Below are 67,969 nucleotides of genomic sequence, written 5' to 3'. Positions count from 1 at the left end.
TGGGGTTGTGCACCGTGGTTTGTTGTAGGAAATGACCCAAAGCACAGTAACAGATGGTTTTCATTTTAATTCCTTTGTATCTTGACAAGTCACTCTTTTAATCTCCTGAGGGTCCTCTGTGGAGTCCTGTACCATTAGAGCCATTCATAGATGGCTCGGATCAAAAGCCACCAACTCAGGCCACCAGGAAAACATGACTGCTAGGTCCCCTGCTAAGCTCTGAGTGTGGAAGAGACTCCGGATTGTCCATGAATCCCATGCTACCATGAAGGGGTTCCCAACCTCTTCCAGCCCTGAACCTGTCCTTCCTCCTCAGATAGAGACTGTACCTTAGCACGACTTGGGCATTTGTAGGATCCAAGCCAAGAGAGGCATTGGGCAGGTAAGTGTTATGGCTGCGAAAAAGGCGAAACACACAGCTGCAGTTCATAGAGCAGAGAAAGGCTGAGTCTGACTGCAACCCCATGGCTGAGTCAGGGTCTCTTAAGGTCTCTTGGGCCATCCTCACGTCTGCTCCCAGCTCTGTCCAAACAGTCTTAGGTCCAGCTGATCTCTTACATGTAGTCAGGGAATACAGAGTACATGAGAGGGGCTGCAGTGATGTAACAGTCTGGGCATCTTGTCTTGTTCCCGAGGAAGCTGACGGGGACAGCAAGGATGCACACGCCTCTTTTTCAGGAGGCTGTCCCTGCCCCCCCCCCCATAAAACACGCTTTTTGTTGACCTCTCATGGTCCTCACCAAGGGGACCCAGCTTGCATCTCCTGTAAGGTATTTATGACCCCATTTTACAGTGGGGGGTGGGGACAAGGTTTGGTTTGTCCTCCACCTCTTCTGCACACACTCAAGTGGGCAGAGAACCCTGGCCAGGGGGCAGATTGACCAGCTGGGTGGTGGGATGCCGGACCTCAGGAGCAGTTGCTAGTGGGAGACGAGGCCCCTCTGCTGGAAGTCTGAACCCTTGAGCCTGAGAAGCACTGGGAATTCCTTGTCTCTCCGGAAATACAAATATCAGTGTGGGAGGAAAATGACCAAAGAATGTGATTGAAGGTGACTCCAAAGGAGATGTTCTCTGGAGAACACGAGGCCTGAAAATGAATCCATGTCACTGAGTTAATGTAACGGAGGCAAACATGAGACGCACCAGCCGACCAACATAGTGAGGGGGGAGGGCCACAAAGAGCGAGAAAGCCCCAAACTCGTGAGGAGCTTGTGTGGCGGAAGGCCTAGTGACATGGGGGCCATCCACGCTGGTGACGGGGAGATAACAGCAGGGCACTTGCACCCTGTTTGAGGGTTTTATATCTCTTCTTTTGTCTCCCCCTCCCTCTCAGTTCCCTTTTCGGCTTTAGGGCCCCCGGCAAGCCTCGTGTCCTGCACAAGAATGAAGAGAAGGAGCCACTGTTGCAGGTGGATTCTTTTGTGGGGAAGCACTGGTTTGGTGTGTCATCCTGGTTTAACACTGGTCTCTTTCCCACACACACAGAGTCAATCCCCACCTGCTTCACTGAGCCTGAGCTTCTGAATTGGCATGGTGAAACTTTCCCTGGCTGACATGGGCCAGACTCTCTGTCACATTCAAATTCATATTCTTTCAACTTATCTCGATTTTCAAGCATGTGGGCTAAGAAACTGGATGAGATCTGGTGCTCTGCCTTCAAGATTACCCTGCTCTTGGGTTGTAAGTATTGACAGTTTCTAACATGTTTGCCATGACATTTCATTGGTTTTATTTCTTTGTATAAGCATCCCATCTCCCTCTTGGTGATTTATATTAACAGTTTTGAAAGAGCCCAGACTAATTGAGGAGGTTTGAGTCCCAGTGTCTCACAAGCACCCTCCAGAAACAGTCTGTTAGTTTCTGGAGGGTAAGAGGAAGTCCCTGTGGCCTTGTGGCAATTTTCAGACATCCCTTAGAGCCCACCAGTGGTCACGGTGAGATGGGCAGATGCTTCTGACACAAGAAAATGGTTCTCAGGATCCTGGCTGGTGGCGCCCCTGAAGCAAAGGCCAGAGACAGACAACTAGGACACCATCTTTGTCTTGTATGGTACACATGACTGCTTCACCCGTCACTGGCCAAGGAGATGCAGCAGGTCAGACAGCCCAGAGGCTTTTGCAATAGTGAATTGCATGAGCCATAGAACTTGGTAGGAACATCTCCATGAACCCATATCTGAGGCCCTTTGTCCACGGGGACTGTGCTGCTAAGAAAACTGGCAGGGAGTGGGACGGGGGTGGACTTTTTTGGCAGTTAGAACCAGCCTGCTGTCCTGAAATCACCTTGAAACAGTGGGTAATACTCCTGGGGCAGGTCCAAGTGGTGGTCCACCAAGCAGGACCTTGTAATCAGGTGGTATGCATTAAGTGGGCTTCCCTGGTGGTTCAGTGGCTCAGTCTCATAAAGAGTCCACCTCCCAAGCAGCAGACATGGGTTCAATCCCTGATCCTGGAAGATTCCCTGCAGGAGGAAATGGCAACCCACTGGAGTATACTTGCCCAGGAAATGCTATGTATAGAGGAGCCTGGTGGGCTACAGTCCCTGGGGTTTCAAAAGAGTCAGACGTGACTTAGCAACTAAACAACAAGAAATGCATTAAATAACAATCTTTTATAGTGCTCATCTCTCTCCCCTGGGTCCTCATTTCCCACCATTTAGTTGCCCTTCGATGAAAGTGGAATGGGAAGAATGAACTGTAAAATAATCACCAATTTGCTCTTCCTCTTGAGGGTAGGTCCCCAAGAGAATGACAGGTGAGGAGAGAGCAAGAAGGATCTTGCGAAGAAGGGCATAAGATGAAGTCACTGGTACCTGGACAGCGTTATCTAGTGGGGTCTGGAGAGGGAAGTGGAGGGGATTTATAAAGCAGCAAATGCCAAGCAGCTCCCTGAAGGTGGTATTAGGGGCTCCACCTTAAAGAGGATGGATTAACTCAGAGATGAAGGTGTGATCAGATGTGTTAAGTCAACTGCCAAGGTCCATGAGGCTGGAAATGGCCCTACCCCAAACTGACCCAGCTCTGTCCACTCAGACCAGTTGGTTCTCCCAATTTTACAGGGGTGACTTCACTTTCACTTTTCACTTTCATGCATTGGTGAAGGCAATGGCTACCCACTCCAGTGTTCTTGCCTGGAGAATCCCAGGGATGGGGGAGCCTGGTGGGCTGCCATCTATGGGGTCGCACAGAGTCGGACATGACTGAAGCGATTTAGCAGCAGCAGCAGCAGACTCACCCAAGGAGCTTAGATAGCATGTGGATTCCAGTCCTTCATGCCAGAGATCCTGATCTCTGGTACTCAGGACATTTTGGAAACTCCCTAAGTGCTTCTGAAGCACCTGGTTTGCAGAGCCCGTGCAGGAAGCACCACATCTTCCTTTGGGATACCAGGGAGAGTCAACACGGGGATCCTTTCAGCAAGGAAAGCCTGAGCCCCCAGATATGCTCAATTTCTCTTTCTCCTGCGTCCAGACCTCGGTGCTCTTAACCCACTGCCCTTCAACTCAAATTGCTTCCCTCTCGGTGCTTGTTTTCAGGAGGGACATAGTCTAACCATATAAGATTGGCAGTTCTGTTCAGGACTAAAATGTGAAGACAGTTTGGGCAGGCACAAACGGAACAGATTTGAGAAGTGACAGAGACAGGTGGCGAAGTGATTCAAAGTCCTGAGGATCCTGACCAGTAGAGTTGCTGCTTGTGTTCACGGTTTCAAGGATGTCTTGACTCAGTTTCCTAGTGTCTGACTGAATTAGATGCTGACTGTGGTTGTACATATGCGGTGCAGAGCGCCACCTAGTGGAACTTAATGTGTGTTGCTGGTCTGCTACTGAGACCCTTGCTGCTAAGTCACTTCAGTCGTGTCCGACGCTGTGTGACCCCATAGACTGCAGCCCACCAGGCTCCCCCATCCCTGGGATTCTCCAGGCAAGAATACTGGAGTGGGTTGCCATTTCCTTCTCCAATGCATGAAAGTGAAAAGTGAAAGTGAAGTCACTCAGTCGTGTCCGACTCTTCCCGACCCCATGGACTGCAGCCTACCAGGCTCCTCCGTCCATGGGATTTTCTAGGCAAGAGTACTGGAGTGGGGTGCTAGGTCCCAAAGTGGGGTGCGGACAGAGAATATAATAGATATAATCATCTTTTAGAAAGTGTGTCTGTGGCTATTTTATCATATGTCCAGTGTGTTAACACAGAAATATGTAGGGCTGTATGTTCAATGTTGTTTATTAATGAGAGGGCAATATAAAAATATTGTGGACCATAGACTATTAACTCTTTGTTTCAACCACTTATTTCCATTGCTTGGCTTGTTGTCTCAAGAAGGGGCTGGCCATGCATTGCCATTTGCACATGTGGGTGTAGATGAAAAACCTGAGTTAACTGGGTGAGTGGCTTTCTTTTCCCTATGACACATCTCCTCTTTCCATATAACATGGCCGCCATGTTGAACTGTGGTTTAGGTAGTAGTGACACCCTTTAGTCGCTCTCTTGACTCCAGTCTCACTCACTAAGCACTCTCTCTCTGTCTCCTATTTCTGACTAATCTACCTGTTCTCCTCCTCCACCTCCTCATCACCCCCCTCAGCCCATGAATGGCATCTTTAAAGCCTGCTGTAATTTAATAGTTTGAGGATTAGCAGTCTTTCCCATCCTACTTAACTGTGAGTTGATGAAAACTGTCTCTGGGTGGGCATGATGCTTGGGGGTTTCATGACCACTTCCCACAGGTAGCATTAAACAAGTCAAAGATGATGGCATGCTCACTTGCTCTTATATATATAGAACATTCCTCATATTCACTAATTCATTCCTCATATTCACTAATATTTTTAGTCTTTGGCTCTTAGTGTACAGTATCTGGAAATTTCCTTCTTCTGGCCTTTTCTGCTGTATAAAATTTATGTATTTCATGTATTATATTCATATAATTAAATTTTTTTATGCAAAGGGTGATATTTCATTTGTTAGTGCTTCCATGCATTACATAGTCTCACTCAGTGTTTGGTCTCCTCTTGCTTTCTTTGAATTGAAGTCCATGAGACTTTCCAGAAATGTCTCAGATACCCAGAGCTCATTTTTTAGGCCTTTTTTGTAAGTATAAGTTTTCATTTTCCATAATCTTCGTACCATGAGAATGCTGACCACTTCCTGCTCAAAACTTATCAGAGGAAAGTCCCTTTTCGTTGATCCAATTTCCCATATGTCACCAGTTCTGCTTTTTCCTATGATCCTACAAGAAGATGAAGAAAATCCACAAGTCTGAAGGAGCTCCGTGTTCATCTGCATAGAAGCCTGTGTGCTTCTTTACTGTCAAAAATCAGGATGCAGTTTTTCCTGTTCTTCCCCTTCCCCACCATCTCCTGGTATTTTCACTGACTCTGAATATAATGGGGTTTTTCCATTGTCACATGTGAGTTTACAATTTTCCTGATATCTCCTGTTTTCCAAAAACTTCTTTTAAAAAGCCCTGTGGAGAGAGACCGTATCAAGGTTTACATACAAAAGTACAAAGTGCTCTCTTCTGAGAATGTGATGGGCACAGTTGATCTCTCCCTAAGAGGTGCTGGATACCAAACCTGCATCAAGTCCCACCTTGGTGAGGTTCACTTGGACATTTAGGATTCCATTTAGAACGTGAAGTTTGCAGAATTGTTGGGGTCTGGGGGAGTCAAGTTCCTTACTCTTCTCTCCTGCTGAGCTATACATTCTGGTGTCAGGTGGGGTTAAGACCCAGCATTTGCTAAATTTGATGCCCATGGCATAGACTTGTCATTTGACACCTCTCCAACCCCCCAACTCCATGGAGTTGGCCCACCCAGCTACAGGCAGAAAAGAAGAAACTTCAATCCAGAGTGAAGGTGCCCTGTTATACAGGGCTTACCTCAGGGTGGTAGAAGCAAGGGTGTTGGGGGTGTGCCCTTCTATTGGCAGGCTGTTCTGAGAGAACAAGAGCCAGGGGACTGAGACGGGCAGGAGCAGTTACCATTTTCCAACTATCATCAATCAGCCCATAGCAGACCACATACCCCACTTTAGGACTTGATGTCACTGAGTGAAGAGATCTTGTTGGTTATCTATTTTGTATATAGTAGTGCTATACACCTGAAACTGTAGAGCTCCCAAGAATAGCAAGGAGAGATAAGAAAGCCTTCCTCAGCGACCAATGCAAAGAAATAGAATGAAAAAGACTAGAGATCTCTTCAAGAAAATGAGAGGTACCAAGGGAATATTTCATTCAAAGATGGGCACAATACAGGACAGAAATGGTATGGACCTAACAGAAGCAGAAGATATTAAGAAGAGGTGGCAAGAATACACAGAAGAACTGTACAAAAAAGATCTTCACTACCCAGATAATCACGATGGTGTGATCACTCACCTAGAGCCAGACATCCTGGAATGAGAAGTCAAGTGGGCCTCAGGAAGCATCACTATGAACAAAGCTAGTGGACGTGATGGAGTTCCAGTGGAGCTATTTCAAATCCTAAAAGATGATGCTATGAAAGTGCTGCACTCAATTTGCCAGCAAATTTGGAAAACCCAGCAGTGGCCACATGAGTGGAAAAGATCGGTTTTCATTCCAATCCCTAAGAAGGGCAATGCCAAAGAATGTTCAAACTACAACACAACTGCACTCATCTCACACGCTAGCAAAGTAATGGTCAAAATTCTCTAAGCCAGACTTCAACAGTACACGAACCGTGAACTTCCAGATGTTCAAGCTGGATTTAGAAAAGGCAGAGGAACCAGAGATCAAATTGCCAGCATCTGTTGTATCATGGAATAAGCAAGAGAATTCCAGAAAAACACATACTTCTGCTTTATTGATTACGCCAAAGCCTTTGACTGTGTGTATCACAACAAACTGTGGAAAATTCTGAAAGAGATGGGAATACAAGACCACCTTACCTGCCTCCTGAGAAATCTGTATGCAGGTCAAGAAGCAACAGTTAGAACCAGACATGGAACAACAGACTGGTTCCAAATCGGGAAAGGAGTACGTCAAGGCTGTATATTGTCACCCTGCTTATTTAGCTTATATGCAGAGTACATCATGAAAAATGCCAGGCTGGATGAAGCACAAGCTGGAATCAAGATTGCCAAGAGAAGTATCAATAACCTCAGATATACAGATGACACCACCCTTATGGCAGAAAGTGAAGAGGAACTAAAAAGCCTCTTAAAGTGAAAGAGGAAAGTGAAAAAGCTGGCTTAAAACTCAGCATTCAAAAAACAAAGATCATGGCATCCGGTCCCATCACTTCATGGCAAATAGATGGGGAAACAATGGAAACAGTGACAGACTTTATTTTCTTGGGCTCCAAAATCACTGCAGATGGTGATTGCAGCCATGAAATTAAAAGGTACTTGCTCCTTGGAAGAAAAGCTATGACCAACCTAGACAGCATATTAAAAAGCAGAGACATTACTTTGTCAACAAAGTTCTGTCTAGTCAAAGCTATGGTTTTTCCAGTGGTCATGTATGGATGTGAGAGTTGGACTATAAAGAAAGCTGAGTGCCGAAGAATTGATGCTTTTGAACTGTGGTGTTGGAGAAGACTCTTGCGAGTCCCTTGGACTGCAAGGAGATCCAACCAGTCAATCCTAAAGGAAATCAATCCTGAATGTTCATTGGAAGGACTGATGCTGAAGCTGAAACTCCAATACTTTGGCCACCTGATGCAAAGAACTAAATCATTGATAAAGACCCTGATGCTGGGAAAGATTGAGGGCGGGAGGAGAAGGGGATGCAGAGGATGAGATGGTTGGATGGCATCACCAACTCGATGGACATGAGTTTGAGCAAGCTCTGGGAGTTGGTGATGGACAGGGAGGCCCGGCGTGCTGCAGCCCATGGGGTCACAAAGAGTCAGACATGACTGAGCAACTGAACTAAACTGAACACCTGAAACTAGCACAACGTTGTAAATCAACTATATTCAATTAAAGAAATTTTTAGTGTAAGTAGAAGAGGAAACTCCCTCCAGAGTATCATTCTGAATCAATAAGACATGAATAAAATCTCAATTAAATGTACTATATTAATAAATTAGCTTCTACAACATCAGGCCATGCTTGGACTCATGAAATGAAGAAGACTCTTCTTTTTAGAGTCTCAGACCAAAACTTAATGGTTTCTCATCCTTTCAGGAGACAGACAGAGTCATTACCTTCAAGGGCACTAAAGATATCATTTCTAAGATTCCTTATTATTGATTCAATTCAGTTCAGTTGCTCAGTTGTGTATTATTGATTGGGTGCCATAATTTCCTTTTAAGCATTTATGAAATAGTGCTGAATAAGTTATTTAGAATTTGTATTCTGCATTATATTGATGTATTTAGAAGCTGTCCATTATATTCACTCACTCACTCATTCATTTATTCATTTTATTCAGGTAGTCAATAAATATTAGTATGGACCAGGCATCATTCTAGGGCCCAAGGAGATGCTGATCAGCAAAAATAGAAATATTTCATTTCTTCAGAGCTTATGCAGAAACTCATTACTCAGATAGTCATATTGGGGGAGAGTCAAGTACTTTGAAGGAAAGGAAGAATGTTCTAGAAGATTATATAATTCTCACATTACAGGTCAGAGTACTGAGTCAGATTGGGGAACTGGAGGAGCAGGCAGCCTAAGGAAGACCACCAGAGCTGAGATGTGAAAATGAGTTGACTGAACGAGACAGCATTGAAAGAGGACAGCATTTGGAGGTAGGAGATCACAAGTGTGGCTTAATAATATTGATTTGGGGAGGTTTCCAATACCCACATTGGAGATGCTGAGTCAGTAGTTGACCATCATCTATGGAGCTCAAGAAAGAGCTGTGAACTAGAGACACGTAGTTCAGGTCTCCTGTGGTAAGGACAGTGATGGACGCCTTGCATAGAAATGATATAGTTTAGAGCCTTTCTATCCAATCTGTGGTCCCTGGACCAGCCACATTGGCACCTCCTGGAAGCTCCTTAGAAAAGCCCGCTTTGTACCTGCTAAATCAGAATCTGAATTCAACAACAGACCCAGGCGGTTGCCAGGCATGCTACAGTGTGAGAAGCACTGCCCTAGGGTAGAGCTTATTAACCTCAGCATTACCGACAAAGAGGCCTTTGTTGGGATGAAGTGTGTCGGGGGAATGCTTTTGAGGGGAGAGCTGTCCTGTGCATTGTAGGGTGTTTAGCAGCATCCCCAGCCTCTACCCACTAGATACCATGAGCACCTCTCCTCCCCTCAAGCTGTGAAAACCATCCATCCCTGCCAAATGTCCTTTGGGGGACAAAATACACCTCAGTGGAGAACCACTGACCTAAGGGCAATGTTTGGAGTAGATGGAAAGATGATGGGAATTGAGCTTTGAAGAATTCTAATTGTTCACAGCTGGCAGAAGATGAGCCTGGAAAGGACAGTGAAGAGGAGGAGACAGAGAAGAAAAATCAGGAGAGCAGTGTCCAAGAAATCAAGGAAGCGAGGGTGATGAGGATGATGTCACATGATGCTGAGATGAAGTGGAAGATGAGGACTACGGAGTGCCCATTTAATTGAGAGACAGAGAGATGGAAGTGACCCTCTGGGATTTGTTAGAAATACAGAGTCTCAGGTCCCAACCCAGACCTCCTGAATCAGGTCCCCAGGTGATTCCTGCACATTAAAATCGACTAACAGGCAAGTCTTCAGTCTGATAGTCAAAGAGAAGAAAAAGACATTGTGCAATTTTATCTACAACCGGTGTGCTACACATGACTGCCTTAAATATACTTACCGTCTATAAATAGATTTAAAGGAACCACATATGGTTGAACATGGCACATGTTTAAACAGGAACATATGCAATTTCCAAACCCATAAATCAGAGCTCTGGTTGTACTCCTATTTTCAAGATAGTTGGTGGCTTCAAAATTTTATGATTTTAAGTCTCAAGTACAGTTGTTACTTTATGCAGGCAATTAGTGCCCGATAAAAAATGAACATGTGTTTTGCACCTAATTGACTTTTTTAAACAAAGACTATTTAGTATAGTTTGGTGTAAACAGAATCTTAATGTTTTTACTAATTGCATTCGTATCAGTGGATGTGCAGTTGACGTGTATTACTCTAGACTGGTGGGTTTTTTTTTCTTCCTTTTTCTTTTTCTCCCTGATTTTATTGAGACAGAATTGGCAAATAAAAATTGTATATATTGAAGGTCTGCAATGTGGTGGTTTAATATATGCACATAGAGTGAAATGATCACCACATATCCACCACCTGACATAGTTACCACTTTGTGGGGGCGGGTGTGGTGAGAACATTTAACATCTACTCTCTTAGCAAATTTCCAGTGTAAAATACAGTATTAGTAATGTAATAATCATGCCTTGCATTTGATCCTCAGCTTATTCATCTTATAACTGGAAGTTTGTACCCTTTGACCAACGTCTCCCCATTTGCTCCAGCCACCTTATTCTAGCCCCTGGTAAGCACCATTCTACTCCCTGAGTCTATGAGTTTGACTATTTAATTTTTATATTAAAAATAAAAATTTAAAAATTATTTTTTAATTAGTCAAAATTTTTAATAGTCAAAAATTAATTGACTATTTTCTTTTTATAACTTATTTATGTATTTTGTGGCTGCGCTGACTATTGCTGCTCGCGGGCGTTCTCTAGTCACGCTGTGAGCTTCTCTCCACACTGGCTCCTCTTGTTATGGAGCACAGGTTCTAGGCATGTGGGCTTCAGTAGTTATGGCACATGGGTTTAGTTGCCCTTCAGCATGTGGGATCTTGGTTCCTAGACCAGGGATCAAATCCACGTCCCCTGCATTGGTAGGCAGACTCTCTCTTTCTCTCTTTTTTTAAAATATAAAATGTCTCTAATAACTTTATACTGTCATACATTTTTACATAATATTTTTGAGACACTGGGTTAGCCTGTGGTTGTGTTAGTCACTAAGTTGTGTCCAACTCTTTGTGACCTGGTTGACTGTAGCCCACTAGGCTCCTCTGTCCATGGGATTTCTCAGGCAAGAATACAGGAGTGGGTTGCCATTTCCTTCTCTAGGGGATCTTCCCAGTCTGGGGATCAAACCCACATCTTCTGCATTGCAGGTTAATTCTTTATTGCTGTGCCACCAGGGAAGCCCATATTGGGTTATATATGTTATTTTAATGAATTGTACCTGTTTCCTTTTACATTTTAATTGTGGCTGCTAGAAAATTTAAATTACATATGTGACTCATTTTTGTTGGACATTGCAGCTGTAAAAGCTGAAGAGCCCATGGGTATTTGCTTCTGCACAGCAAAGAAACACATCAACAAAATGATGTAGTCCTACTTGCTGATTCTTGCTTCTGTGGTTTGTGCTTCTGGTCTCATATCTAAAAAGCCATTGCCAAGATCAGTGTTAAGGAGGTGTTTCCTGTTTTCCTCGAGGAGTTTTATGGTGTTAGGTCCTACATTTAAGTCTTTAATCCATGCAAACACACAGGTGTAAGGTGACCCTATTACATCCATAATAAGGACTGCAGAGAGTCTCAGGCTGGGGACAATACCAGGCTATCCCAGCAGGGAGGGTTCATTTATTCTAAGACAGTCCTGGTGATGCCTCAGTTTCCCCACTTCCTAAAAGTGGTTCTTAACCTTGGCTGCCCTTGAAATTATGTGAAAGTCACTCAGTTGTGTCCGACTCTTTGCGACCCCATGGACTATACAGTTCATGGAGTTCTCCAGGCCAGAATACTGGAGTGGGTAGCAGTTCATGAAGTTCGCCAGGGGATCTTCCCAACCCAGGGATCAAACCTAGGTCTCCCACATTGCAGGCAGATTCCTTACCAGCTGAGTCACAAGGGAAGTCCCGAAATTACGTGAGGTTCTTTAAAAATCTCCACCCATGAATATGCTGATTTAATTGGTCTGGGATAGAGCGTTTGGATTTAAAAGCTTGCAGGTGATTCCAATTTGCAGGCAACAGTACGAACCATTGCTTTAGAATCTTTGCTCTATTGCAGGTAGTTCTGAGACCTGAGCATGCGCAGAGTCAGCTGAGGAGGATTGTTAAACTTCAGGTGGCTGGGTCCCACTTCAGTTTCTGATTCAGTAGGTCTCTAGTTGGAGCCTGAAAACTTGGATCTTCTAACAAGCTGGGCTGGGGGCTCCAAAGCTGCTCGGCTAAGAATCACACTTGGAGAACTCCTGCTCTATTGAGTAGTTCTCAAACTTCGTTGGCCCCAGAGCTCCTGAGTTTTTTGAGTCCTGACATTTGCATTTTAAATAAAAAACAGCTGATTCTACGCACGTGCTGTAGAGAGAAACCTTTGCAAAACCCTGCCCTGGATGCTAAGATGGCACTGGGAGGCAGAGTCATCTTTAAGAATGACATCTGTCTTCTTCCCTTTTCCTTCATTCCGATTCAAGTTGGCCTTAAGCTCTGTGCCCACTGCCTTGGGGGGCTTGTGTAGGGTGAGTATGTTATTTATTTATTGGGCACACCGGGTCTTAGTTGTGGTGTTTGGGACCTTTAGTCTCAGCTGGTGGGATCGAGTTCAAGCCCGTGCCGCCTGCCTTGGGAGCCTGGAATCTTAAACCCTGGACTACAAGGGAAGTCCCTCAAACCTTTTTTTTTTCTTTTTTTGGGAGAGAGAAGCCAAGAGGGAAGGGAATTGGAGGGCTGAGAAGTCCGGTTGATTCCGAGAAAAGAGAGGACCTGCCAACTTTCTGTGGAAAATGCTTAAGAAATGGATTGTGCATTCTCTCACATGCATCCCCCACCCCCGGGTGTTACTATATTAGACTCAGAAGCTGTGTACAAGTCCTGGAAGGCAAGGCTCCTCCAGTCCCCTGAAGGTCTGAGTTGACCTTCGGGAGACCTCAGGTAGGATGAAAGCTCAGCAACAGATTCTTTACGATCCCATGGGCTTCCCCATCCTTCACTATCTCCTGGAGTGTCCGAGCTTTATTTCATTCAGTTTCTTTTTTTTTTTTTTTAAGTGTTGTCATTTGGCTGTACTGGGTCTTAGTTCTTCATTGTAGCATGCAGGATCTTTTAGCTGCAGCTTCTGAACTCTTGGCTATGGCACGTGGAATCTAGTTCCTTTGACCAGGGATCTGAACCCAGCCCCCTGCATTGGGAGTGCAGAGTCTTAAGCCAGTGGACCAGCAGGGAAATCCACATACACTTTCTTCATTTATGAAATTGACCCTTCTGTAGATCATTGTTTAGTTAAAAGTCTATCTGTTCCCAGATGGAGGGGCAAAAGCTTATTGCATCATGGTGTTTGTTTTCCTTGAATATTAAACCTTTGAGACCCATAGGGCAAATTGTGCATAAACATTGTTTTTATTTGGAAACTCGAGTTGCTTTAACTGAAATGGCCCCACATGAGGAATAAGCCTTTTATACATGTGTAGATTTTAGTAACCTTTGCAGTAAAATTTTATACTCATTTTATCCCTTACACATCACACAAAGGAGAAGGCAATGGCACCCCACTCCAGTACTCTTGCCTGGCAAATCCCATGGATGGAGGAGCCTGGTAGGCTGCAGTCCATGGGGTCGCTAAGAGTCGGGCATGACTGAGCGACTTCACTTTCACTTTTCACTTGCCTGCATTGGAGAAGGAAATGGCAACCCACTCCAGTGTTCTTGCCTGGAGAATCCCAGGGACAGGGGAGCCTGGTGGGCTGCCGTCTCTGGGGTCGCACAGAGTCAGACATGACTGAAGTGACTTAGTAGCAGCATCACACAAAAAGGACCCCTCTGCCTTTAGTCAGAAGTCCAAAATACTGGGTGGGGAGCGCCACCTGGTGGCAGGAAGGTTATTAGCTCCTTTGCCATGGGCTGGATCTTCCAGAAGTAATTTCTGACCCTGGAGGAGTACTGAAGTCCTTTGTGGGGCTGGGAGGGGAGTGTGGAGTGCAGACCCAGAAAAGAAGAAACCAAAATGGTTTTCTACAACACTAGAAGCACCACGTTGAGAGAGGTGACGATTGGGAAAAGAGAATTAGAAGGCAAGAGGAAAGAAGACAAGTTGGGGTGAAGAGAGAGAAGAAGGAGTTCTGAGGATTGTGGGAAATCCATTGATGACCTGGAGTCTTCCTTTCTGCACTACCAGCCCAGGGCCTCAAACCTAAGAGCATGTTCTCATGTGTTCAGTGTGCCCTCATCTGCGTGAATTACGTGGCTGTCCCCCGAGTCTTCTCACATGTTCTCAGCCTCTAGTACTGACACGTGCCCCTCTACCAGCTGTGCTCTCTCCTGGTAACCAACCTCACCTCCTATATCCATCACACAGAAATTGGAGGCCCCGACATGCACTTCTTCAAATCTCCCCTCAACATCAAAATATGTTTTACATGACTGTCCTCCACACCAGCTCACAAACCGAAGATCCTTTCCCCAAAGAGCCCATCCTGTTTGCAAGGAGTGGTGGCCCCTCTTTAGGTGGCCCTTCCTAAGTTACAGCTCCACCCACCTCTGTCCTGGTTCACTCCTTTTGGCCTACTTGCTGTATCAGATATGCTTCATCATCCCTCTTGTCCATCCTGCTGGCACTTCCCCTCACTTGAACATAGTTCTTCTAAAATGACCTTCCCTCCAAAGGTGTTTATTGTGGCATTGTTTGTAATGTTAAAAAATCAGGACAATACTTCATTCTTTTTTATGGCAGAGTAATATTCCATTGTGTGTATATACACATATGCATATGCATACAATGGAACATGTGTGTGTGTGTGTGTGTGTGTGTGTGTGTATACACCACATCTTCTTAAGCCAGTCATCTGTTGATGGGCGCTTGGGTTACCTTCTTGTCTTGGCTATTTTAAATCAACCACCTGAAGCTAACAGTATTGTAAGTCATCAATACTTACAGCTCAGGGAAAAGAAATGATTAGGACACCCAAGAGTCAATCAATAGGAGATTCATTAAATAACCTGTTATGTCCATACAGTGTATACAGCATAGCCATTAAGAAACAAAACCTGGAACTTCCCTGGTAGTCCAGTGGTTAGGACTCCATGCTTTCACTGCTGAGGGCGTGGGTTCAGTCACTGGTTGGGGAACTAAGATCCCACAAACCACACAGCACAGCCGAAAAACAAAAACCCAAAAACCCAGCCCTTGGGTTCAGAAGGTTTACTGTCTGATAGAGGAGGTAAAATGGACCTACCAAAATACAATGCAAGACAGAACGTGACAAGTTCTACACAGCTTTCAGTTCATTGGGGCGAATTACTGGAGCTTTGCAAGCATGCTTCTGTCTCTAAAAGTGGAGATTTTACCAATCACCAAAGCACAGTGTGAAATGTACATGGCTAGAGCCTCAGTACTCTTGCCTGGAAAATCCCATGGATGGAGGAGCCTGGTAGGCTGTGGTCCATGGGGTCACTGGGAGTCGGACACGACTGAGCGATTCCCTTTCACTTTTCACTTTCCTGCATTGGAGAAGGAAATGGCAACCCACTCCAGTGTTCTTGCCTGGAGAATCCCAGGGATGGGGGAGCCTGGTGGGCTGCCGTCTCTAGGGTCACACAGAGTCAGACATGACTGAAGTGACTTAGCAGCAGCAGCAGAGCCTCAGGTGGGTGCCTGGGATGGAGGAGATTAAATGCCACCAGAGGCAGGGAGGGGCCTGGGAACTGAACACAGGGCACACGTCTGCTGGGCGGGCCTGGCCACGTGGGTGCTGGCTGAGACGAGCAGGCTGCTGACAGCTGTGCCTCCAACGCCTCTGGCTAGGAGGCACACGTCCCAGGAGGTGGGGGCCAGCGCAGAGCTCACCATGAAGCAGGAAGAAGGCTGCAGAGGCGAGCAGGGTGTGCGGCCTTCTCAAGCAGTGAGGGGCGGTCATGTCAACCTGAGGAGGAGAACTGGGGTCCAAGGCTACGGAGAGGGAGCATTGGGAAAGACTGGATCAAGATTGCAGAGAAATTTGCTTCTCAGCTCAGGGGTTCCACCTCCACCATGATGGGGATCATCGGTGTGCTCCTTCTGGAATGTTCCTCTGGCGTGCTGGGGTTGGGGCTGGAAGGTGACCATGTTTGTTGTCATCCCTCACTACTTGTTTAGCCCTTTAGAACCCAGCGTTTGATTCTACCACATTGGAAGCTACTTTGTTGAGTGTCACCAGCAATCTTCTCTTTGCCAAATGAGATGGCTTTTATGAGTCTCTGGGATCCTGTGCATGGTTAGAATATTGGATAGTGGGTAAGAGCACAATTCTGGAGCCAGAGGAACATGACTTTGTTTTTCTCACTGTTCTGGGTCTTCGTCGCTTTGTGTGGGCTTTCCCGAGTTGTGACGAGCAGGTGCTTCTTGTTGCAGTGGCTTCTCTTGTTGGAGAGCATGGGCTCTAGAACACCAGCTTCAATAACTGAGGCACACACGCTTAGTCACTCTGTGACATGTGGAATCTTCCTGGAGCAGGGATCGAACCTGTAACCCTATACATTGGCAGGTGGATTCTTACGCACTGGACCACCAGGGAAGTCCAGAATACAACACTTTTCTTAACCTCTTTGTGCTTCAGTTTCTTCATAGGAAGATTGGAAATTGTCACAGTCCCTCCATCATGGGGTTTCTGGGCAAGGTAAAGACATTAATCAAGGAAAAATTCCAGGCCCATAGTAAGCCCTGCCTAAGTCAGCTATGGCTGTGAAGCACATCCTTTCTTAGGAGGTTAACAAAGGGAGAAGTTGAAAGAACACAGGAGCAGAAGTGGAGCCGCAAGAGTTCTCTCCAGCACTGTTGCACTCTTGACCTTTGGCTTCGGTTTCCTCATCCATGAAATAAGGGGCCCTTCCAGCTGTAGGGTGCTATGGGTTTTTCTGATGTCTTGGCCAATTATATGGGGGACACTGACTTTAGGAAAGACAGGAAGAGGTTTCAACTGATGGAAAGACTGAGATTGTCAGGTAATTGGGCTGCATGCAACCTGTGCCTGACTCAAGAAGGGAATTTGCCAAAAACAACAGAGACCTTCCCTTGTCCCCATTCTTGGTCAGTCAGGTGTGCTGTTGAGGGGAGATGGTCCCATTCAGTATGATGCAATGAGTTGCATTTAGCTGGGCCGCCATGTAAACTTTGCATAGGTTGTCCACTGCTCAAGGGTAATTGGCCATATGGCCAAGCAAGCCTTGAATCCAGCCCTCCCTCCTCTTACCCAGCTCTGCGCCCTGATGTCAGGTACATCAGCCCACAGGAAGCGTGCTCTCAGCAAACTTTGGTAACTGTGGCACACAGGCTCAGTTGCTCCACGACACATAGAATCTTCCTGGACCAGGGATCGAACCCATAACCACTACATTGGCAGATGGCTTCTTGTGCTGTCATTTTCTAATTGGCACTGAGGAGTTATCTAGACTAGTTTTAAGCTTTCATGGCCAGACCTGGAGTGGTCCTCCGGGCCTACTTCAGGCAGCAGTCAGAGGCGAGTGAAGTCCATGACAGTGAGAGAAGTAATAATCTGCTCCACTTGTGGAGTGCTTACTCAGTGTTAGGGACTGTTCTGAGGGTTCTGTAAGCATGATTTAATCCTCACAGCCCCCGTTCAAGGATACTGTTATTCTTCTCCCCATTTGACAGATGAGAACACTGAGGCTCAGAGAGGCTCATGTGCCCTGGAGGGGGGTTTGTGTATCTGGAATATGCAGGCTGCCTGGTGGGTTTTCCTGGTGGGAGCACTTGATCGCCTCCATTGCCAAATAAAGATCCGAGTCTGCATGCATGGTGAGGGGAAGAGCAAGGGAAGAGCTGCCTGAAGCTCTGGGCTCTCCCAGGGTGGGGATAGCGGACCTGGGCCCTGAAAGCTGGTTTCTGGGCTCGGGCAGAGGGCTGGGTCCTTAAGGCCACTTTCCACGTGGGATCAACTTCTGGCTCATGGTAACTGTTTTGACCTGGTGTTGATTCCATTTGAAGGCTCATCTTTTTTGGTTACTGGCTGTGTGGAAAAACCTGTGATGGCTCATTTGATTTGAATAAGTAGCTCATTTTTCTGATCTGCCTGGCATGGGCACTGGAGTGTTGGCAAGTATAATGCGAGTGTGTGCCATGCTTTGTGTGATCCCAGCTGCCTGGTGGGTGATTTCTGTAGCCTGGGGCCAGGCCACATGTGTCTGGCTTTTTCTCAAAAGGCTGAGCATGCTTCACTGCTCTACTACTGGCAGTCACACTGACTGACTTTCTTAAACTTTATTTCTAAGCAAACGTTTTAAGGGAAACCAAAAGACTGGGTGGGGCTTCCCTGGTGGCTCAGTGGTAAAGAACCCACCTGCAATGCAGGAGACACGGGTTCGATCCCTGAGTCAGGAAGATCCCCTGGAGGAGGAAATGGCAACCCACTTCAGTATTCTTGCCTGGGAAATCCCATGGACAGAGGAACTTGGTGGGTGTACAGTCCATGGGATTGCAAAGAGCCGGACACGGCTGAGTGCACACACACTCACACACACACGCAAGAGGACTGGGTGGTGGGCAGATGAGGCCTTCATGTTGATTATAACACAGAGTTTTGGTGATTCTGTGAAGCCACAGGTCGTGTTCTCTGATATCATAGGAATATCTATAATATCTTTCTCACGCCATGTGTCAGGCCATGAATCACCTGAGAGACCAGTGGAGGGCAGTTCAAGAGTTGCTGCCAAGCCTGCATGTTCTGAAAGGTATGCCTTTGTAACGAGGTTGTCATCTGGAGGTCATGCCCAAGAGGCAGACCATGGGCCTGAGGGAAAATAATAATGGTGAAGTGTGTGTGTGTGTGTGTGTGCGAAAATGTAACCCCCTACCCACTCTGCCCCCTAAGTGGCTCCCTCCAATTCAAGGAGAGTCAGGGAAATGTGAACCACATTATATCCCTTTTGAGACTATTCTTTTGGCCAGGGGTCAGCAGATATTTTCTGTAAAGTAAATATTTTAGGCTTTGCAGGACAATAGGCCAATTGAGGGCATTACGTAGGTTCTTCAGAGAAGGCAATGGCAACCCACTGCAGTACTCTTGCCTGGAAAATCCCATGGACGGAGGAGCCTGGTAGGCTACAGTCCATGAGGTCGCTAAGAGTCGGACACAGCTGAGCGACTTCACTTTCACTTTTCACTTTCATGCATTGGAGAAGGAAATGGCAACCCACTGCAGTGTTCTTGCCTGGAGAGGGACAGGGGAGCCTGGTGGGCTGCTGTCTATGGGGTCGCACAGGGTCTGACACAACTAAAGCAACTTAGCAGCAGCAGCATGTAGGTTCTTTAAGAAAAGAGATAGGAATTTTATAAATATTAATCAAATGCAGGGGTTTTTTTTATAAGTCTATTAATAAGAATGGAATTCTCTGGAATTCTTTTGCCTCATGGGAGTTTATAGATAGTGTTCTTTCTCAACCAGTCAATGGCAAAGGTTCATCCGTGAAAATCGTTCTCTACTCCCTGCCCAGGTTTGGCCCACATGCTGGAGTTGGCTGACTCCTGCTCTTGGTAAACCTTCTACAGCCTTCTCTCTGAGACCTTAAGAAGCAATCCACTTATCAGCAGATCAGGAAGTAAAATTTTCCTGCCTCATGCTCCTGCTCATCCCTTCAGTCATTCACCAAAGGTGTATTGAGTTATGCTACATGCCAGGGACTGTTTGGGGTGCAGGGACACCCAGGAGGAAGATGGTGGGGGGACCCGTGCCCACCACACCAAGGGCAGTCCCAGAGATGGGCAGAACAAAGATGAAGCCAAATGTTATTTAACTGCATCCATGAATTCCATGAGCAAAACGAGTTTGTGCAACCGTAAATCAAGTATACATTTGTGGTAAAGTTGGGAAAAAACACCCTAAATTTTTTTTAAGGAAAAATTTCCCTATTTCTCCCTCCTTTCCCCCCTCATCCTGCTCCCCAGAGCTCACTGCTTTTAACATTTCGCTGGGGATCCTTGCAGCAACCGCCCACCAACCCACCTGGACAAACAAACGAACCCAAACTCACAAAGATGCGCCAGGTTGATCTGGCTTGGGTTATATTTAGATCATTTTATAAATGCCTTTTTTCCACCCCCTCCACTTCAGTTTTGAAATTGTACAGCCTAGTCAATAAATGATTTGGCAACAGTTAAGAAATCACGAGTTCCCTTCTTCCCATATAAGCTTCTGCAAACTGTAGGCGAGGCTCTGCTGCTGGTAAAGCGGCCAGTTTTAGGAAGTTGGTTAGTTTCTTTGTGCGCATTCACCCAACAGCACAGAGGTTGCCACTCGGCAGCACCGCAGGTTCTAGAATGAGCAGTTAGGACACCAGAGGCACGGTAAGCCCCTTCTATTCTTTTAACAAAGCTTTCCAGCAAAATAGAGGATTTCTGGCCATGAAACAGGGTTTGGTGGCAAATAACTGTGACCAAAGAAGTGGTGAACGGGCAGATGAGCATGAAAAGGCGAAAGTCTTGGAGCAGCTCTAAGTGTAGGTGGAGTGGTCTGGTGTGCAGGAAGTGTCAGAAATCCAATGCCGTGGTCTTAGCATTTTCAAGAGGAAAAGAAGCGAATTCCAAGTTAGGAATTGATCCGGTCCTGCCAGAAATAGTATTCTCATCTAGAGCCAAGAGGCTGGAGGGGAGGTGTTTGTTCTTTGCTATTTCTACAGAAAAGGACAAGCTGTCTTTGTTCACTCAGGCTGCTTGCTGGTGCCTGGGCAGAACCCGAACTTCATCTCCTACCAGGAGCTTCAGGTGCATTCAGTATTTCCAGGTTTTCTTGTTCCGAGTGTTTAAGTGAAGATGTTACTGTTGCTATAATTATCTTGGGTAGTGTTTAGACATAGAAGGTGGTAAGTTTTTGTTACTGTCAAGAACTGTCAGGTTGAAAAACTTAATGATTTTTAAAAAATCATGTATTTTCTCGAAAATTGAATGCGATTTAAGCACCATTGCAAAGACTGATTTCCGGAGAATCTCATCCAATGTTTACTTTAGTATATTTTTTCCATGATCATTTAGTGCCTATTAAAGTTCTTGGAGTTTTTTTTTTTACCACTATTTAACATATGTACGTTCTTGAAGTTCATTTTTTTATATCCAGTGACTGCCCATTATAGATCTTGAAAGTAAATTAAGTCTGCCCTGAAATTCTCTGATGCTTTGCAGAATGACTGCAAAGGCTCAGAAGGAATTAGGCCAGCAGGGCCAATGATATATAGGGAATTGCATTTAAACTTATCCCATTTCTACTTGATATTTGCAAACTGTTCTGATAGCCAGTATAATTGCATTATAAGAAAATGATACTAGAACAAAATCAAACTCAACTTGGAAAAATGTCCTGCCTCCCTGTCATTGGTGGTGGGTGGAAGGCAAGGACCTTGCTGACTCCTGGTCTCAAGAGTACAGGTTCTTAGGCTTGACTATATGTCAGAACCACAGAGTGAACTTTAAAAAATCCTCCTGTCCAGACTGAACCACAGACTAATAGAATCAGCATCTCTGGAGTGGGCCTGGGCATTGGTAACTTTTCAACTTCCCAAGTATCTCTGCGAGCAGCCAGAGTCAAGGACCACCGCCTTAGAGAAACATCTGAATATCTCATTTGGTCTTATCTACAAGGAGCACAGACTTTTGGGAGTGGGACTGACAAAGCCTCCAGGAAGACCTGAAGCTTATTCATTAGCCTCTCAGCTTGATTCCAGAAAGCAAAATAAAAGTTCCACATGTACCTTATCCAAAAAGCTGAGGCTGTGGATCAGGGCAGGGATGCTTGATGTTGTCCACTCTTCTTTCTGCTTCTCATTCTTTCATGTAATAATCCTAAAAAGTGCACAGGAATTGATGAGAGAGAAGTCAGTCCTGTGGAAACCCAGACTGACAGAGTATCAGGGTATGTCTGACATGGGAGGGTGTCACGACCCAGGGTCAGCCTTGGAAACTCAGTTGGATATTATTTGTAAGTGCGTCTCAGCATCACCTCTGGGGTCTATTGAGGGGGATGTCATTCCAGGGAAATATGCTTTGAGTTCAGCTGACCTATTGAACAGTGCTGAGGGATTTGTTGTTTTTTAAATTATTACTCCCAATTTATAACTCTTCAGGGCTATAGAGACAGTACATGTAAATGCATAACCCATGGTTCTGGGTCAACGTTACCTAGCACAGACTGGGTTGACTTTTCAGCTGATTGTTAATAGCCACTCATTGGCTAATATGTCTAGAATCAATGGATTTCCAGTTGTTCTATGGAATTACAGAGCACCTGTAAGTGATCTGTGGCATCAGTGGAAAGGCAAGGTGGGTAATACTCCCAGCCATTTAAGTCCAGAAGGTTCCATGTATGGCTGTGGTGTTTCTGCTGATAACTGAAACCAGATCATCGCTTGGTACCACCTTGTTACCTATGTGGGTACCTTTAGACTCAGTTTCCGTTCTGCCACCTACCATCAGATTGACTTTGGGTAAATGAGCCTCTGAGTCTCAGGCTCCATGTCTGTAAAATGAGGGCTTATGACAGCACCCACCTCACTGATTTTTATGAAGATCAGACAAGAAAATACATGATTTGTGCTCCCAGTGTTTGCCTCGTGATAAAGCACTCAACAAACGTGTGCTACCATATTTGCTAGATTTCAAATAGCATAATTTTTCATATTTTTATGTGTATGAAATCAGGCTCCACCTCTTCATTGATACGTGCATTTAATGTGGTAGTGGTTTCTTTGGTCTTCCAAAGGTGTTAGTGAATCCATCAAATGTGGAATGGATCAAGTCAAGTAGCTAGTATTTACTGTAAATTTCATCTCAGGTGACAAATTCTCTCTGCCACTTCTTTATCAATTTACTTTCATAATGTATCAGTGGTTAACATAGTCAACTATGAAGACATCAGAACCCATGCAAAATTAGAAAATGTTTCCAGTTTGGCAAGCATTTAGTTCCAGTGGAATCCTGCATCATGGCCATCAGCTCAGTGATTCAGATGGGCGGATTCATCTTTAACAATCCATAGGTTCCTTTGACACTTTCCTGTCAGGGGGCATCAGCAGGATCCATTCTGAGAAAGCAGTGCAGCTCAGGAGATGGCATGAGGCAGATCACATCTTAGCAAAGGAGGCTTTCAGAGAGAGAGGTGAAGTAGTCCTACTCTTTGTGACTTTATGGACTGTAGCCTGCCAGGCTCCTCTATCCATGGGATTCTCCAGGCAAGAACACTGGAGTGGCTTGCCATTTCCTTCTCCAGGGGATCTTCCCAACCCAGAAATTGAACCCAGGTCTCCTGAACTGCAGGCAGATTCTTTACCGACTGAGCTATGAGGGAAAAAGAGGACTGGATTATACACCGGGGACCCAGCCAGAGAACTGATTTGCTGTGGAAACCAGGAAAACAGTTGTGAAATGACTGCCTCATAGTGAGCAATTTTTTGAAATTTATTCAGCATGGAGCAGGACATGAGGCAAATTTCTTTTGTTGTAAAATCACTACAGATGGTGACTGCAGTAATGAAATTAAAAGATGCTTACTCCTTGGAAGGAAACTTATGACCAACCTAGATAGCATATTCAAAAGCAGAGACATTACTTTGCCAACAAAGGTTCGTCTAGTCAAGGCTATGGTTTTTCCTGTGGTCATGTATGGATGTGAGAGTTGGACTGTGAAGAAGGCTGAGCGCCAAAGAATTGATGCTTTTGAACTGTGGTGTTGGAGAAGACTCTTGAGAGTCCCTTGGACTGCAAGGAGATCCAACCAGTCCATTCTGAAGGAGATCAGCCCTGGGATTTCTTTGGAAGGAATGATGCTAAAGCTGAAACTCCAGTATTTCTGGCCACCTCATGTGAAGAGTTGACTCATTGGAAAAGACTCTGATGCTGGGAGGGATTGGGGGCAGGAGGAGAAGGGGACGACAGGATGAGATGGCTGGATGTCATCACTGACTCGATGGACATGAGTCTGAGTGAACTCCGGGAGTTGGTGATGGACAGGGTGGCCTGGCGTGCTGAGATTCATGGGGTAGCAAAGAGTCGGACACGACTGAGCGACTGATCTGATCTGATTCATATGCTTCTTTAAAGAAATGGGTTCTTGATTTTTTTTCCCATTGGGTATTCCAAAGCAACACGCAGGGAGACCATGTAGACTGGACCATCGTTGGCAGGGTGTGCTATGCAGAGAGCTCACTGCGATGGCCAAAGAGCTGTATCTAGCAGATCGAACTTGGCTCAGCCATGGGGTCCACTGGTCAGTTCTTATTCCCCTGCTCTCTGCTCTTCCTCTCTGTTTCCTGGGGCTGCCACCAACTGGGTGACTCAAAACAACAGAAATGTATCCTCTACCAATTGCAGAGACCAAAAGTCTGAAATCCCGGTGTTATCAACAAGGTTGCTTCCTTCTTGGAGGCTGTGAGGGACAGTCTGGGCTGTGCCTTTTTCCCCGGTGTCTGGTGGGGCCTGGCAATCCTTGATGTTCCTTGGCCTGTAGACATATCACTCCAGTCTCTGTCTCCATCTCCACATGGCTCTCTTCCCTTGTCTGTGTCCACATTTCTCTCTTCTTATCAGAATAGCAGTCACTGGGTGAGGGCCCATTTGAGTCTAGTATGGGGCTTCCCTGGTGGCTCAGTGGTAGAGTCTGCCTGCCAGTGCAGGATACATGATTTCGATCCCTGGGTGGGGAAGATCCCCTGGAGAAGGAAATGGTAACCCAGTCCAGTATCCTTGCCTGGGAAATACCATGGGCAGAGGAGCCTGGCAGGGTACAGTTTATAAGGTCGAAAAAGAGTCGGATACAGCTTAGCAACTGAACAAGTCTAAGTATGACCTCACCTTAGCTTGATTCCAACTTCAGAGACCCTATTTCCAAACATAGTCACATTCACATGGAGAAGCTCAAATGTCAACATATCATTTTGGGGGGACACGATTCAACCTGCAACACTGTCCTTTTCTGGTCCTCTATTTTGCCACTTCCACTCAAGCCTAGGCCTCCCCTTCAGCCTCTCCCAACCTAATACTTACCTTACTTTTAAGCAAGTATCTCCTATTTATCTTGACTACTTTCCGGGGACCTGGTCTGAGCCCCAGGATACCATCATTGACAACCAGCGCCAGTCTCTCTTTGGTCAGAAAAGACACAAGGCCTTGGGCCCATGACACTTTAAGCAAAGACTTTAGTTGTTTTTAAAATCTGCAGAAGAGTGAATATATTCCAGTCTGGGTTATATTTGTCTTTATGCCAACGTGGTCATAACATATAATTTTTTACTAATTTTTTTTTTTTAATGGAGGAAGAGGCCAGTAAAGGCCAAAGCATCTCAGGCCCATGAAGTCATAACTCAGTGCTATTGACAACCACGTTCTCTTTTCTGATCTGACATATGCCAAGCACAGTTCAGGAACTGCTAATAGATTTCCAGTGAAGGAGATTTAATTATTGAATCACAATCCATTGCCTGCAACCTGTAGGCTAGAATTGTGTCAAAGTTCAGAATTTGCACTATATCGAGAGAAGATAGTTTTGTTGTTCAGTTGCTAAGTCGTGTCTGGCTCTTTGCGACCCCATGGACTGCAGCACTCCAAACTTCCCTGTCCTTCACCATCTCCCAGAGCTTGCTCAAACTCATGTCCATTGAGTTGGTGATGCCATCATAGTACATAGAGGATTTATTATAAAACACTTTGGATGGGTCCACAGCAGCCCTGATGATCACACACGTGGTAATTTCCGCTCTGAAACCAGAGAGCTCCCATAAGTGGATAAATAAAAATTATAGTAGCCTTAGCTCAGTTCAGATCAGCTGTTGCTGTCAAATAAGTTAGGAAAAAAAAAACCAAATCTTCTGGTGCTCAGATTTTTAAGGATTTCAGAACTGCAGAGAGATTATTGAGCACCGGTATAAGACAGGACCTGCATTCAGAATATAAACCATCAGCCACTGTCCTGGTGACCAGAAGACCTGATTCTACCAATTCCTATGTCTGTGATTTTCCTTTTTTTTTTTTTTTTTTTGCCTATGTGCATCTCTCTTTGATGCTGGGTAAATGCCAGGTGACTGGTACTGACTGTTACTTCATACTGAAGTGTGGAACCCCAAACAGCTGATGAGAAGTTTCAGTTGCAAGGACAGGCCTTCCAAATGATGGGTCCCAGCCTAGGATGGGAGCAAACCTCTGGGCTGGGTGCACCACTGTGATCACAGGTCTCTTTTGTGGTGCAGGGTCAGGGCTAGGGTGAGGGGAGTGAGGTCCTAGCTTTGGGTGCAGAATTGCAGGCAGGTAAGGTACCCAACAGCTTGGCAGTCAGGACACATAATATTTTAGTGTTTTATTTTTAAAAGTCATAGTGAGGAACTCTGGCCCACAGGCTGGGGGCCTATTTTGGTAAAGTAAGTTTTTTTGGAAACAGAGCCGGGATGGAGGAAGGCAGGGGACTTATTGCATGGCACGTGCAGGGTCCGATTCTGTCATTATTTCATAGTGATATATGGTCCATCAGGAACGTTCATTTTTTTGTAAGCTATTTTCATCTTGATGACTACCTTTTGGGGCAACCTCTTAATTTTTGCTACTGTGGCCCTGCTACTGTGCCTTTCCATTTTCCCAATGAGGTGCTCCTGTCTCCTGCTTGGGAGGTGGAGTGGAGCATTTATGAACCAGGTGGATGTCAGGGGCCCCAGGGCCAGAGGAGGGAAGAGAACGGGGATCTGCGCTCCAGAGACACATGGGGCTTTAACCCTCCTGTTTGCTTTGTGACAGTTCACCCCTGCCTTCACTTGGTGCCTGAATTCCTGAACCAAGGCTCTGGATTCAACCTTTCAAGGCAGTAAGTCTCAGGGAGGGCCTCAGGTGGGGTCTAACTTCTCCTGCAGACTTCCAGCCCGTCCTTTGTGCAGCCCCACCCGGCACTCCACTGGTGACTCCGCTGTGACTGCTGTCTGCAGCTCCCGAGTCTTTTGTGGGCTTGTCTGCTATGAATTGACCTCGCTCTCGTCAGCTTTAGCCCTTCTCCACTCTGCTGTACCACCTACCACTCATCCATCTGCTTTCTGTCTTTCTCGAGTTCATACACAGTCCGTGTCTGCTGTGCTTTCCTCTTAACGCCCTTTCTCACCTTGTAGAATCCTAACCCTTTGCTCTCACTTGAATGGGTACCTTCAGCTATTAGCCTCAAACAACAGAAGTGTCTCTCTGTCTCTCCCTCTCTCTCTCAGATTTATTTGCATAGTTTGGCTTTCTATCCTATTTGCATAATTGACCCTTTCCCTTCTATTTTCAGAGTTGCTATTTCTCTTTTTTTTTCTTCTTCCACGTAGTTGCCATTTCTCTATTTTATTTGCAGAGTTGCCATTTTTCTTCTGCCAGGCTGAATGGTGTTTTTTTTTTCATTATTTATTATTCATTTATTCACTAAGGGAGTAAATTCTCTGGAGTACCCTTCTTAGTTCTCTGGGATCTGGTTCCCTTTGAGGTCCTTTTGGAGCCAAGACTTTTGGAAGCCAGAGGCATGGGTATGACTAAGAGGAAGAACTTGGCTACCGAGGTGGGGCTTTTGCTGCCCAGGGCTTTAGGCTCTGCTGTCTCACCTCAGAGGCCAGTGGATGTTGTGAGCTAGGGTTTGTGCTATGGATGATGAGCATTTGCAGTCTGTTTTGCCTCTCTGAGGCCCTGAGGTAGGTGGAGAGGCTTGAACTTTCTCTTTAAGATCTTTGTTAGATCCCTACTTCCCACCTCCCACTCTTTCCATCCATGTACTTCTCTTCAAATTGAAGTTATTTGGAATTTGTCAAGTCCTGTTTTTACCTCAGGACACTCTTTTGGGAGGCAGGAGTTAGGAACCTCAAGCTCTTCACTTAGAAATCCTCTCTGCAATATTCTGCTTATTTCCATGGCCTAGCCCCTAAGTTGCCTCAGATTCTCTGGGAGGCCATGGTGGTGGCGTTCAGTCGCTCATTTGTGTCTGAGTCTTTGTGACCCCGTGGACTGTAGCACGCCAGTCTTCCCTGTCCATCACCATCTCTCGGAGTTTCCTCAAACTTATGTCCATTGAATCTGTGACGCCATCGAAACATCTCTTCCTCTGTCGTCCCCTTCTTCTCTTGCCCTCAGTCTTTCCCAGCATCAGGGTCTTTTCCAACGAGTCGGCTCTTTGCATCAGGTGGCCAAAATAGTGAAGCTTCAATATTCAGGCAAGTGTCAAAGGGCTCTTCTTGTGGTCTCCAGCGCCACCTAGAGGCTTTTCTCCTCAATTGCTCAGTGTTGTGTGATAATTGAGTTTGGAATCAAATGTTGAGGAGTTAACTTGAGGCTAGGGAGGCGGCACTGGAAAAGGCAATGGCACCCCACTCCGGTACTCATACCTGAAAAATCCCATGGATGGAGGAGCCTGGTAGGCTGCAGTCCATGGGGTCGCTACGAGTCAGACATGACTGAGCGACTTCACTTTCACTTTTCACTTTCACGCATTTGAGAAGGAAATGGCAACCCACTCCAGTGTTCTTGCCTGGAGAATCCCAGGGTCGGGGAAGCCTGGTGCGCTGCCATCAGTGGGGTTGCACAGAGTCGGACACGACTGAAGTGACTTAGCAGCAGCAGCAGCAGAAACAATCTAAATGTCCAAGATCTAATGAATGAATAAACAAAAGATGGTACTTCCCTACAAGGGAATATTACTTTGGGTTGTCAAATCAGGGCCCCCATTTCCTTGCTGTCAACAGGGAGCCACTCTCAGCTTTCACAGGACGCCTACATTCCTTGCCAGGGACCCACCCCTCCAGCTTCAAGTCTGCAATGATGTGTCCATTTTTTCTCTGGCTTCTCATCCCTCTGATGCTTCCCTTGGCCACTAGCCAGGGAAAACGCTCTGCTTTTAAAGGCATAGTGGCACTAGTAGTAACAAACCCACCTGCCAATGCAGGAGACATAAAGAGACCTGGGTTTGATCCCTGAGTCAGGAAGATCTCCTGGAGAAGGAAATGACAACCCACTCCAGTATTCTTGCCTGCAGAATCCCTTGGACAGAGGAGCCTGACAGGCTACAGTCCATGGGGTCGCAAAGAATTGGACATGACTGAAGCGGCTTTGGCATGCACATATGATTAGATTAGGCCCATCTAGATAATCTTTTTGCCACATAATGTAATTACAGGAGTAATACCAGGGGGCAAAGGTCATAGGGATCGCCTTAAAATTCTGCCTACCCCATGTAAAGCCAGGCTTTCTTTCAGTAAAAGCTAAACATTAAACAGTGGTACCTTGATGGTGCTGTATTTGGGAGTAACTAGAGGTAACTGAAAATGGCTGCAAGTTCTGTTCCACTTTAACTTCAATCTCATAAGGAGCTGGCTTTTCCTTGGCTCTTATGAATGGGCAATAATTATTGATCCTCAGAATTCTCAACATCCATATGAAAGTTTTTTATATTGTAGTAAGGGTACAGTAGTGACTGTTGGGAGAAGGCAATGGCACCCCACTCCAGTACTGTTCCCCAGAAAATCCCATAGATGGAGGAGCCTGGTAGGCTGCAGTCCGTGTGGTTGCGAAGAGTCGGACACGACTGAGCGACTTCACTTTCACTTTCCACTTTCATGCATTGGAGAAGGAAATGGCAACCCACTCCAGTGTTCTTGCCTGGAGAATCCCATGGACGGAGAAGCCTGGTAGGCTGCAGTCCATGGGGTCACACACAGTCGGACACGACTGAAACAACTTAGCAGCAGCAGCAGCAGCAGTGACTGTTAGTTCACTAACCCTAAATTTTAGGAGAATTTAAAAAGAGAGCACGTACTTGGTATAAACTCACACTAAGGAGATGAGTTGGATTTTAGTGAAAAATACAGTTTAGTAAAGATTGGTCTCCACACCCAGTGAAATACGATTTTGAGAGGTTTTTTTTTTTTTTTTACTATAACCCTTGATCACACCATCACATTAATCTTTTCATTGCTTTGTATAATTACCAAAATAATATTTTCAGCCCCTTGTTAAGGAAGAATCGCAGAAAGTGAGACAGTCTACTAAACATTATAGAGTACGTACAAAAACATTAAATGTCATGCCCACAAAAGTTTACAAAAGCAAAAGAATGGCTATTAATACCAGTGTTTGTATGATAGGAGATATATAAGTGGTAGCCTCCCTACAAAAAACTTTTTGAGTGTTGTCTACATTTGAAGATATATTCTAATATAAAGATTTCAAAATGAGATTGTGTAGCATGATGGTTAGTGGTTAAAAGCACCATGTTGGAATCTGATGGACTCATCTCACCTCTGCAGTGTATTATCCTTCTGAAAATTAGTTACGTCTCTGAGTTTGAGTCTCACTTACAACCTATGGATAATAATGGAACCTATTGCATTGTAGGGAGCATAAACATGGGTGAGAAAATGTTCATGTTTAGCATAACACGTGACACTTTGCTATTATTATAAACCGAAAGTGTCCACTTTCCTGTCATGCTAGGACATGAGAGAATTTGATACATACCATCATAGAGGTATAGACAGATTGTGGGAAATATCAATAAAATATATGGTTGTGTAGATAAGGTAGAGAGACTCTGGCTTGGAAATCTTGAAGGACGGCCTAGTAGAAGCTGGATCTGGACTCTCCTTGGGGCTGGCCAGCGTTTCCTTGAGTTATGCTAATAGACTGAAGCAACAGACATATACCTTGCTCTGCTATAGGTCTGGCATGAACCATAGCCAGGATCCAACATTAGGCCCCCTGTGACGGTGGGGCATCTTGCTGTGTGCTTCTGCCAAAGCTTTCCATGTTTTCTTGTCATCACATCTCAGATAGCTTCATCTTTTGCTTCTTTGAACATCAAGAAACTGAACAGGGTGAAAAACTAAAACCATTCTGAACTTACTGCAAGTTCTTTAACCGTTCAGAGAACTCCTACTTCAGAACTCATTCAAAATATGGTCAAAGCACTGTGAATTTCATCCTGAAATGCCTAGAAAATACTGCCAGTCTAACATTGTGACTCTACTTTGATTTTCCTTAGGAAAACATGACCCTTCGCTTTTTGCTTCTGACCTCCCTTTTCCTGCTCATCTCTGATTCCTGTGAGTTCTTCACCGAAGCCAGTTATCCCCGAAGCTATCCTTGCGATGTGAAAAACGAAAATGGCTCTTTTATTGCAGAATGTAACAGTCGTCGATTACAGGAAGTACCCCAAACAGTGGACAAAGATGTGACAGAAGTAGACCTGTCTGATAATTTCATCACACAGATAACGAATGAATCCTTTCAAGGGCTGCAAAATCTGACTAAAATCAACCTGAACCATAATGCCAAGTCCCAGAGTGGAAATCCTGCTGTAAAGAAAGCTATGACTATTACAGACGGGGCATTTCTCAACCTCCAACACCTAAGGGAGTTGCTGCTGGAAGACAACCAGTTACAACAAATACCAGCTGGTTTGCCAGAATCTTTAAAAAAACTTAGTCTAATTCAAAACAACATAATTACGTTAACGAAAAAGAACACTTCTGGACTTGGGAACCTGGAAAGTCTCTATTTGGGCTGGAACTGTTATTTTGCTTGTGATAAAAAATTTACCATAGAAAATGGAGCATTCCAAAACCTTACCAAGTTGAAGGTGCTGTCGTTATCTTTTAATCCCCTTCACAGCGTGCCACCAAGTCTGCCAAGCTCGCTAACAGAACTCTACCTTAGTAATACCCATATTGGAAACGTCAGTGAAGAAGACTTCAAGGAGCTGAGCAATTTAAGAGTACTAGATTTAAGTGGAAACTGCCCGAGATGTTTTAACGCTCCATTTCCCTGTGTACCTTGCCAAGGAGGTGCTTCAATTCAGATACACCCTCTTGCTTTTCAAACCCTGACCCAACTTCGCTACCTAAACCTCTCTAGCACTTCGCTCCGGAAGGTTCCTGCCAGCTGGTTTGACAACATGCACAATCTGAAGGTATTGGATCTTGAATTCAACTATTTAATGGACGAAATAGCCTCGGGGGAATTTTTGACAAAATTGCCCTCCTTAGAAATACTTGATTTATCTTACAACTACGAACTAAAAAAATATCCTCAGTACATTAACATTTCCAAAAATTTCTCGAAGCTTATATCTCTCCAGATGTTGCATTTAAGAGGTTATGTGTTCCAGGAACTTAGAAAGAAAGATTTCAATCCCCTGCGGCACCTCTCAAATTTAACGACTATCAACTTGGGCGTTAACTTTATTAAGCAGATTGATTTTAGCATTTTCCCCTGGTTCCCCAACCTGAAAATCATTTACTTGTCAGAAAACAGAATATCACCCTTGGTCAGTGATACTGAGCAACATGATGCAAATGGGACCTCTTTCCAAAGTCACATCCTGAAGCGACGCTCAGCCGATATTCAATTTGACCCACATTCGAATTTTTATCATAACACCCGTCCTTTAATAAAGACAGAATGTTCACGTCTTGGCAATGCCTTAGATTTAAGCTTGAACAGTATTTTCTTTATTGGGGTAAACCAGTTTCAAGATTTTGGCAACATTTCCTGTTTAAATCTGTCTTCAAATGGCAATGGCCAGGTGTTAAATGGAACGGAATTTTCACGCTTGTCTGGTATCAAGTATTTGGATTTGACAAACAATAGACTAGACTTTGATGACGATGCTGCTTTCAGTGAATTGCCATTATTAGAAGTTCTTGATCTCAGCTACAATGCACACTATTTCCGAATAGCAGGGGTAACGCACCGTCTAGGATTTATTGAACATTTAACTAACCTGAGAGTTTTAAACTTGAGCAACAATGACATTTTTACTTTAACAGAAACACAACTGAAAAGCGCGTCCCTGGGAGAATTAGTTTTCAGTGGGAACCGCCTTGACCTTCTGTGGAATGCTCAAGATGTCAGGTACTGGCAAATTTTTCAAAATCTCACCAATCTGACCCGGCTTGACTTAGCCCGTAATAACCTTCGGCATATCTCCAGTCAGGCCTTCCTTAACTTGCCCAGGACTCTCACTGACCTATATATAAATGATAACATGTTAAATTTCTTTAACTGGTCATTACTGGAATACTTCCCTTACCTCAGATTGCTTGACTTAAGTGGAAACCAGCTGTTCTTTTTAACCAATAGCCTATCTACATTTGCATCTTCTCTTGAGACGCTACTGCTGAGTGGAAACAGAATTTCCCACCTACCGTCTGATTTTCTTTCTGGAGCCAGCAGCCTGATACACCTCGATTTGAGCTCCAACCAGCTCAAGATGCTCAACAGATCCACATTTGAAACGAAGACCGCCACCAAGTTAACCGTTTTGGAACTAGGGAGTAACCCTTTTGACTGTACCTGTGACTTTGGAGATTTTCGAGAATGGATGGACGGAAATCTGAACGTCAGGATTCCCAGACTGACCGATGTCATTTGTGCCAGTCCTGGGGATCAAGAAGGCAAGAGCATTGTGAGTCTAGACCTCACCACTTGTGTTTCAGATACCATTGCAGCCATATTCTGTTTCTTAACCTTTTCTGTCACCATCTCAGTGATGCTGGCTGCCCTGGCCCACCACTGGTTTTACTGGGATGCTTGGTTTATCTACCATGTGTGCTTAGCTAAGGTCAAAGGCTACAGGTCTCTGTCCACATCCCAGACTTTCTATGATGCTTACATTTCTTATGACACCAAAGACGCTTCTGTCACGGACTGGGTGATCAATGAATTGCGCTTCCACCTGGAAGAGAGTGAGGACAAGAACGTGCTCCTGTGTTTAGAGGAAAGGGATTGGGACCCGGGTCTAGCCGTCATTGACAACCTCATGCAGAGCATCAACCAAAGCAAGAAAACAATATTTGTTTTAACCAAAAAATATGCCAAAAACTGGAATTTTAAAACGGCATTCTACTTGGCCTTGCAGAGGCTAATGGAGGAGAATATGGACGTGATTGTCTTTATTCTGCTGGAGCCAGTGCTGCAGCATTCGCAGTATTTGAGGCTGCGGCAGAGGATCTGCAAGAGTTCCATCCTCCAGTGGCCTGATAACCCCAAGGCGGAAGGCTTGTTTTGGCAGAGTCTGAAAAATGTCGTCCTAACAGCCAACGATTCACGGTATAACAACTTGTATGTCAATTCCATTAAGCAATACTAACTGATGTTAAGCCAGGGGTCACAGGCATAGTCAAAATGCACAGCAATGCTCCTTTTGTTCTTAGCTGTCACTTGCTGTATAACAGAGTACTCCAAACTTAATGGCTTAAAATGATACACTTTGTTGTGTCATCGTCTCTGTGGACCAGGAGTCCGGGCTTGAGTTCTGGCTCAGGGCCCCTCAAAGGCAGTAATCTCTCTCTAAGCCAGGGCCACAGGCATCTGCTACGGTTAGCATCCACTTCAGCGCCTACATTTGTGTGGTGGTTTTCAGGACTGAGTTCTCCCTGGGCTGCTGGCCCAAGGCTACCCTCAGTTCGTGGCCACATGGACGGACCCTTGCCTGTGGCAGCTCGCTTCAGCAAAGCCAGCAAGAGAGACAGGTTGCTGACACAATGGAAGTCGCCATCTTTGTAATCCAATCAGGGAAGTGATAACCCCTCACTCTGGCCATATTCTGATTGTTAGAAGTAAATCAGCGGCCCTGCCAGCTCCATGGGAGTGATCACCTCAGTCCCGGGAAAGTAGTCTATGACCAAGGTGGGCAGTCATGGTAAGCTCGCTCAGCCTGCCATCTCGGTTGTAAATGGTGAACACCAGGAGCAGGGATCACTGTGGCCATCCTGACAGTTGGCCTGCTCTGCCTTCTTTTCAGGATCTCAGAACTTTTGTGACTGTAATAGTTTTGATGTTAAGTTGCTGTTTAGATTTATCATATATCCATGGCTATTTGGTTATATTATGTTATGGTTGCATTAGTCCTTTTATAATTACTTTTTATAAATACTGGCTATAATATTTTACTTCTGAGATTTAGATACCATTTAAAAGCTAAGATGGATGGTAGTTAAGTTTTTTTGTTTGTTTGTTTGCTTCTTAACCATTTTTTTAAGTGTGCAGCTAAATTAGAAGCATTTGGAGTTATCTGTCAATCACCATTGCTGTAAATCATGAAGTTAATTATTAAAATGCGTCATTTCACATCATAAGCATATAATAAATACACAGGGAAGTAAATCTGTAATAAAGTAAATTACCTGAATGTCCATTGACAGATGAATGGATAAAGAAGAGGCAGTACATATATACAATGGACTCAGCTATAAAAAAAGAATGAAATAATGCTACTTGCAGCAACATGGATGGACCTAGAGATTATTGTACTGAGATATCACTTATATGTGGAATCTGAAATATGACCCAAAGGGATCCATCTGTGGAGCAGAACCAGACTCATTGACATCGAGAACAGACTTGTGTTTGCCAAGGAGGGTGGGGGGAGATGGACTGGGAGTTTCGGGTTAGCAGATGCAAACTATTACATCTAGAATAGATGGACAACAAAGTCCTACTGTAAGGCACAGGGAACTATATTCAGTGTCCTGGGATAAACCATAATGGAAAAGAATATGAAGAAGAGTGTACATATGTATATAACTGTCACTTTGCTGTATACAGAAATTAACATGACATTGTAAATCAACTATAGTTCAATTTTAAAAATAAGTAAAACCTCAGTTCAGTTCAGTCACTCAGTCGTGTCCGACTCTTTTCGACCCCATGAATCACAGCATGCCAGGCCTCCCTGTCCATCACCAACTCCCAGAGTTTACCCAAACTCATGTCCATCGAGTCAGTGATGCCATCCAGCCATCTCATCCTCTGTCGTCCCCTTCTCCTCCTGCCCCCAATCCCTCTCAGCATCAGGGTCTTTTCCAATGAGTCAACTCTTCGCATGAGGTGGCCAAAGTATTGGAGTTTCAGCTTTAGCATCAGTCCTTCCAATGAACACCCAGGACTGATCTCCCTTAGGATGGACTGGTTGGATCTCCTTGCAATCCAAGGGACTCTCAATAGTCTTCTCCAACACCACAGTTCAAAAGCATCAATTCTTCAGCGCTCAGCTTTCTTCACAGTCCAACTCTCACATCCATACATGACCACTGGAAAAACCATAGCCTTGACTAGACAAACTGACGTCTTCCAGTCCTGTGGCCACTGCTGAGTTTTCCAGATTTGCTGGCACCAAAGTAAAACCTAAGGGGATTAAAAGATAAAATTACCACCAACACTGGGTTTTTGGAGAATCCTTACAGAAAAAGAAAACCTTTAATAGATATCAAAGGTGGAAAAGTTTTCATGAAATGTGTACAGTTGTTAACAGAGAAATTAATTCTATCTTTACTTCCTATTCTATGGGGATTGGACTTCCCTGGTAGCTCAGATGGTAAAGCATCTGCCTGCAATGCAGGAGACCTGGTTCTATCCCTGGATCAGGAAGATCCCCGGGGAAGGAAATGGCAACCCACTCCAGTACTCTTTCCTGGAAAATCCTATGGATGGAGGAACCTGGTAGGCTACAGTCCATGGAGTCCCAAAGAGTCAGACACGACAGCGATTTCACTTTCACTTACTTCCTATTCAGAAGACATAAAATCAGGATGCGTACGTATCGGTACCCTTTATGTAGTTCTCCTAAGTGAGACAGTGATGTCCCTCCCTACCACCTCTGCTAGCCCTTTGTTCCTCTGCATCTGTCCATAGGATCTTCTGTCCATTGCAGTATGAATCTTGAAGAGGTGCCTTATGAAATTGACCTGAAAATAACTGGAGATCATTAGAGCATAAGAAAATAAAATCCCTTTATCTCATCTATCTTCTTCAATTCACAATTTCTACTTAATGGACAGATGCTTTTTGAACAACCAATATGTACTGAGTCCTAAGGTGGGTTCCGAAATGCCCAATATCTATCAGCTGTTGAATGGATAAATAAAATGGGCTATCGCCATACACTGGAGTATTATTCAGCCTTAGAGAGGAATGGAGTACTGACACACAGGACAACATGGATGTGCCTTAGAAACCAGATGCTCAGTGAAAGATGCCAGTCACAAGAAACCACATGTTGTCTGATGCCATTTATAGGAAATGTCCAGAATAAGCAAATCCATAGAGACAGAAATTGGGTAAGTGGTTCCCCCGGGGCTGGGGGAGCCAAGAGAAGGTGGGAAGTGAGTGCATGTGGTCACAGGATGTCTTGTTAGAGTGAGGCCACATTCTCAGATTCATGATAGTGATGGCTGCACAACTCTGTGAATCTCCTGACACCTTATTTCTCTTCTTTGCCATTTTTTCGGTGGCTTTTCCAGCATGGCCCCACCATGTCTGAAGCTCCTGGCATTTCTGTTCTACTCCTGAAGTCATCTCTATCAGCTCAGTTTGGTCTTCCTCTTTTGGGGGGTAGCTGGTCAAGATTTGCCAAATCCCTGTTTGGCACTGATCTCTGGTGGTTGACCTCTGTAAAGAACCCTGAACCACAGGAATTAGAATGCCCAGGTCTGATCATAGCAAATCACTCTGTGTTTCTTTTTTTTCCTTTTTCAAAAAATTTATTTGGCTGTACTGGTCTTAGTTGTGACATGTGGGATCTAGTTCCCTGACCCCCTGGTCAAACCCGGGCCCCCTGCATTGGGAGCACTGAGTCTTAACCACTGGACCCCCAGGGAAGTTCCCGTTCCACCTTTATGAGCACGATTCCTCCTGTCTAGAATGAACTACGTGATCTCTATGTGATTTTCCAATATTACAACTGTATTCGTTTCCTAGCATCACCAAAACAAAGTACCCCAAACTGGGTGGCTTAAAACAATCAAAGTTTATTGTCTCACAGTTCTGAGGGCTAGAAGTCTGAAATCTGGGTGTCTACGGGACCATGGTTCCTCTGAAACTTGTAGCCAAGGGTCCTTCTTTGCCTTTTCTAGCTCCTGATGTTGCTGGCAGTCCTCGGAGTTCCTTGGCCTGTTGCTGCACCACTCTGGTCTCTGCCTCCATTGTTGCATGGCCACCTTCCCTCCCTGTCTCTCTGCTCTCATAAGGACATTAGTCCTATTGGGGTCAGGGTCCACCCCTCCTCCAACATGGCTGTGTTTTAACCGATAACATCTGCAGCAGCTCTGTTTCCAAATGAGGTCATAGTCTTCCTTTTTTGGAAGGAAGTAGTGTTTTTTTTTTTTAATATTTACTTTTCTTATTTATTTTATTTGACTGCATTCTTAGTTGTGGCATGTGGGATCTGGTTCCCTGACCAAGGATCAAACGCCAGCCCCCTGCATTGGGAACGTGGGGTCTTAACCACTGGACCACCAGGGAAGTCCCTCCAAATGAGGTCATACTCTGAGGTACTGGGAGTTACGACTTCAACATAAAATTTGGGAAGGACACAGTACAACTCGTAACAACAACTGTGGCTTTGCTTCTTTAGAAATTACTCAGAACTCCGAGAAAGTTGAAAATGCCCTTGTGAAAGGGAAAGTCATTTATGAATATTGGAAGAATAAAGGCAATTCCCCTCTCAGCCATTAATAAAGCTATAATAGTGATATGGTCAGGTTTCCACCCTCATTATCCTTGAACTTAAAGCCATAATGGTATCCATTATTTCCCGTGAGCACAAAAGAAGGTCGCACAGTCGTGTTCTCTTTCTGCCCTTGAATGGGAGAATTGGCCAATCCATGTCTCACTCAGCAATCACAATGTAGTCTTGGAGGAACAAGGTGAGGGATAACTGGGTTTTGAACCAGAAGGGGCCATCATGGGACATCCTCTGCCAATGACCCCAAAGAGAAAATTGTCTTTATAAATGTCCTTTCAGTGTGCGAAGAGATGAGAGGTACAAAGACAAAAACAAAAACCCCACTTATGATAGCAGAATATTGCCATGGGGAAGCTCTTTATTTTTTTGAGCATTTTCATTTCTAGTGAGTTGCATTTCTAGGAGAGAAAAGAAGACCCCTCTGTTTTCCCAGTCTTCCTCTCCTTTGACATTATACCTGGCCTATTTTAAGTATAACTCTATCTCAGTAATGATGATGCCAGAAACTCAGAGCTAATCAAGAGTGATTGATGTCTGGATTTGTAGGAGAAGCTCAGAGGCAGTTCCCCAAGGCAGACACCTGAGGCTCACTGTCGACTACTCCATCTTACTCCCATACCCAACCATTCGTCTAGCAGGTTTATTTTTTTCCCCTTGGCTATGCCGGGTCTTAGGTATGGCACGTGGGATCTAGTCCCCTGAGCAGGGATCGAACCCAGGGCCCCTGCATTGGGAGCAGGGTCTTAACCACTGGACCACCAGAGAAGTCCCCATCTAGCAGTCTTGACCTCTTAAATTTCTCTCCGATCCATCCTCAGTCTCTGTCTCCATCATCACCATGCCTTATCCAAGCTATGAGCATCTCTTATTGGCTTGCTGGTATCTACTCTGATCCCTCCAGTTCAGTTCCAACAGCCAGTGATTCGTGTAAAAGGTGCAACTACTGAATTAAATTTAAAATCTTAATCCTAAACAAGGCACACAGGACTCTCTGTAATCTCCCATTGGCCTGCCCCTCCAGCCTCCTCTCTGTGCATCCCCGTCACTAGCCTTTGGTTCATGCTGAGAACACACTGAACCCTCTTGCCTCAGTACCTCCACACATGCTACTGCCCTGAGGTCCCTCCTCCTCCAGGCTTCAATTTCCTAACTCCTGCTCATCCTACAGGGAGAGGTTCACTTAGAGAGGCTGTTCCCTAACCTCCAAATCTCGCCTAGACTATCATCTTAGCATTGATCACAAGTTTTATTGCGAAGACAACAGAGAAATGGATAGAGTGCTTTTAACACATGGGTCTTCCGTTAGACTGTGGCCTCTAGAGATGAGAGAAGGTTCCTTTCTGTCCATCATTGTGTCCCAAACATTTATTACCGTGCCTGACACACAGAGATTCTCAGGAAATACTTCTCAAGTGAGTGAATGAATGGATGCATGAATGAAAGTTCAGATAGATATGGGCAGGAGGGCCCACTGTCATATGTCACACCGCAGCACCTATGGGGGAGCTCCTTAACCCTCTATTTCCCCCTTTCCCACTCACAGTGGCAAGCATGCTAGTTGTCCTTTGGGTCCTAGATAGCACCAACCATCTTGGATGCTGTGATGCTGAGTCCATGAGGCTCTGCGCCTGGACAGAAATCACTTGCTGCCTTCTTTGAAGGCGGGGCTGTGGTTCAGAGCAAGTGCAGCACAGACTAAGAAGAAGGCAAAGGGAGAACATTTATCAGTTCACTTGCCAGAATTTTCCAGAATTCCACTCTACATTTATTAAATGACTGCTCTAAGATTCTCTGTGCTTGGCACTCAGGAGGATACAGGTGTGAGTATGCTGTGGTATAAACGTGGAACAAACCTCTTTTTTTTTTCCTCCCCAGTTTAAGGGCAAAAGTGGCAACTTTTTATAATCTATAGCCAATGGATAGACTTGGACTCTAGGAATTATTATGTTTTTTCCTTGATAGGTGTAGCATATAAACTGTAGGAGAGGGTGTGGTGGCATGTAGTAAGTAGAGATCAGGCTTGCTGCTAAACATCCTACGATGCAGAGGACACCCCTCCCCCAACAAAGAATTGTCAAAAATACTGGCAGTGCCAAGGTTGAGAAGCCCTGCCTCACACCTGTATTCCCCCAAGTGCTAAGCACGGGGTTTCTTAGAGCAGTCGTTTAAGACAGGCAGAATGAAATTCTAGAAAGTGATCTGATAAATATGTTTATTACGTAAATAATGCACACATTAGCCTTTCCAGAGATTTCCATGGTTTGTTTCCTGTTGGCAGTATCTTAAATGAATGTGTCCTAATGATGTTCATTTGAGCAATGTTGAGAGGATATAGTTTGAGCGAACACCTACCGACTGAACCACCCAAGCTGTGACAGTTTGGCCTCTTCTGGTCTCCCTGCTCCTCCAGTTTCTCAGGATGGGTTTTTCACACCTTCCCAGCTTCCAGTGGTCAAAAGTATCATGTTTGGCCCTAATCTGAACACACAATCATGATTTTCTGATCATGGAACATGAATAATTACAAAAAGAAGGCTCATTTAAGTTGCAAGTGAACATGATCCAAAGCTCATGTGCTTTGATGCATGTGTCTCCCTATCTGCATTACCCTATCTTATATGTTTAAGGAAAAGTTCTTTCTGCCTGCAGCACTGCCGGTACATATGGAGCAACGAGGTGAGATGACTGCAGCTAGGATTGACCTCCACCAAGGGGTGTGATGCTTTCACGGGAGTCAATTACCAATTACTGCCACCAGGTGGCAGCCACGATCTACCAAAAATCTCTCTCACAAGGATCTTGGGGTGTGGAATTCTTATTGTTTACTCTGAGACCTGGCTTCTCACCTGCCTGGGAAACAAATCCTCCTCCACCCACAGCCTCAGAACAAATGTGTTGAGACTAAGCAAGCTGATAGACGGCTGGATCAGTGCACGTCAGAGAATAGGCTCTCCTAAAAAGAGCAGTTGGGGGCGTCAGGGGAGCATAACCCTACATGGTTTGTCCAGTCAGTTCTCGGTTTAATCAGTTTAGACAGAAACCAGTCAACTCAAGTGCAAGTTTTTCATTGGCTCCTGGTGATGTCAGATGAGGCTGGGAGAACTGGTTTTCTAGGTGTGGGGCCACTTTCTTCCCTGAAACATCTAGAAAGTGCTGAGGCCTTTCACCTCCTGCCCAGCCAGGGCCTCCAGCTGTAACTGGATACTAAGCTTTTCTCAAACAGACACTTTATGAACAACAGGAAACCCCAGAAATTGAATGGAAAGTGGGAGTGAGAAAAATAAACTCAGCACCAGGGAGCCTCTCAGCTGAGGGTCTCCGTGGACACGTATGGCTCCAGGGTCCCATCCCAGAGCTTCTGATGAACTACTCTGGATGTAATATGGGCAGCTGGAGCTTTCAAAGATCCCCAGGTGATCCTGGTATTCCTCCAAGACAGAACCACTGTTAGATGTGAGCCTTTGCTCCTGTGTTAATGAAATCCACTAACTAGATTCCTCATGCCTTGAGCTCGTTTGAAATAGAAGCCCAAGCTTAGGAAGGAATACTTAGCGCAGGGTCAGAGACATGGGAACCTGATTTAAATGGAACATAAAGGAAAGTCAGGTTTTTTTCTCTCTCCAATTGCCTCCATTAACTGCTCCCCCCAAATACCAGCCTGCTATTTACTTTATCCATCTGTGAATGAAGGGATTGTATTCATATTGGCTGACCTTCAAATACTTCCAGATTGTCTAAGAGGAAGCCATGCGGCACTTGGACTTTTGAGTGACCTGGCAGCTTGTTGGTGCCACATCTCCTTGAACCTTTGTGTTGGCAGGTGATGTCACCGTTTCCATATGTTGCCGAAACTCTGGAGCTGAAGGCTCCAGGCACAATTTAGGTCAAGTCTGTTTAAAGATTATTACACGGGGCCACCACTGGAGGCGGTGATCTGGGTGAGCCCCAGGACACATCACTTTCACAGCCAAAAAAAATGGTCGTCTAGCACCTTATGTTGATGGTTACATTTTTAAGCATGCAGTAAGGTCCCATGACTCTTTTGGATAGTTAGACTAACTGCCCTCTAGTCTAACTGCAGAATTGGGGGGCTGTAACAGGGTGTGCTGGACGGGCTAGATCCTTGGAGTATGTGACAAGCTGGCCTCACCTCCCTCTCACCAGGAGTGTGATCTTACGCAGGTTTATCACTGGCTTCAGGCTTCACCTTGCTCTTCTGTCTTCTAAAGCAGGGGCCCCCAACTTCCGGGATCTAATGCCTGATTATCTGAGGAGGAGCTGATGTAATAATAATAGAAATACAGTGTGTAATAAATGTTATGCGCTTGAATCATCCCCAAATCATCCTTCTACCTCGGTCTGTGGAAAAACTGTCTTGTGCGAAACTGGTCCCTGGGGCCAGAAAGGTTAGGGACCCCTCCTCCAAGGTAATGATAATCATGTCAGATGGTTTCTCTTAAAGAAATGGGATAAAGCTGTGATGTGCTGGGAATATTTAAACACGAGTGGGGGCCGGGAGGGGCATGGGAAACACCCTGATTGGTAGTGTTTGCCTATTTCCATGATGTAAATGCTCCCACCATGGCTGATTTCCAGATACCAGTGGGACGTCACTGAATGTGCAATTGGGAAGAGATGTGTACCACCTAGGAGAAACCATCTTGTGGTGCCTTCCTAGAATGTCACAGATATTCACAAGAGGTTATGTCCTTGTCATCCCACCACCCCATCCCTGACCATACAAACACATATGCTGCCATGCCCTCAGTCACTCTGTGCGACCCCATGGACTGCAGCCCGCCAGGATCCTCTGCTAAGGGATTCTCCAGGCAAGAGTCCTGGAGTGGGTCCCCATGTCCTCCTCCAGGGGATCTTCCCAACCCAGGGATCAAACCCGGGTCTCCTGTGTCTCCTGCATTGACAGGTGAATTCTTTACCACTGAGCCACCCCATATAGCAACATAGGGCTTTAGTATTTTTTCTGGTACTTTCACATACACTCTCTCATTAAATTCTCAGGACAACATTGTGAGACGGGCAGGGTGGGTGTGATTTCTACTGTTTACAGATGTTATTTATAGGCTCAGAGAGTCTAGAACAAACTGCTCAAGGCCACACTGTAATCTATGAAATGGGCGCAGCAGGCAGAATAATGGCCCGCAAAGCTGTTCGAAGCCCACTGCCTGGAGCCTGTGACTGTGAAGGTCATGTGCCAGAAGGGAATTGACGTTGCAGCTGGAATGAAGGTTGCTAGTCAGCTGACCTGAAAATAGGGACTCCTGAATTACCCAGATGAAGCCAATGTAATCACAAGCGTCCTTACAAGTGGAAGAGGGAGGGAGAAGCAGAGGGAATGTAGCTAAAGGAAAAGGGCCAAAGAGAGGCTGCGTTGCTGGAGTTTTTTGCCTTTTTTTTCGTTTTAATTACCATATTTATTTTTGGTTGTGCTGGGTCTTCGTTGCTGCGCAGGCTTTTCTCTAGTTGCAGCGATTGGGGGGCGTGGGGGGGGGCGCTCAGAAACGCTGTTCTTTGTTGCAGGTGTACAGGCTTCTAATTTCATTGGCTTCTCTTGTTGCTGAGCACTGGCTCTAGGCTCCTGGGCTTCAGGAGTTGCGGCACGTGGGCGCCGGGACTTAGTTCTGGGTTAGTTGCCCCCGCGGCGTGTGGGAGCTTCCCAGACCAGGGATGGAACCGGTGGCGACTGCATTGGCCAGTGGATTCTCAACCCCTGGGCCACCAGGGAAGTCCCTACCTTCCTGTTTTTGCAGATGGAGGAAGGAGCTGCAAGCCAAAGAGTGCGGATGCCTTGTAGAAGCTGCAAAAGGTAAGAAAGCAGATTATTCTCTAGCGTCTTCAGACAGAAACACAGCCCTCCAGCACCTTGACTGTGGCCCCGTGAGACCTATGAGGCACTTCTGATGTCCAGAGCCGTAAGAATACATTTGTGGTGTTTAAGCTGCGGAAGTCATGTCATTTGTTACAGCAGCTGTTGGAAGGGAATACAGTGGACTGGCTTCCACAGTCTGGGAGAGGCTTTTGGTTTTTTTTCCCTCTCACTCTTTCTATACCTTTGCTTTTACCCCTGAGTTTCCCGTAATACCTGGTTTTTAGCGTTTATGTAGGTCCGCAACCTTTTTGGCACCAGGGACCGGTTTCATGGAAGACAGTTTTCTGACTGGAAAGCGGGCGGGATGGTTTCCGGATGATTCAGGCACATTAGGTTTATCGTGCTTTGCTTCTAATCCAATGCTGCAGCTCATCTGACAGGTGGTACTGGTCTGTGAGCTTGGGGCCCTCTGGTTTACTATATGGTTATTAATTCTTGGCCTCCCTGTCCGTCTTCTCCCTAATCCCTGACAGCAAGATAGTTTGCTCCTCACTTTTGCATCACTTTCTGCCAGCATGCTACTTTCCCCAAGACCAGAGCATAGTAACTCGATTCAGAATGAATTAATGTGTGAATGAATGCTAGACTCTGATATTAGCAATATTGCTGCACCTCATCATCACCAAGAATCACAGGGCTGGGCTGTCACAGCTTCATGACAGTTAAAAGCATCTCTTGGTAGCGTCTGGAGCTGCCTCCCTCCCACCCCCCACTTCCCTCAGTGCAGTCTGGGAGCTGCAAGAAAGATCGAGACTACCTACCCATTGGCCCCAGAAGTAGGCTTTCCCCCAGACCAGTGTGTGTCCTGTTGGGCAAGCTGCAGAGAGGAAGGAAGGTTCTGGTTCCAGACAGCGTGATGAATGAGTTATAGGTCCCCAGACTCTGATGTCGCCATCTTTGTCTCAGCAAAGCTGATAATTGGATTTGAGCCTTTAGGCTAGTCACTTATTTACTCTGCCCTCATTTATCAAATGTGAGAAATGCCAGCTCTGTGTTTGGCTTACTTTCAAGGCTTTATAAAAAGGAGTAAAAGAGGTATGAACAGGTCTTGGCTACTGTCACACAGTTAATGCACTGAGAGCAGATGTGATCACGTGCTGAGAAAAGTCAGGGCTACGTAGGAAAGTTCACAGAGAAGTGAAAGTGAATTGCGTCACTTTCTGTCACGTGACACCCATGGGCCGCTGATGAACTCACTGAGGCTGTGTTTCCTCCTGTGTGAGACGGAGAGAAAAGATGTTTCATTTATTGCTCACTCCCAGTGTTGCCCACCCTGTTCTATGCCCTTCACAGTTATTTTTATTTTATAGTTACATGGCTTGTCAGTGTCAGAGTCAGGACAATTACAGGTTGGAAGTAAGCATGCATTTTTTTTTTTTTCAGGCTAATTGCTTTCCAATGCTGTGGTGCTCTCTGCTGCACATCAAGGGGAATCCGTCAGAATCCTATCTATGTCCCCTCCCTCTTGAGCCTTCCTCCCCCGCCCCCAACCCACCCCACCCCCCAGACTCGTGCATTCTTAGCAGTGGGAATGGTGTATGCAGTGGTCTGGAAGTGGAGGCAATGGAGAGGAATATGCATGAGGGATGAGGTACCCTTGTGGCTGCAGGTCTGGGGACTTGCAGGAAGCAGAAGCATGCTGGTAAATAGCATACGTTCGAAACATACTGGAAGGTTTAGACACAGGAGGTGATGTAGACACAGGTCAGAGAACTCTCCTGAGGGGCTGTGTGGAACAGGGCAGGCCTGGGCACGAGCACGACCTGGAGGAAGCTGTTCTGATGACACCCTAGGAGCACAATGATGAGGGGCTCTGGGAGCAGAGGCAGGGAAATGGGGAGAAATGGATAACTTCTGTGTGTGTGTGTGTGTGCGCGCGCGCACGCACATGCAAAGTCGTTTCAGTTGTGTCTGACTCTTTGTGACCCTATAGGTTGTAGCCCGCCCGGCTCCTCTGTCCATGGGATTTCCCAGGAAGAATACTGGAATGGTTTGCCATGCACTCCTCCAGGGGATCTTTCCAAGCCCAGGCAAGTCAAAATGATGAGTTTGGGTTACCATCTGCATATGGGGGGGAAAAGGAAAAGCTGCTGAGGCCTGATGACCTGGCCTTTCATTTTGGGGACCTCAGGCCTGTCTTGGGGTATCATCACCTACACACACTTAGCCTTTGAGCCCTCAGTGAACAGGATACATTTCTTCAGGAAGAATAAATTCTTTGAGGAGATAAAAATTGATTTGACTTCCCGAAAAGAACAGCTGTCACTGGCTATACATTCACTTATTTCTCAATTTGGATTTTTCCCCCTGAATATTCCAGTTTCCAGAGGTATTATCAGTTCTTTGATTGTGTTCCTTGTATGTAATTATATCATATGACAATAATTGTCAATTTCAGAGGAAAGAAACTATGCAGTTAAAACAAAATCAGAAAAAAAAAAAAAAGGAGTGTTCTTCCGAATCTCTCCCAGAGTCTTCTCTTACAGTTGGGAGGGGCCTGGGTAGTGGCCCACCTCAAGCCCGAATGCCTGGATTGAGATCCCAGCTCCCACTTTTTAGCCATGGAATTTGGACAAGTTAGGTGGCTCCTTTCTATAAAGGGTGTGGGGGGGCGGTTAACAATGCTAGTTCTTACCTCATGCCTACCACATTACCTTGTTCTAAAGATGAAATGAGCATTGCTTGAATTGGTCCCTGGCATGCTTGATAAGCAGCCCATAAATGTCAGTTATCATATTCTTCAGACTTTCTACAATGATCGTGAATGACACTGAAGATCAGAAGCATCTATATAAGTTATATCATCTTTATTATTACTTCTCTGTTGTCAGTGGGAATGAAGTTACCATCAGCTGACACTATGGTCACGAGGGTGGATTAAGCCTTTTGCTTGTCCTGGAAAGAAGGACTCATGGGCTGGTCCTCCCACATGGGGTTGTTGACTGAAAAAAAAAGAGAGAGAGAGAAAGAGAGGGAAAGCACAACCTAAAAGTTGAGAATTAGGTTTTATTCGGCGGACAAACTGAGGACTTAGACCCAGATCACAGCCTCTCACATCACTCTGCAGAAGTGCTCTCAAGAGGTAAGGGAGGAGCCAGGAAATATAGGAGTTTATGCAAAAATGCCAAGTCGTCAGCACGTTAAAAGATTACTGATAAAGAAAACCAGACATCTCTAGTTAATGAATGTGGTGCTTTCCTAAGTATGAGAAGATGAAGAGTCTGGGCTCACTGAAATCATCCCTTCGATGCGCACCTCAGGGCCAGTATCCTGCTTGTCTCAAGCCTGAATCCCCTCAGTTGCACAGCTTGGGGCGGGTGCAGGGGCTTCGGGCTTGATGATCGAAACTTCTTTTGTTTACTGATACAGGCTCCTGATGAACAGAGACCGATAAAAGATCAGAAATCTGCGTTGAGCCAGGCCACAGGGGAGAGGGGAAGACGACTGGATCTTTACCTGCCTTGGAAGAGAAACTCTCTGGATTCATCATCTTCCTACTTTCAGGGTTCGACTCTGCCCCGGAAGCATTCAGCAAACCTTATTCCCTCAGGGCTGATAGGTGTCTGTGTCCCAGAGATACAAACAGAAAAAACCTAGGCCCGCCCCAAGAAAACAGGCCTGACAGGGAGCAAGCAGACAGATGGCAACAAGGGGAGCAATCGTAACAACAGAAGATTTTCCCGAGGCAGGGGGTGTGGGGAAACTGTCTTCTGCTTCAGGAAGTCAAAGCTTCATCCAGGAGGGGGCCATTTAAAGCCAAGTCTCTCAAATGGCTGAGAGGCAAGGAACTTTCTAGGGCCACAGAAATATGTTGTATCTCCAGCACCTGGGATGATGGAGACACTGGCACACATGGTCATCCACATCCACGGACGGAAACTTAAAACGAATGTGCTTTATTTGATGTAAATTCACTGTCCATCGAGTCGATTAGGAAGAGAAGTCTGCAAGGGCAGGCGCCCTGCGGTAGTGTGAGCATGCTGCCTGGCGCATGGTGGCCTCTCCAAGCCGTTCTCTGCCCCACGAGAGCTGGAAGGCGCCGAGGGGTGAGAGGACAGAAACTTTCTGTGTCCCCAGGAGCCGGCTCTCCCTGGCTGCCCGTTCTCAATCCTGCCTTTGTGTGGCCACCAGAAGCCGGGGCTGGGGCCAGCCTCTGCGGGAGGAGGAGCCTCGGCTCAATGCACAGATCCCTCCGGGCCTTAGGCAGTGCAGGGAAGTCTTTTGGCTCATTTGTCTTGACACACAGGAGCTGTGGATCTGATCGCGGGCATGATTGGTGGACCAGCTCCAAGCCTTGCAGGCCTGTTTGTGCTGTTGGTGGCTCCCATCTGCTGGGCTGTCTGCAGCCTCCTCTGGGCTGCTGCCCCTGATGTCAGAGTTCTCTTTCCCGCTCCTCTCCTTCCCCTCCCCCTCCCTCCTCTTTCAGAGGACCTGGTGGGGCAGGGCTGGCAGGAGGCCCTGGGGGAGAACTGAGAGGCCTGAGACTTACTAAAGGCTCTGTGTGTGTGTGTGTGTGTGTGTGTGTGTGTCTGTCAGTCAGTCTGTCAGTCTGCCTGCCTGTGTTTGGGTGGATCTGGGTGGACAGACAGCTCTTCAGCTGTCTGGTGGACAGGTCTAAGTGTCCCCTCTCAGGGTATGATTGCCAGATCAACTCTCTGATGCCCCATTAAACTGGACTTTCAGATACACGAGGAATCACCTTTAAATTTAAATGTCTCGAAAACTGCATGAGATAACTTAGAGTCCAAAAGCTATCTGTTATTTATCTGAAAGTCCAGTCTTGGAACACCCTGCTTTTTTAACCCACTAAATGGAGCATCCGTGCTGGGGTGTGGTGGGAAACAGTGGGGAAAAGGAGAAGATGGGTTTCCTTTAAGGCTACACAGGACATGGTCTTCACCAGGGTGTCAGAATCCTGTCAGTATCGGCAGTGATCATGGCAACTGTACGGCAGGTGTGGGCAGCTTCTCTGCTGGGCTTCCATGGAGGTGAACATCCTGCCGGGAAAGCCACAGTTGGCTGATGTCAGAAGTAAAGAGCTGTGAAGATGCTCCATTCTGTCTCCCACCCTGTACCTCCTCCTCTGTGCCACCCTTTTTCGTCTCCCAGGCCCTGAAGCCCACAAGGTCACCAAATGGGAGTCACTGGGGATTGTGGGCATGGATGAGAGGCAGAGAAGGAAGGTTCGATGCCGCCTGCACCAGCCTCACCTGTTTTCCCAGGCTCTCCCCTCATCCACTACCCACGTGGAGCCCGCCCTGGTTAGAACTCCCACGGCCACACTTCATTGGCACTTAACCCTTGAGGCAGGCACAGGAGAAGTCAGTGGAAAGTTACTTGCACATAAACGGACAGACGGATGATGAAACCCCAGGAAACCACGGCTCCTCCCCTGCGGGGGCACTGGGCTGGAGGCCAACTTGCTAGGCTTGGGATCTGCTTGTGGGCTCGCTACACACCCAGAGACCTTGGGCAAGTCTCTGGGTATCTGTCCCATTCCTTCCCTTCTAAGTGGGATGCTGGCTGCCCTGTCACACACTTGCTGGGCTGTCAGGAGGGCAGGAATGAGTGAGCAGATGTAGAAATAATAGCAGCAGCTAAACACGAAGCCTCTGCACCCGTGTAAGCTTTTATCATGGGCCAGCCTGGCCCCTGGGGCCTCCACTTAGAGAAACCCAACACGTGGATAACAGACACGCACATACACCATTACATGAATCCAGGGGCGGAATGTCCTGAAAATATAGTTCAGTCCACCGAACTGAAATGTGGTGCTCACACCTTACAAGGGAACCTCCAATATAGAACTGCTCTCCAGAAGGATGGCTCTGAACTGCACCTGCGCAGGGCTGGATAACTCAACTGTACTTGAGTTGCCTTCTAGAATGGAAGTCCGCTGGGGACCTGTCTACAGCCAGTTTGATTTTGGATTGTAAGAGCCATGGTTTGGAGAAAACTGTCCTCCTGCCCCTTTAAGAACTCAAGTTCCTTCAAGTGCAGCTAAGCAGGAAGTGCCCCTACACCTTCCTGATGGCCTGTTTCACTTCCTTTCAAAGGTGTTTTCTTACTAAAGAAACCCCAAGTCCAAGGTCACATTTGATTTTTTTCAAATGCATACTCAGCTCCCATTTGTGTTTTATGAAGTTTTGGGGGGCAGGAAAGGGTACAAATAATATATATAGCTCTTTATATTTTTCAGTAGGCTTTATTTTTGAGAGCAGTTTTAGGTTCACAGCGAAACTGGGTGAAAGGCATGGAGATTTCCCATATACCCCCTGCCCTAACACACAGTAATACATAGTGTCCCCCACCATCCCCATAAAGAATATTTTTAAAATCTATAAAAGATGAAAGGAAAACATAAAATGATTTAAAATATTTTAAAATAGAAAGGTATAGTACATGCTTCTGGGAAAAATGTAAATAATAGAGGATTGTCCATTTTCCTTCCCCAGAGGTAACCTCTATTCACGGTTCTTAAAACTCCCTTTTGGCAATTGTCTCAATACATCTCACTTTTTTATTGCACGGAGGAGATCATACACTATTTCTGAGGTTCTCTTTTATTCATGTAAGTATATTTTGGACATTCTTTCAGGGCATTGTGAATAAATCTGCCCCAATCTTTTTCTAACAGCCGCATCATTTTCCATTGGGTATTCTATCCTGTATTTAAGTGATCTAATTAATATACACTTAGGTTGATTGCAGGTTTTCCTCTTAGTAACAGTGCTATGGGGAAAAGGTTATTAATATATATGTATATGGATGTAGATCTCTCTCTCTGCATGTGTCCAAATACAGCCATTGAAAATAATTTTAACAGTGGAATCGCTAGATCACATTAGAAATGCTGGGAAAGCCATTGGTACCTCTGAAAAGTTGAATTTATACTTCCCACCAGGGCCTGGGAGAACTGCTTCCCACTCTCCTTCCTTTGCATTCTGACCAACCTCAGGTCAGGAGGTTTACCCCACCTTCTCACTTTGCCAGTCTGAAAGGGACACACGAGGGTTCCTTATTTGATTTGCATCTGAAAGCTTCCTATGGAGGGGGCAGGGATCTCCTCACATCAATTCTGGCTCAGTGAAAGGGGCTTCAAGACCAGACTGTGGAACCAGATGAGCCGTTTGCCAAACTCCACAGCTTCAGTTTTTCCATCTGTGACATGAGCATCCTAAGACCAAGTTCTTGGGGTTATTAAGAGGATCCAACAGAGAGTATTTAGAACTACAAATGTTAGTGTGTTCCCATCAAAGCAAAACAGACAACAAAATACACCCCAAAATACAAAGCTGATGTCAATTGACCTAGTCAAAACAACTTTTGCAGTATCTGAGGCCTCACCTTCTCCTTACTTGCTGCCCCTGTTTGAGGGAGGAAAATGCAAATCAGACACTGAAAAAGAAAACTGAAACTGTCGCATTAAATGGTTGGTTTCCCTCACCAAGCATCCTTGGGCATGTTACATCTCTGGGCCTCAGTTTCTTCCACTGTAAGATGGATGTTTTGGGTGTTTGCTCTGCCTACCCAGCCAGGTCATTAGGGGAATGCTGGAACACGTGGGACAGTCCTCTGGGGATGAGCCTTGTATTGTTACTCTCAGCCACGAGTCCCCCCAGAGGCTCAGTCCACGTCCCCCAGCAGGGCAGGTGGACAGCAGGCTCCCCTCAACTAACATGATTCTCAAACACCTATTCAATGCCAGGCTAGTCGAAGGCCCTCTGAGACTCTAAACACTGCATAGGGCACTGATGGAAGGGAGTCCTTCAACTTTCTGGTCTGCCTTTTGAGATCAAATTATATCCTATGAGGTTCAACAAGCAGCCCCCATTACCCCATACCCTAGCATCTAATAAGAAAAGACTTTCATGAGTCTACTTCATGAAAATATATTTGCCATGTTTTATCTTTTTAAATGTTCTCCTTTGGAAATGGCACACATTTTGAATACTGCGGTACTGCTCAAGTGACAGCCAAGTTACCTGTAAGCAGGGATGGTGCGAACACAGTTTCTCCAGATCCTTCAATGTATAGAATCTCAGCTGGGTTTGTGTGTGGTGGGGAGAGTAATTCACCTGCTTGGAGGATACAATTAATCCCACCATGAGTGATTGGTATGGTCTGAACGTGTCCTCTCCAAAATTCTTGTGTTGAAATACTATCCCTCAATGTGATGGTATCAAGAGGTGACGCCTTCATGAATGTTATTAGTGCCCTTATAACAGAGGACCCCCCCCCATACACACACACACAGAGCTCCCTAGCCTTTTTGCCACTTAAGGCTACAATGAGAACTCTGTGGCCCTGAAGAGGGCCTTCACCCAATGATGCTGGCACTCTGATCTCAACATCCAGCCTGCAGAACTGTAGGACGTAAATTTCTGTTGTTTGTAATCCACCAAGTCTGTGGTATTACTTGGCTAAGAGTTCTTTTCGAGGACCGCTAAAAGAGCCACACCATGTAAGGAACAGAGATACAATCAAAAGCACGTCTCATAGCATAATGGCTTCTCCATGGAGGAATCTGGCAGAGAACACCTTAGTCAAGTGATCAACATTAACATCCCCAACAATGGAACAAACCAGTACCACGTGCCTCCTGATGGGAGACACTGAAAAGGCCACAGCATCCCTTGTGTAGTATTCCTGCCAAAAAGGCAAAGCCCCAATCTAATCACGAGGAAACATCAGGCAAACCTAATTCACGGGAAATTCCACAAAACAACTGGCTTGTCATCTTCAAAAATATTCGTGTCATGGAACACCAAGAGAGACTGAGGAAGTTCTAAATTAAAATACACTAATGGGACATCACAACTAAATGTGATACATGCTCCTGGATTGAAACCTGGATCAGAAAAAAAATGTTATAAGGATTGTCTCGGGCTAATTGATAGAAAGTGAATTAGGTGTGTAGCTAAGATAACAGTGTTGGAGCAATGTGAAATTTCCTAGTACTGATAATTGTCCAGTGGCTATGCTGGAGAAGGTCCTTGCTCTTAGTAAATGCACACCAATTATTTGGGGGTAAAAAGTGTCATATTTGCAAAGGGTTTAGGAGATAGATGACAGATAAAGAGTGAGAGAGTTAGAGAATGATAAAGCAAAATATTACCAATTGGTGAATCTGGATGATGAGTAAACAGGAACTCTTCATTGTTTCTTCATTGTGTTTTTGCAGCTTTTCTGTACGTCACCTTATTATCATAAACAAGTGGGACTGGTCCAAGGGGCCCATCAGGAATAATAAAGACACCCCAAACACTTGGGAAATGCCAAAAGTTTCGAGGCTCCCTCCCGGGAACCAGGGACCAAGGCCAGCTACATTCTTTCATATGCAAAACCAGATCAAGTATTTTAGCTAAAAAAGTAAGGCATTTCTGCAAACATAGCCATAGAGTACAAAATAGAAAACTCAGACATTAAAATACCTCCTCCTGGCCCAAACTAAAATTATGTCCCTGTCTGGATGTAGACAGAAAAAGAGACTGAAGTCCAAATGTATGCTTACTCTCTGTGCCAAGGCCCATAAATAGTCAAAAAAAGAGTGGGGGGAGAACATGTGTATAAGTATGTTGGGTGAGCCACTTTCATGAATGAGGAATTCCCCATGGACTATACAATCCGTGGAATTCTCCAGGCCAGAATATTGGAGTGAGTAGCCTTTCCCTTCTCCAGGGGATCTTCCCAACCCAGGGATCGAACCCAGGTCTCCCACATTGCAGGTGGATTCTTTACCAGCTGAGCCACAGGGGAAGTGCCATCCTACAGTTAGTTACATTAATAATACTGCCCATAGATGACTGTGTTTCACAAGTGACTGAATTTGGCTCCTTGTCATCCTAGATCTCAAATCTTTCTCCTGAAGTATGCATTGTCTGAGCTCTAGACACCTAAAACCATGCCTAGAGGACTGGGGCCTACAGTTTCAAGTCAGGAGTTAGTTTGTGGTCTTGGCTCAGCTAACCAGTTGAATACCCTTGGGCAGGTCACAAAAACTCTCTGTGCTGAGTTTCATCCTCTGGGAAAGATTGATTCCAGCACCTCATTCCTTTATCTGCATAAGGGTGCTTGAAGGATAAAATGACGCCAAAACGAGAAAATGCATTGATAAAGTGTAGAAACATCAGATAAATGTGAGTTGTATTACATAAGAATTACCGCAGCCCAGAATGTAAGGTGACACCTGTAAGCTGTTAGCCAGTCGTGTTAGTTTAATTTTTTTCCCAACTGTTGTCCAATATGCTGGTTCCCCTGAGCTAGTGCCTAAACCTTTTTAGGTAATCTGTTCTCGACTGTGGAATTTAGGCCATGCAGATAGCATGCAGGGGAAGGAGTAGATTAAATTTCCACAGCAGAGTTCTTCAGTGGTTTATCTGATATGTGTGTGCATGCGCGCTAAGTCTCTTCAGTCGTGTGTGACTCTTTGTGACTCCATGGACTGTAGCCCGCCAGGATCCTCAGTCCATGGTATTCTCCAGGCAAGAATACCAGAGTGGGTAGCCATGCCCTTCTCCAGAGGATCTTCTGGACTCAGGAATGGAAGCCGGGTCTCCTGCATTGTAAGCGGATTCTTAACCGTCTGAGCCACTAGGGAAGCCCAGATATATTGGTAGCCATCTCTTCCTTTCTGTCTCAGAAACTCTGCTGGGGACTTTCTCTAATTCAAGAGACATCTCTTTTAGATAGACTCGGGTCCACAGACATTCAAGTGATCTCTGGAGAGAATCCATGAACTTAGACAAAAATCACATCTTTATTTGCATCAACCTCTAACCGAGTGTTAGCATTTCCTTCAAGGGTAGGTGGAGGCACATCTCTTAGCTTCAACAACAGACATTTTTTTTAATGTTTATTTATTTGGCTGTGGCGGGTCTTAGTTGTGGTATGTGGGATCTAGTTCCCTGACCAAGGATTGAACTCAGGCCTCCTGTATTGGAAGCATGGAGTGTTAGCCCCCAGACCACCAGGGAAGTCCAACAAAAGACATTTATTTCTCACAGTTTGGGAGGCTAGGGAGTCCACAGTCAAGGTGCTGGCAAATTCAGTGTCTGGTGAGAGCCCGCTTCCTGGCTTATAGACACCTGCCTTCGTTCAAACATTCTGTCCGTAACAGCAAGGAACCCGTTATCAGCAGTTCCTGAGATTGTGGCAACAACAGAAATCACAGGTATTTTTATATATGTCCACGTTTCGCAGATTATCTACACACTCATCTCCAGTTTGAATTATGCTGGGTATGTGACCTCCTCCTAAATTGTGTTATTTAATGCAGAAAGAAGCATGTGTATCACTACATCACAATGCTTACAACCCTTGCACTAACTGTATAGAAATGGAACTGCTTTCATTCGTGGTCCCAGCTTTTTTGTTTTCTGCATTTATATAATTCTGAGAGTCTAGAGGTTTCCTTAGTTCGCCCTGGCACAAAAAGAGTTAAGAACCCCTGAAGCTTACTCCACCCTGACTCCCCTCCCATTTCCTCAGAACCAGACACTGCGGAGTGAGGAAATGGGACTAGATTCACTTTTCTTCTTTCTTTTTTTTTTTTCATTTTAAAACTTGAGTTACAATTCACATAATATTAACCATTTAAAAGTGAACAATTCAGTGGCATTTAGCACATTCGCAGCCTGGTGCAATCACTGCCTCTAATTAGTTCCCAAACATTTTCATCACCCTAAAAGGAAACCTTGGACCTCTTAAGTCACCACACCCTTTTCCTCCTTCCCCAATTCCTTGGCAACCTCTAATCTCCTTTCTCTTTCCATAGAGTTGTCTCTTCTGGATGGTTCACATAAATGGAATCATATAATACATGGTCTTCTGTATCTGGCTTCTTAGCAGGTTTTTAGGGGCCTTCCATGTGGCAGCATGCATCAGTGCTCCATTCCTTTTTATGGCTAAATAATATTCCACCATATGGCTAGACCACATTTTATTTATCCATTCATCCACTGAGGGACATTTGGACTGTTCCCACTTTTTGGCAATTGGAATAGTGCTGCTGTGAACCAGTGTACAAGTATTTGAGTACATGCTTTCAGTTCTTTGGGGCACTGTTATCAGCAATTGAACAGGGATTCAATTCTAAAAGTAGAATTACTGGGTCGTATGAACATTAACTATTTACCTCTGTGAAGAATATGATTAACTTTTAAATATTTAGTTAAATCTATTGCTAAAGTGAGATTTGGTCATTGTGGTGTCTGGGAATTCCAGTTGTCCATATCATCTTGACCCTCTCAGACAGTTCATTCCTGTCTAAAAATGGCATGGCATAAAGCTGGAACTCAGTTCTCTCTTTCCTGGTGCTTTCATTTGCTCCATGTGTTGCCTTTGGGTGAAAAGATGACATCCTCCTCCTCATCTTCTTGCTTTGATGGAAATGATGCCTATGAGGTTCTTTCCCTGGGAAGGCTCCAGGGAGACTTGGGGAAGTGTGGGTGGAGATGCTGGGAAAGGCTTGTTCCTTCATTGGCCTTGGTATGTGCCAGTCAGTTCTGATGCGCAAGTAGGCCGATCACTGCAGGCATCCCTCGAACAGGAAAAATAACATGGAAGAAAAGAAGGGAAGAGAGCTGGCATATGCATCAGGCATAGCTCCTTGAAAAAAGGCAGTGACTACCCCAGGCTACCACCTCCAAGTGCAACTTTGAAGCTTAGCAGAGGAGGGAGAGGCTGAACCATCTCATGTATACACTCAAACCTTTCCACACCTGGGCAGCTGAGTGGTCAAGATGAGAGAGGGCAATCCAGGCAGATGAGTCAGTGGACCCTAGGAAAAGCCAGGGGCATTGGGAGCACAGAGGGAATGAGAACGAGAGGGGCAGGACTGGCTTCATAACTTGGGGACACAGTGCAGAATGAAAACATGGGGCCCTTGGTTCAAAATTATTAAGACTTTCAAGATGGCGGTGGCAGAGCGTTAAGCGAAGCACAGTGCCTCTGTGAGTGTGGGGCCTCGTGCAACAGCACACATCACAGGCCCCAAAGATCCAACCTAGGGGAGGAGCAATGGTCAGTCATCCAAGAAGCCTGATTAGGGCCCATGTGAGGTGTCCCCCCAAATTTGGGCCACCTGTCCATTGCCCACCTCAGCTTCATTTCTCTCACCGTAAAGCCATTAGCCACCTTCTGCTGATGATGTGGGAACTATATTCTATAAAAAAAGCTTTGGTGTCCTTCAAAGAAGCACATTAAAATACATGAACACTTCCTACTTGCTAATGATAATTCGACTTCACAGTGGAATAAAAAGTTTCATTTTTAACACAGAAGGCCATGGGCTGTACGTAATGCCTCCCCTTTCAATATGTTATTTGACCTACTAATTTTTTTTTAACCACCATAATATGAACAACTGCGGGGAAAAATATTAAAGTAGTGAAAAGCTGTGTGAAACTGTCAGTGTTCATGATAAAGAATCATTACCGCGACTGTGTCAGGCTGTGTCAGAGGAGGCAAAAAGCAGATTGGGTTACTGTAACAAAATCATTTGAAAATTGGAGCAGGCAAATTTTTAATTGATATGATCTATGACTATGATATGTATGCTTCAATGTTTTAGTGCTGGAAACCCTGGATGGTTTCTTGCGATGGAACAGAACTCTACCCTGAAGCGGCCTACAGAACAACGAAAGGCCTTAGGGTAGGTTTTTAGAAAAGTGTTGTGTTTCAATGAGGCAGTTTCTGAGCCAGCTAGTCTGAGTTCATACGTTGCCTCAGGCTCACTGTGTGGTTTGGAGTAAGTTATCTGATTTCTCCAAGACTCTTTCATTGGCAAAATGGGGAACCTTAGGGTGCCTCTGTCAGATGTGTGCAAGGATTTGGGGTGGTACATGGAAAGCTCCCCTGTTTATGGCGAGCCCTCAAAAGACTCTTGGCTATTATTATGGGCATGACTACTGTTGCCGTTGGTTTTGTTGTGCTAGTTCTGGTTGTTGTTTTTGTTGTTGTTATACCCTCTGTCCCCTGCCTGCTTTACAACTTTATTTCCTTTCAGTTTTTCCCATTCAATGCAATCCTGGGCGAAAATCTTTGTCCCCTGCGCATATTGGAAAATTCTCTGCCTTCTTATTGTTGCCCTTGCTGTGAGGAGGCCAAGTAACCACTTGGAGGGGATGTTGTAGAGGCGAATTCAAGCCACAGAAGGGAACTGGGCGGAATGAGATCCCCTGGAAAGTTCCCCTCGGCTCTAAGTTTCCATCAGATCAACAAAGTGGACAGGGAAGTTAGCAGCCCCCAGGCCGACCTTCTTGAGAGTGTTCTCTGACTCTCCTCTGGTCTCCTGGCAGCATCTCCTCCTTTTCAGCCCCTCGCTGGGGGCACCTTTGGTTCCCTGGCACTGAGTGCAACGTGGAGCCGCCCATGCTGGGGACTCCGGTAGAGATAGGCCTCCGTGGGATGTAGACATGGTAGACAGACCTTGAGAGATAATCTCCAGCAAATTACTTAGATTCCCTGAGCCTCAGCTTCTTCAGCAGTAAAATGGGCATATTAGTAGCCCCTGCTCAGGGTGAGAATTAAATCACATGTTATACACAAAGGGCTTTTAACCAAGGATCCAAAATACATAGCGAGACCACTAAATATCACCTCCCTGTCATCACGGTGGGGTGGGGGTGGGGGCTCGGGCTGTGTCTTTAAGGGGATTTGGATGAACAGATGCAGCTTGTGGGGCCACAGGGGAAGGTGAATCAAGGCAGGTAGGGGCAGATGGCAGGAGGCCCAAAAGCACGGACCAAGCGACCTGGGCCTCAGAAAGCAAAGAGTTGGGAGCCCCGCTTCATCTCCATTCCTTTTCCTCTTCTCTGGTCAGTGCTGTACGCAAAATCACTTAAAAATAATAGGATGAATTTTCCTGAACTCAACAGACCTCAAGGCCTGTTTCTCCAGCTTTGGAAATAGCTCCAAATCTGTGTCCGGCCCACCCCGGAAAGCAACATGAAACACAGCGTGCCCTGACACCGCTTCCTGGTTCCACTGGGCACGGACTTGAAGCTGGCCACCTTCCAGGGCAGGCTCTCTCTCGACACAGTCTGCACGGGGTCTGTGGCCCCCAGGATGAGGAAGGCAGGGCTGGGGCCGGGTGCGCTGTCTCCTCAGCTTTTGCTGGAGAGTGGCCGAGCACACCCTGCTTGCTGTTCTTTGGTCCCTCCAAACCGCGAGCCTTTTCTTGGGCTTGAGACCTCCCACCTCAAGTGGTGGCTCAGCACATGCTAACCCAGTTATGGACGGCAGCTTCTAGGAGGCAGGAATGACTCCCTGACGTCTAAAACATCAATACTGAAAGGACTGAAGTGAAGAAAGCATGGTGGCCTGAGTCACAGGGGCAGAGTGGAGTTGAGTCAGGCACAAGGGCCTTCTGCACTGAAGCCAGTTAGTCCCAGGTCGTCCTTCACCATTAACTGAGCAACTACTACATAACCAGGCATTGTGGGAAACAAGACAGCTTGCCCCACACTCTTCCTGCTGGGTCTCAGGTGCAGACTTGGGGTCTGGGGCTGAAGAATTTTCTCAGCATGTACCACAGAGTTGCTACTGGCTGAGTTTTCACAGCCCTGGATATCTAAGCCTCAGTTTCCCCACCTGTAAATCTCTCCTCATGGAAAGGCCCTGGGCAGGAAAGGTGAAAACACATGTAAAGCCCCTACTACAATGCCTGCCTGGAATTATTTTTTATTGGCTGAAAAATTAGCAAAAGATCTCACGAAAATCTCAGTCAACTGGTCCTTTATAAGACAAAGAACTAATATAAAATGTGCAGTCAATTCCAAACACTAAGCATTTTTTTTCCTCAACCTTCCATCCTAAATAATAATAATACAAAGCAAAACAATAGCAACAGTGTCACACACTGTCTGAAGCATTTTGGTCTCCCAGCAACCCTGCGAGTTTAAGGACTGACCAAGCCCATTTTGCAGACGAGAAAACACAGAAAAATTCATTCACAGGCCAGGGTCACACAACTCTGAGGAATATTCCTTGAGTTCACATTTGCTTCCATCTGCCTCCTGCTGCCCCCTCCATTCTTTCTAGCACCCCAGGCAAGTCAGGACGTCAGGGCCAACACTCAGGCCTCTCTTCCTTTTAGAGAGCCGCCTCCCCCACTTTCCCTTCCTTTCTATCGGTATCTAAACAGACAAGCAGCAGGAAAGCTGCCATTACCTAACTGGAAAAATGCTCCAGGCTTCTGCAGACTTCTACTCCTGCATTGCCTCGGCAAGGCCTATCCCTCTCTGAGGAAAAGGTCTCAGGGAGGAGCGGGGAGCCTTAGTGGCGTCCCCTTGTGATCCGGAGACTGAGGAGGAAAGAAGTGATTTTTGACAGCGGCTGGGTGAGGGGAACTGGACTCTCCAGACCCCAGAGAAATGGTGTTGGCACGAAGCAGCTGCCGCTGAAAAGGGCCCCAAATCCACCCTGAGTTTCCACGATGAAGTGGACTCACCGACCAGTCAACTAGGGGAAGGTCAGAAGGACGTGGAACCAGAGAGGTGACATCCTGTGCCTGCCTGAAGGCTCAGTGCCCCCAGTTCGGGAGCAGAATGGCTGCCCGCCAGCAGAGCAGGAACTGGGGAACCAGACGGTCACCTGCTCCCCACCACGAAGAAGGAAGTCTAGTGGACGAAGAAATGGGGAAGTCGGAGGTGCTCCTGCTGTTAAGAGTCTATACAACAATTGATTTTAATCCCCAGTGAGACAAAAGCCTCTGCCATAAATGAGATTAGCAAGTGGTTTCTAGAAACATTTTCTGAGGGAGAAGGAGTAGGGGAGCATTGCACTGCCAACTGCTTTATCTGAAAACCTTCGCAACCTGGCTTTTTTCCCCTTCACCGGCCTCGGGCAGCCCCACCCCCATGGTATTTGTAACTTGTTTCAGCCGCAAGGGGCGGGGGTCCCTCGTGTTCACAGAGGTGCCATTTTGAAAACTGCTCCACTCTACCTCGAGCTCCCATGTTTCCGGATGTAACTCAGATACGCACTTTAAAATGGAATCCTGCTCAAAACAGTCCCTTTGAAATACAGAGTTCGCCTTTTCAATTTAATATTCAGGTTTTAGACATAATGGGACCGCAGCCTTTGGCCTTGTACCAGGGCCTCCTTAGCAATCACTTTTATAATTTAGGGAAATAAGTAAAGGAACTTCCCCCTTGTCCGGCAGCAAGTCAGTAGCAGAGCTTGAACTTGAGACTTAATTTTTCTAAGAGGGAGGCGACGTACTCAATAAATCCCTGAAAAATTAACCACCAACTAGCAAATATTCCGGATATTTGGTTTGGATGCCCATCACAATTACAGCATTGAAAAAAAAAAATAGGCGTGTTTCAGTGAGAAATTTTTCTTTTAAAAAATCACTTAAGGGTGCTTTACTTCCCAGTCAAGTCTAGGAGAATGCTAGCGAGGAGACAAAGAGGGCTAGGGTGGGGCATAGGGCTTCCACTGGTCTGAAAGCTGAGTCACAGGAATCGCAGCCCTGCAAGTGGGCGAGGCCGCGGGGCGAGGCATACTGCACCCTGGCTGGGGGATGTCTGCCACGGACAAAGGCAGTTTCACAGTAAAGGAATGCCTGTCCCGCTAGGTACCACCCAGGCCCTTAGTTATCACGCTCGGATCCCCAAGGGCCGGTTTTCACGGCCGCTGCAAAAATCCACGCATCTAGAACCGACATAAAGGGGAGGGGGATGCGTTACGAAGGAAGTGCGGCGGGGATGGGACGCTTTACGCGCTTTATTTTGCCGCCCTCGTCGTGGCTTGGTGCATGGGTGGACGCGGAGCCCCCCCCAAACGCCATGCAGGCCCCGGACGCCGTTCCGGAGACGAAACCCGGCGCAAAGGAGTTAAGCGGGCGGGCGGGTGACGTCACCTCATTTGCATAGGAGCGCGCATATAGCTGCGCCCGCCGCGCCCCGCTCGGCACTCGGTGGCGGCCACAGCGCAGATTCGACTTCACTCGCTCGCAGTTCGCTCCGGTGAGCCCCGGGGCCCTCTACCTCCTGCCCTCCGCTCCCCTTCCCGCCCCGCGCTCACCCCCTCGCCGCCCGCAACCCAGCGCGAGGGGTCGTCCTGGGAAAATGCTGCTCCTGGGGAGCATGGGGAATGCTAGACCGTTCAGATGGGTAATGGGGTCGGGAATTCGGTGATTTTTAAATATGTTTTAAAACTGGCTTTTTGCTATTGCCGTTTGGAAGAGAACAGTTTTTTCTCTTTCCTACTCTCAAAGGCATTCTGTGTAGTCTCTTAGGCGTTGATGAATCAGGAATAGAAAGATCCTTTGTTCCAACTCACACCCACCCAAGCCCGGAGCTTCAGACTCACAGTTAATTTCTTTCGCCTCCGGTGGCTTCGTGGGCTGTATGTGTTAGGTTTAGGGCTGCGGGGCTATATTATGAAATCTTGAAAACGTCCTTCTTGCAGGGGGACGTGTGCAGAGCTGCCGAATTGCTCCTAAATGGAGATCCTAATCGATATAGCTTTGTGTGCGGCTGGCTGCATTGTTGGCGAGAGGGAGGAAGCGGGGAGGGCGGTGGTCGGTGGCGCCCGGCCGCAGCTGCCGCCTTTGTGAGAAGAAAAGAAAAAAAGAAAGCCGCATGGCTCGCGTCTTTGGGGAAGAGGCCAAGTATAGAAAAAAAGAAATATTTTGTGCAGCCTTGGCTTCATTTTCAGAAATCTTACTCGATTTTCTTCCCCTTAAACTTGAAATGACTTCACTTTTATGTTGAAACGCCGCCATTAATCGGCGGTGATTAATTTCACGCTTGCGAGAGATTCCGCCTCCTAACGTGGGTGGTCTTCCCAATTTGGCCCCTCGCGTTTTGAAATCCTAAAGACAGCGGGAAAGCGCTCTTCTTTTTTTTTTCCCCCTGTAGAAAGAGGAAGATGTTTAGCCTTGAATGAAAGTGGTAGGAGTTAAAAGTGCGTCTTCAGGCAGGAGACAGAAAGGCAGAACGCGTTTTCTGAGCCCAGACAGACGAGGGGGTAGGTGGCTCACCCTCAACCTCTTGGCTTTGTACCTGCAGCGCCCTCTGCAACCATGTCTGACAAACCCGATATGGCTGAGATTGAGAAGTTCGATAAATCGAAATTGAAGAAAACGGAAACGCAAGAGAAAAATCCACTGCCTTCGAAAGAAAGTAAGCCACCCCCCTTCTTTCGAAAACGCTGAGCGGGAGTGGCCGGGTGGGTAGGAGAGGATGGGAGGGGCTGGGAGAAGAATTGGGGTGGGGGCAGGGAGTGTGGGAGGAGCCAACAGCTTTTTGATTCTGGTGGCTTGCAAAGGTTAATTTAAAACTGCAGCCAACAAACAATGGGGTTTAATAATTTAATGCAATGTTTAATATTCCATATTAATAGGCAGATGCTGGTAGCCTTTTATCTGTACAAATGTTCTGTTTTGTATAAGCATTGCATGATGGAATGCCTATTGGTACTTGATAGATTTTGTATGATAAGGAGAGATGTTTTTCAAAAGAAAGGACTGTAATCCTATGTTACTCTATACTGAATTCGCATCTTCACCCGCTCCATCTTTTTTCTTTTTCTTTCCCGTCACAGCGATTGAACAGGAGAAGCAAGCAGGCGAGTCGTAATGAAGTGTGCGCCGCCAGTATGCACTGTACATTCCACAAGCATTGCCTTCTTATTTTACTTCTTTTAGCTGTTTAACTTTGTAAGATGCAAAGAGGTTGGATCGAGTTTAAATGACTGTGCTACCCCTTTTCACATCAAAGAATGGAGAACTACTGACAACGTAGGCCGCGCCTGCCTCTCCCATCTGCCTGTGTGGCTGGCAGGGAAGGAAAAGAACTTGCATGTTGGTGAAGGAGGAAGCTGGGTGGGACGACAGTGAAATCTAGAGTAAAAAGCTGGTCCAAGGTGTTCTGCGGGCTGTAAAATGCAGTTTAATCAGAGTGCCATCTTTTTTTGTTGTTCAAATGATTTTAATTATTGGAATGCACAATTTTTTTAATATGCAAATAAAAAGTTTTAAAACCTGGCTGGTGTGACGCTTTGGTCTCTGAAAGGAGTGGCTTACTCAGATGAAATCTTGGTAAAAGGGTCCAAAATGGGTGACCTGGGGAGTGATAGATGACAAACATCTGGCAATTTGGGTAAAAGACCAAAATGGGTTTCATCTAGGTATGTGAAATACTTCGTCTACACTGGGTAATTGGGAAATGGTTCATTTTCTTAGGCTGATTGAATTCCTGGTATCCGGAGTTGAGTGAAAACTGATAAAAATATTTGCAGTCCTTTACTTTTAAAGGGTTTGTTAAGCCTACATTGAACTTCTCATCTGATCAAGAAACTGAAGGTGGTATAATTCACAGCACACTACTTAAGGTGTCAAACTTGGCATATTTAGCCAGTTACCAGTCTTGTCATATACGGAAAAACGACATTTTATTTAACAGCTGCTTTATAAAGGGTTGAAGACGTGCTTCTTTGTCTAATGGGTGATTCCAATTCGAATTTAATATTTAAAGTTTTTTGTAAAATAAGTGCATTTAGGATTAATAAATATGACTTAAAATTCTCAATCTAGATAATGAAAGAAAATCTTCAAATTTAAAGGACAGCCGCTGGGCAAGGATGAAATTGTGCTGTGTAAGTCCAATAGGATTTAATGGGCTCACCCTCCGGAGCTTTACCTTTTTTGAGTCCTTGATAACTTCTCAATTACTTGAATACCTATATTAATCCATGGGTAAAAAAACTCCCAAGTCCTTGTTCAAGAGGCATATAAGGTGCAGAAAGGGAAATAAGATAGCAGGGTTTTAAAGGAGAAGGGATGTTTTAAACGTCAACGGATTCCTCCTTTATATAAGGAAGGGCGCAAATATTTTTTAAAATACTAATTTTAAGTGGAAACAGCATTTAATGATAATTGATTTAATAGTTCAGCAAAGCTGAGATGCACAATGCAAATGTCCAAGACATAAACTATACCCCCACCAAAAAAAAAACTGACAGGAAAATACACATTTTTAAGGAGAGGGGCTGGAGGGCACATTGTTGATTAAATTGGTTGATTTCGTTTCCTTTTGCTCAACACTTATTTTGAGAAAGGCACAGGAAACCATTTACCTGTGGTTTATAGACAACCAGATCATCACCAAGAAGCCTTTATTTGCTTCACAAGGGCAGGGATAGGTGCAAAATCGGCGGCTGCAAAACCTGGAGGGCTTCGCCCTGCTGGATAGATCAAGAACCAAGCAGCGAGCACAAAAGTCCGGGAGCCTTCTCAAGATGGAGTCCGCCCCCTCCTCCCCAGCCCTGCGTGTTCTCTTCCTGCCTGTAAGGAAGGGTGTGGGCAAAATGAAAATGTCCAAGGAACAAAGATAAAACCAAGCTCAGGTGTTTACTGACTGCATTTTTCAAACAATGCCAAGATGAAATCAGATGGTAAGAAATGCACACAACTCCAGTCTTCCTCAGTTTTAAAATAAAAATGAGCATTTAAGGGGAAACGGGTGAGTCATGAAATCAAGTGATGGGAGAGAAGACCTTTCTCTCCCGGGACAACAAAGCTCAAAGGTAGCCAGAAAAAAAAAAAAAGTAAAATGAGAAATCTGGTAAGGATTGAATTTTGCCTGCTTGGTGTGTGGGATGGCGAAATCCAAAAGCTTCTGCATGTATCTATCACATTGTACACTTGCTGCTGTACATGGAGGTGGGGGTGGGGGAGAGACGCTGCTTTTGTTTTGTTTTGTTTTTGCTGGGAAACGGAGAATTCTCTTCCCAAGAGAGGATCTTTGCAGAGGGTTGGGGTATTTATGAATCAGTTTGGGGATTTATACCCTCACTATTGCGTTTGGAGTGGACCGTGCTTTTCACAAAGGGGACCTGAGGGTCACCGTTAGAATGACGGTGAGAGTCTTAGACCCTCTCCCCGCCAAACCCCCAGAAACAATACAAGCCAAGGGAGCTTATGTAAAAGTTGAAGGTTGCACCGTCCAGTCTGGGCTGGGACTTCTGTAAACTTTGAATTGAGCAGGAAGAATAAAGCAAAAATAGAGGAAGTAAGAGGCTCACAGACAGAGGCTTGGGACAGAGTCTTATTCATTTCTAAATCTTACAAATGCCTCAACCATCACAGCCACCCTTTTCAGTCTTCAACGGATACAGTTTTCAGGCTACTTCATTCTTTCAGGAGAACAGCATAGTCTTGGGGCTGATGTTGGAGGATTGTATATATGGGGGAGCTGGGGGGATGTGTGCAAACTTACCAAACGTGGAACTCCCTCCGCCCCCAGGGCCTCTTCCATGCCTGATAATCATTGCATCCTCCTCACGGGCCTTGTGAATTAGACAGCGTCTCCTTGAAATGTACCGGGAGGATTTATTTCCCTAAAGAAGCGTCTTTAACTCCTCAAGACACCAAAATAATTTTCTATCCTTTCTAAAAATGTATGGGGCCAATTTTGTGCTTGCTTGAAAAAACAGTGCATTTTGCAAACAACATTATGGCCAAAAAATAAAAATCTTGATCTCCTTTTAGTTCAATCATGTAAATTGAAAACATTGTTTCATAGCTTGAAAAGCGCTTCACGCTTATTTACGCTGGTAGCATTCACTGGCCTGGCAAGAGAATAAGAAAATTACCCTCCCCAGTCCCTCACCCCAATTTCTCACTTTTTAGAGCGGCTTACACACCAATCTAAGAGAATGAAATACACCAGTTTGAAGTTCAACTATATTTTATTTGCATGTAAAGAGAAGGGATTGAATTACAAATTGAAGATACAGATGTTCCATGAAGTAAGCTAAGAATAAAATATGTCTGTGACCTCTATTTACCTGGCTTATTTTGATCTTGGATACGTGTATGTTTTTTTATCCCTCTAGTCACACACTCATGCTGGTACCAGCCCAGCTCTTTTGTGAGCAGGGTCCATGTAGTCTGTGTTCCCATTTGTGTATTTTTTCTTCTACGTCCAATAGCGTGCCTTGTGTAGTGGTGGACAAATACTAGGGCTTCAGCAAACCCTTTTCCTCTATTAACTGATGGCGATCTCATTTAACATGTTTTTGAACATACTTTTGAGTATATGAATAGCATGCTCAAAACATAATTTTAATATATATATTTTAATATATATGCAATTTTATATACAATAATAGGTATACAATTAAAAAAATATATATATATAGTCTTGCCTGGAAAATTCCATGAATGGGGGAGCCTGGAGTGCTATAGTCCATAGGGTTGCAGAGAGTCGAACACAACTGAGCTACTGAACATATATATACACACACATATATATATATGTTTGCTTAGTCGCTCAGTCATGTCCAACTCCTTGCTATCTCATGGGCCATAATCTACCAGGCTCCTCTGGCCACGGGATTCTCCAGGCAAGAATACGGAGTGGGTTGCCATTCCTATTCCAATATATATGTATATGTATATGGTAGTGGTGGTTTAGTAGCTAAGTCATGTACAACTCTTTGCAGCCCCATGGACTGCAGCTCGCCAGGCTCCTCTGTCCATGGGATTTTCCAGGCAAGAATACTAGAATGGGTTGCCATTTCCTTCTCCAGAGGATATTCCTGACCCAGGGATCGGACCCATGTCTCCATGTCTCCTGTCTTACAGGAGGATTCTTTACCTCTGGGCCACAAGGGAAGCCCTGTGTGTGTGTGTGTGAGTGTGTATGTGTGGGTGTCTGTAAAGTT

General features: G+C 45.6%; 2 protein-coding genes and 1 long non-coding RNA gene across 9 annotated transcripts; 2 read left to right on the top strand and 1 right to left on the bottom strand.

The window, feature by feature from the left end:
- The first annotated feature begins 11,193 nt into the window (after window positions 1-11,193).
- On the top strand, window positions 11,194-35,067 carry TLR8 (toll like receptor 8). 7 transcript variants are annotated; one of them, XM_044936429.2, is made up of 3 exons: window positions 11,196-12,435; window positions 26,667-26,733; window positions 30,919-35,067. In XM_044936429.2, exon 3 carries the CDS (start codon window positions 30,925-30,927, stop codon window positions 34,024-34,026), a length of 3,102 nt encoding a protein of 1,033 aa, XP_044792364.2. In that variant the 5' UTR covers window positions 11,196-12,435; window positions 26,667-26,733; window positions 30,919-30,924; the 3' UTR covers window positions 34,027-35,067.
- Window positions 35,068-55,035: 19,968 nt separating this feature from the next.
- LOC112582337 lies at window positions 55,036-61,964 on the bottom strand. Its single transcript, XR_003106876.3, has 2 exons — window positions 60,741-61,964; window positions 55,036-56,828 (listed from the first exon to the last, which is right to left on the bottom strand). It is a non-coding gene; the product is annotated as an uncharacterized LOC112582337 (long non-coding RNA).
- A 162-nt stretch (window positions 61,965-62,126) lies between these two features.
- TMSB4X (thymosin beta 4 X-linked) lies at window positions 62,127-64,286 on the top strand. The gene is made up of 3 exons (XM_006077057.4): window positions 62,127-62,262; window positions 63,310-63,423; window positions 63,845-64,286. Exons 2-3 carry the CDS (start codon window positions 63,324-63,326, stop codon window positions 63,877-63,879), a joined length of 135 nt encoding a protein of 44 aa, XP_006077119.1. The 5' UTR covers window positions 62,127-62,262; window positions 63,310-63,323; the 3' UTR covers window positions 63,880-64,286.
- The last annotated feature ends 3,683 nt before the right edge of the window (window positions 64,287-67,969 follow it).

This window comes from Bubalus bubalis, chromosome X (genome assembly GCF_019923935.1).
Source record: "Bubalus bubalis isolate 160015118507 breed Murrah chromosome X, NDDB_SH_1, whole genome shotgun sequence".
NCBI lineage: Eukaryota > Metazoa > Chordata > Mammalia > Artiodactyla > Bovidae > Bubalus > Bubalus bubalis.
Note: the sequence above shows the minus strand (reverse complement) of the source record. Positions and strands in the feature narration are given on the sequence as shown.

Excerpts from the sequence above, each read along its gene's own strand:
- TLR8 (XM_044936428.2), top strand. The coding sequence starts at position 12,310 with ATGCTAAGATGGCACTGGGAGGCAGAGTCATCTTTAAGAATGACATCT. Across the intron at positions 12,436-30,918 it reads CCTTGGGGGGCTTGTGTAGG|GAAAACATGACCCTTCGCTT; the intron begins GTGAGTATGTTA and ends GATTTTCCTTAG.
- TMSB4X (XM_006077057.4), top strand. The coding sequence starts at position 63,324 with ATGTCTGACAAACCCGATATGGCTGAGATTGAGAAGTTCGATAAATCG. Across the intron at positions 63,424-63,844 it reads TCCACTGCCTTCGAAAGAAA|CGATTGAACAGGAGAAGCAA; the intron begins GTAAGCCACCCC and ends TTCCCGTCACAG.